Consider the following 71,879-nt stretch of genomic DNA (forward strand, 5'->3'; position numbering starts at 1 on the left):
CTAGATGTGTGGAGAGCACTTTGAACCCCCAAGTGCTTCACAGAAGTTTATAACGCCTGGGCGTGAAAATAAAAAAAACATTTTTTTCCGCAAAATTATATTTTTGCCCCCAGTTTTTTATTTTCCTAAGGGTAACAGGAGAAATTGGACCCCAAAAGTTGTTTTGTAATTTGTCCTGAGTAGGCTGATACCCTACATGTGGGGGTAAAACACTGTTTGGGCACATGGCAGAGCTTGGAAGGGAAGGAGCACCATTTGACTTTTTCAACGCAGAATTGGCTGGAATTGAGATCAGACGCCATGTTGCCTTTGGAGAGCACCTGATGTGCCCAAACAGTGGAAACCCCCAATTATAACTCCAACCCTAACCTCAACACACCCCTAACCCTAATCTGAGCCCTAGCCCTAACCCTAACCCTAACCCTAGCCCTAACCCTAGCCCTAACCCTAGCCCTAGCCCTAACCCTAGCCTTAACCCTAGCCCTAGCCCTAACCCTAGTCCTAACCCTAGCCCTAACCCTACCCTAACCCTAACCCTAGCGGGAAAATGGAAATAAATACATTTTCTTTTAGTTTTATTATTTTTCTCTAACTAAGGGGGTGATAACGGGGGGTTTGATTTACGATTTATGGCGGTTTTTATGTTTGGCGGCTGTCGCACGCTAAAAGACGCTTTTTATTGTAAAAATAGTTTTTGCATCACCACATATTGTGAGCTATAATTTTTCCGTCTTTTGACCCACTGAGTCATGTGAGGTCTTATTTTTTGCGGGACGAGTTGACGTTTTTATTGGTACCATTTTCGGGCACGTGACATTTTTTGATCGCTTTTTATTCCGATTTTTGGGATGCAGAATGAACAAAAACCAGCTTTTCATGAATTTCTTTTGGGGGGTGCGTTTACACCGTTCCGCGTGCGGTAAAATTGATAACGCGTTTTTATTCTTCGGGTCAGTACGGTTACAGCGATACCTCATTTAGGTCGTTTTTTTATGTTTTGTCGGTTTTTTGCAATGAAAACAATTTTATATAAAAAATAATTATTTTTGTATCGCTTTATTCTGCGAGCTATAACTTTTTTATTTTTTTGCGGATGATGCTGTATGGTGGCTCGTTTTTTGCGGGACAAGATGACGTTTTCAGCGGTACCATGGATATTTATATGCGTCTTTTTGATCGCGCGTTATTGCACTTTTTGTTCGGTGGTATGATAATAAATCATTATTTTTTGCTTCGTTTTTTATTTTTATTTTTTAAGGGGTTCGCTAAAGGGGTTAACTAATGGGCCAGTTTTATAGGGCAGGTCATTACGGACGCGGCGATACCAAATATGTGTACTTTTATTGTTTTGTTTTTTTTTTATTTTCAAAAAATGGATTTATTGGGGAATATTTTTTTTTTTTTAACTAATTTATTTAGCGATTTTTTTTAAATTATTTTTAACACTTTTTTTTTTTTTTTTTTTACTTTATTACCTTGTCCCAGGTGGGACATCACTGTCCTGTGACAGATCGCTGATCTGTCACATCACAGATCACTGTGACAGATCAGCGATCTGTCACAGGCACTGCTGCAGACTTCCTCATGCCTGCGCTTTGCAGGCATGAGGAAGCCAGCTTCCTCAGGCCCCCGAAGGCCCCCGTCGCCATCTTGGATTCGGGGGCCTGGAGGAAGGGAGTCCCCCGCAGCAGCGCTGCACATTGCGCTGCCGTGGGGGGCTCAGGGAAGCACGGAGGGAGCCCCCTCCCTGCCGATGCTTCCCTTTAACCCCCGGTACACCGCGATCGCGTTTGATCGCGGTGTGCAAGGGGTTAACGTGTCGGGGGCGGTCCGTGACCGCCCCTGACACATTGTGCCGGGTGTCAGCTATGATAATTAGCTGACACTCGGCCGCGATCAGCGGCGCTCACCACGTGGGCGCCGCTGATCGCGATGACGTAATATTCCGTCCATGGTAATTAGGTCCATGGTCACATGGACGGAATATTACGTCAATTGTAGGTAAGGGGTTAAAACAAATTCTCAAAATGCTGGCAGAGACTGATGGAAGAGACTGGGAGTGGTGCCTCCCTCATCTGCTATTTGCGTACAGAGAGGTACCCGAAGCATCTACAGGATTCTCCCCCTTTGAACTGGTTTATGGGAGGAGGGTCAGGGGGCAATTTGATTTAAGGACTTTTGGAAGGGCGATCCCAAAACTACGGGCATCCCGGTGGTCGAATATGTACTGCGGCTCAGAGAAAGAATGCAAAAACTGAGCAACCTGGCCCATGAGAACGTTACCCAGGCCCAAATCAACCAGGTCTGGTACGACCATAATGCGAGACTGAGGGCCTATGAGGAGGGGCAGAAAGTTTGGGTGTTGGTCCCTAGGTTACAGAATAAACTACAGGCCGCATGGGATGGACCAAACACTGTACACAAGCGGCTCAATGATGTTAATTATGTGGTGACCCTAGATGAGCATGCAAAGCGTCAGAAAGTATTCCATGTAAATATGTTGAAGGCTCATCATGACAGGGAGGCCTGTGTGTTACCTGTCTGTAGCCTGCCTGAAGAGGGGGAGACTGATCTGTGGCTAGACGTGGGGGCTGGGACTCAGTATATGGAGTCCCTGGAGTAAGCACAGTTTAACTATGAACTATCCCACAGTCAGAGGTCTGAGCTGATGGGGGTGCTCAGTAAGTTCACAGAAGTCTTCACAGGGAAGCCTGGGAGGACTCACTTAGGCTAGTTTCACACTTGCGCCTTTTTGCACAGCGTATCGAGCGCACATGAAACGCATGTCAAAAGCGCATGTAAACGCTTGTAAACGCTGCGCTTTTTGTAGCATTATTGCACGCATAACGACAGAAAATCGCAGCGTTTTTTGCGTTTGTAAGCGTTTTTCATGCGTTTGCATTTTTTATGAGCAATAAACCGGAGAAAAAATCCTTGAAAAATTATTGCAACACACTCCACCAATGGGACACCAGTGGGCGTGTCTTATGAAACTTCTTTATATAGCCCCTGTTTACAGCTGAACTCTTCACATTTGCTTGCATTTGACTTGAGAAACATGGATTTGCGCTGGAAGAGTTTTGACTTTGACTTGGATCTGGACATGAGGACGGCTCAGGCTTATGCAGTTGCTTGCCATGAACAGAGGGAGAGAGGCAGCGAAGACGGCAGCGGCGGCGTTTGTGGATACATCCCATTATTGAACTCCGGGAGAGCCGTGGAGCGTACCAGACCCTCTACAGTGAGCTCCAGGCAAACCCGGAGAAATTTACGGATTATACCCGGATGACCTAAGAAACCTTTAACTATTTGCTTGTTCAGGTAAAAGAAGTCATCCGGAGACAGGACACGCAGCTCCGGCGTGCGATTACTCCTGAGGAACGGCTCCTGGTCACATTAAGGTACGTAGTTTTGCTAAACCAATGCCTGCAGATTTTTCTTGGTTGTGACATGTACTCTTCCAAATCTGGCAGAATTACAGTTCTGCCATGTAGTTAACTAAAGGCTGCGGTAGATATATAATTGTTTTTTTTTAATTTAATGTGTGTAAAAAAATCCGTATACACAAATATTAATTTTTGTTGTTTTGTGTCACAGATTCCTGGCTACTGGAGAGACCCTCTCGTCACTGCACTTCCAGTACCGGATTGGAATCTCCACGTTGTCTGGAATTGTAGCGGACACCTGCCGGGCTTTGTGGAACGTTCTTTGTCCCGAATTCATATCCCTGCCCACCGCAGAAAAGTGGTTGGAAATTGCCGAAAGATTCTGGACTGTCTGCAATTTCCCTGTTTGGGAGCAGTGGATGGGAAACACATCCGGATTATCAAGCCCAAAAGAACAGGCTCTGAGTATTACAACTACAAAATGTACTTTTCTACTGTACTGATGGCCATTGCAGATGCAGACTGTATGTTTATTGCAGTGGACATTGGGGCATTTGGTCGTGGGAATGACTCCCAGGCTTTTAAGAACTCGGACATGGGCAGGATGTTGTATGGCAACAACTTCAATTTCCCCATGCCACGGCCTTTTCCCAACACCGAAGGTCCACCTCAGCCCTTTGTAATGGTTGGTGATGAAGCGTTCCAGATGTGCCAAAACCTCCTCAAACCCTACTCCAGCTGGGACTTGGACCCACAAAAGAATTTATAATTACAGGCTCGCCAGGAGAACAGTAGAGTGTGCCTTTGGTATACTTGTATCTAAATGGCGCATTCTTGGCACAGCTATTAATCTGAAACTGGAAACAGTGGATGAGGTGGTCAAGGCCTGTGTTGTTCTACATAATTTTGTAATTTCTCGAGAGCACCCGAACTTAGATCTTCATGATGTTGCTCCTAATCCATTGCCTGAATTTACACAGCAGCCTCTCTGGTCATACGTTGAAGTTGGCCAAATGAGAGACCAATTTGCGGCCTACTTCAACTCAGATGTAGGACGGGTGGAATGGCGAGAGCAAATGGTGTAAAAAAATTGTCTTGTTGGTATGTTAATAAAAAAACGTTTTTGATACATGTTGTTGGTATGTTAATAAAAAAAAATGTTTTGATATCTATCTGAACTGAGTGCATTCTCTGTTTTTACACTCCCAAAACCATTGGCAAGTATCCAGGTGTATCAGTGAATTTATGATGCTGTGTTTCGTGCATCATGAATTCACTAATACTCCTGAGTAGGTAACTATACATACACACACAAGTTGTATTACGTTTATAATCTCTACAGTGTGTGTTCAATTAACAGCGACGGTGGAGAAAATGCAACTGTGTCACATGGGGTGATTTTACAAAAATATAACACCACTATGGCTTTCATTTAGAAAGCACACTGGTAAAATACCCAGGCCTTGTGTCATGCTGAATACTTATCAAATGGGCATTACAATACAGATTAAACTGCAGCATCACTACACTCTTCTGCAAAATATATGGTGAGTTAAGCAACGCTGCAGGTTCTAACTCTATTCACCTGCCCAGGTGTCATAGTGATGCAAGGTCAGGGTATTTGTCAACTAGATAGAACATTTATTTTCACCATCATTAATCTGTTTCTTTAACCGCTTCCCGACTGCCCACAGTAGATAAACGTTGGCGCTTGCTGGGCTTTGTGCAGCGCCGACGTTTATCTACTGTCAGCGGTTTTGTGCCCCCCGGGACCCCCACATACCTTACAACGCGGGGATCCCGGTGCACAATGCATGCTGGGACCCCCGACGTCATCGAGACCTGATTGGTTCAGGTCCTGATGACGTCAGCGTCACAGCAGCCAATGGGAGCGATCGCTGGGAAAGCAGCTTGCTTCCCGGCGATCTCCCTCATTGTAACGCGGCTTCTCCCTCTGATCTCACTGACAGATGATCAGAGGTGAAGCAGCGTTACTGTGTGACTAGATCGCTGCCTGGCAAAGCTGATCGCTGCCTGGCACAGCTGTGCCAGGCAGCGATCTTGTCACACAGTAACGCTGCTTCTCCTCTGATCATCTGTCATTGTGAGATCAGAGGAGAAGTCACGTTACAGTGTGCCAGGCAGCGATCTTGTCACATAGTAACGCTGCTTCTCCTCTGATCATCTGTCAGTGTGAGATCAGAGGAGAAGTGGCGTTACTATGAGTCAGATCGCAGCGCAGCGATCTTGTCACAAAAATAAAAAAAGTAAAGAAAAAAAAAGAAAAAAGCAGGTACACAGGTTAGGGCTAGGGCAAGGGCTAGGGTTAGGGCTAGGGTTAGGGTTAGGGCTAGGGTTAGGGCTAGGGCTGGGATTAAGGTTATGGGTGTGTTGGTGTTAGGTTTGTGGTTAGGGTTATGGTTAGGGCTGAGATTAGGGTTAGGGGTGTGTTGGGGTTAGGGTTGGAATTAGAATTGGGGGTTTCCACTGTTTAGGTACATCAGGGGCTCTGTAAATGCAATATGACGCCCGCAGACCATTCCATCAAAGTCTGCATTTCAGAACGTCACTACTTCCCTTCCGAGCCCCACCGTGAGCCCAAACAGTAGTTTTCTCCCACATATGGGGTACCAGCGTACTCAGGACAAATTGGACAACAACTCTTAGGGTCCAGTTTCTCCTGTTACCCTTGTGGAAATAAAAATTGGGGGCTAAAAGATCATTTTTGTGGAAAAAAAATGATTTTTTTATTTTCACGCCTCTACATTATAAACTTTACTGAAACACTTGGGGGTTCAAAGTGCTCACCACACATCTAGATAAGTTCCTTGGGGGGTCTAGTTTCCAAAATGGGGTCACTTGTGGGGGGTTTCCACTGTTTAGGTACATCAGGGGGTCTGCAAACGCACATGACACCCGCAGACCATTCCATCAAAGTCTGCATTTCAGAACGTCACTACTTCCCTTCCGAGCCCCACCGTGTGCCCAAACAGTAGATTTCTTCCACATATTGGGTATCAGCATACTCAGGACAAATTGGACAACAACTTTTGGGGTCCAATTTCTCCTGTTACCCTTGTGAAAATAAAAATTGGGGGCTAAAAGGTCATTTTGTGGAAAAAAAAAATGATTTTTTATTTTCATGGCTCTACGTTATAAACTTCTGTGAAGCACTTGGGGGTTCAAAGTGTTCACAACACATCTAGATAAGTTCTTTAAGGGGTCTAGTTTCTAAAATGGGGTCACTTGTGGGAGGTTTCCACTGTTTAGGTACATCAGGGGCTCTCCAAATGCGACATGGCATCCGATCTCAATTCCTGCCAATTCTGCATTGAAAAAGTCAAACGGCGCTCCTTCCGTTCTGAGCTCTGCCGTGTGCTCAAACAGTGGTTTAGCCCCACATACGGGGTATCTGTGTATTCGGGAGAAATTGCACAAAAAATTTTGTGGTTCATTTTCTCTTTTTACACTTGTGAAAATAAAAAAAAATGGTTTTGAAGTAAAATGTTTGTGAAAAAAAGTTAAATGTTTATTTTTTCCTTCCATATTCCATTCATTCATGTGAAGCACCTGAAGGGTTAATAAACTTCTTGAATGTGGTTTTGAGTACATTGAGAGGTGCAGTTTTTAGAATGGTGTCACTTTTGGGTATTTTTTGTTATATTGACCCCCCCAAACTCACTTCAAATGTGAGGTGGTCCCTAAAAAAAATGGTGTTGCAAATTTTGTTGTAAAAATGAGAAATCGCTGGTCAACTTTTAACCCTTATAACTTCCTAAAAAAAAAAAAATTATGTTTCCAAAATTGTGCAGATGTAAAGTAGACATGTGGGAAATGTTATTTATTAACTATTTTGTGCGATATCACTCTCTGATTTAAGGGCATAAAAATTAAAAGTTTGAAAATTGCAAAATTTTCTAAATTTTCGCCAAATTTTGATTTTTTTAACAAATAAGCGCAGCTTATATCTAAAAATTTTTACCACCATCATGAAGTACAATATTTCATGAGAAAACAATGTCAGAATCAGTAGGATCCGTTGAAGCGTTCTAGAGTTATGACCTCATAAAGTGACACTGGTCAGAATTGAAAAAATTGGCCCGGTCACGAAGGCAAAAACAGGCTCGGGTGTGAAGGGGTTAACAAACACGTAATAGAGTATGTGGTAAATTACAAGGTATATCTATAGTTCCTTGCCTTTTCTCTAATATTTAAATGAGGACGGTACAAAAAAGGCAAGTTAACCTTAGATATGCCTTGCACTCAACACCATCCTCTATGCCAGGGTTTCCAAAATGTAGTCCTAAATGTCAACCAACACATCATGTTTAAAGGGGTTTTTTTTCCCCTCAAATGGAATTACTTTAAACATGATTTGTTTGTTGGCTTTGAAGACTGTAGTTGGGGAACCCTGCTCAAGTCAGTGTGTGCAATACACCAGATATCTCCATTACTGATGTTTCTTGTGTCAGTCTTGGAGATATGTGTTGTCAACGAAACCAATCTACATGACTTTTCTTTTCCACAGCAGTCTCTACATTCTTGTAATATTGCACAGACTGGATCCAGCAGGGTTCCACTACTCCAGTCCTCAAGGTCCACCACCAGATCATGTTGTCATGAAATCCATAGGTCTGTTGCTAACTGCTTCACAAGAGTCAAAAAAAAGAGGATTCAATACAACATGATCTGTTGGTGGCCCTTGAGGACTGTAGTTGTGGAACCCTGCTGGATCCAGTCTGTGCAATATTACAAGAATGTAGAGACTGCTGTGGAAAAGGCAAGTCATGTAGATTGGTTTCATTGACAACACATCTCCAAGACTGACACAAGAAACATGTCTCAGTAATGGAGATATCTGGTGGCAAAAACGCTAAGTGTACGGCGCAGTGTGTGTAGTCGGTGATTGACACAGTAACCAATCCAAATTTTTTGAAAGCACAATAGTACATTTATTTTTTAACAAAAAATAAAATAAAAAACATTTTTTTATTAGGAATGACGTTTGGGGGAAGATTGGGATACTTTCGGGTTGTGGAGAGACGAGGAACGACTGGAGGTAGAGGAAGGGGTTCTAGGAGAAGGGACGACGAAAGTACTTGGGGAAGGGAGCTCTGGAATGGACATGGAGGCAGGCTGAGACACATTAGGAGAGGGTGGATGGACGAATAAAGTTTTTTTTCCTTTTCTTTGCCGCTGGAGTATCCTGCCCGGACCGACGTGCACCCCTGTGACCGCCTTACATTGCTCGACCGCTTGGTGATGGTGGACTGTGGCGTTGCCCTGTAAAATAGCGAATGGGGATCACCCCTTTGCTGCTCTGTGGTGGCGGTGCTGCTAGAAGTGGCAGTGCTCCTAGAAGGGGACAAAGTTGGGTCGGTACTCAAAGAAGTTGTCGTGTCGGTGCTCCTAGAAGGAGGCTGCCTATCTGGGATCTCAGACGAAGTTCTTGTGGGACTCCGAGGAGAATTTGTGGTGGTGCTCTTAAGATGAGGAGTGCTGGCGGTGCTCCTTTGATGAGGAGTGCTGGCGGTGCTCCTTTGATGAGGAGTGCTGGCGGTGCTCCTTTGATGAGGAGTGCTGGCGTTGCTCCTTTGATGAGGAGTGCTGGCGGTGCTCCTTTGATGAGGAGTGCTGGCGGTGCTCCTTTGATGAGGAGTGCTGGCGGTGCTCGTTTCATGTTGACTGGTGATGTCGGTGGCCCAAGCAGGTTCTGTGGTGGTTTGGCTCCAAGCTGGTGGTGCTGTGGCAGTGGTGGTGCTCCATACAGGAGCAGCGCTGGCCATAGTGGTGGTGGCGGAGGAGTGTCCAGCAGCACTCAGACTTGGGGTGGTGTAGTGGTGTCCGGCTTCGCTGGGAATGCAGGTGGCCGTGCAGTGGTATGCAGCAAAAGTCGGTAGGGATGAGTAGCGAGTCAGCGGTGGAACTGTTGGAAATGACACCACTGACTGCTGAACATACCGATTCTCCTGCATAGCCTGCAAGTAAGCAGTGTTGCAGGCCTGTAACACACTCAGCTGTTGCTCAGGACTAAGGAGTTCCGCCATGCCCTGTTCAATGTTACTGAAAAAATGGTGCGCTGGTCTGTTGAGGTCGGCCTCCAGACGGTCAAGGTGCTGGTCAACAGAGTGGAAGCGGTGTTCCATGTGGTTAAAACCACGTTCCATCAAGGAAAAACCGCTTTCCATTCTGGCGGACAGCGCCTTGAGGCTGCCCTTAAAGGCCTCGCTCAAGAGCATGAACTCGGGGCCCTCTGCCGCTGGCGGGTAGTGCCCGCATAACCAGTGACAGACCTGGGACAGGGGAACACCTGATGGACCAGCTTCCTGGTCACCAGCTGTCTGTGTTGCTGACCTGCAAGATGCTTCCTGGCTGTCGGATGGCTGGGACGGGTCCGAGGTCGATCGATGAAGAACCGCTCCCGGGACAGGTTGCAGGGTGCTGCTCCAAGTGCTGTGGAAAGAAAGGGAAAACATTAGTATCATGCATTTACAAGAAGCATCACCTGTGGAATTGAAAAGCACATAGTAATAACAAACCAAAAAAAAACAAAAAAAAAAAAAAAAAACTTAAGCTCTGCTGGCAAGGACCGGTCTCAGGAAAGCAAGCTCTCGATAATAGCGGTACTTTCTTCTGCGGCTTGCCGCTGAACCACTCCAAACCTGTCCCTCAGCACGAACATCAGTGTTGAAGCGGTCCTTCATCGAGCGCCAACGTGTGTAGATTTTGTTCACTGTTGGGAAAAAAAAACATTAGACAATGCACTTAAGGCAACTTAATTATCAGCACACACACCTGATAGAACTTTGCAAACAGTCAATGCTGCAGCACATATTAATTATAGACACAATGCAGTCACTGTTGAACCTGAGGACACTGTTATGTTTCCTGCTAGAATATATGTAGCAGCCAAAACAACAGTATCATCCGGAGCAAGAGTGAAAACAGGATCAAGACAGCAGTTGAAAAAGCAATCACTGTTTTCCACAAGGCATTGTTGTCTTTAATGCAAGAATATATCTTGCAAAAAACACAACAGCACCATCAGGACCAGAAATCAATGCAGCTTAAAGACAGCAGTTGAATACAAAAATCAATCACTGTTTTCCACAAGGCATTGGTGTGTTTGATGCAAGAATATATCTTGCCACAAACACATCAGCACCATCTGGACCAAAAATCAATGCAGTATCACAGAGCATCTTTATACTTACTGAACGCCCTTTTTGAACTCGGAGAGGCGCTGTCCCAGCCATCCATCATCGCTGCGGCCACCTCATTCCAGAGCTGCCGGGTCACCACGGTGTCTTTGTACTGCTGGTCACGGGATACACTCCTCAACAAGGCGGATCCGGTGCTCGTTGTCTATGTACACTACTTTTTCGTCATCCCGTTGTGGAACCTAGAAAAAAAAATATTAGAATGTTTGGAATTTTGGAGAATTAAAAAGATACAAAAAGAAACAGAGAAGAAGAAAGATAAAAGATGAAAATAAAGACAGAAAAAAAAAAAAAGCTGGATTACTTACCGGTAATGCTTTTAATGAGTCCATGACAGCACCCACTTGGAGAGAGGGATCCGCCCATAGGAACAGGAAACCTACAGAGATAAAAGAGGGCGGTCCGCCTCTCCTCCTCAGTTGAATTTCAGAGGACCGCCAATTACTAGGCCATTATATTAATCAATATTTTAAATTTATCAATTTTACATCTAAGAAGGTGTATATACATTATGTTAACTTCTAGGGAGGGTAGTGAACGGGTGCTGTCGTGGACTCATTAAAAGAGCATTACCGGTAAGTAATCCGGCTTTTTACTCTTCGCCACGACAGCACCCACTTGGAGAGACTTTCAGAAACCTTTACCTGGGAGGGACCACCGTGCCGAGGACTGCTCTACCAAAGACTAGGTCAGATGAGCATGATAAATCAAGCCTATAGTGGTTATAAAAAGTAGAGGGCGTCGACCAAGTTGCGGCCTTACATATAGACTCGATTGCGACGTCTCCCCTCTGCGCCCACGAGGATGCCATAGCTCTGGCAGAATGTGCCGATACCCTCCGGAAGATCTTTATTTCTCGCGGAGTTTGCCAGACAGATCGCGTCCCTGATCCACAGAGACAGGTTACCCCTTGTGACTTCATATCCCTTCTTTGGCCCTGGAAAGAAATAAACAGAGCCCTACTCTTCCTCCAGCTGTTAGATTTCTCGATGTATTGTAACACTGCTCTTTTAATGTCTAGTGTATGGAATTTTTCTTCTTCTGGATTAGTATGGTTACTGTAAAATGAAGGGAGGTGGATCTCTTGCGACCTATAAAATTTCCCCGCTACTTTTGGCAGAAACGAGGTGTCTGGTTTCCTGGAATGTTTAACAGGAACGGAGGTTCTATTGAAAGTGCCTGTATGTCGTTGACCCTTCTGGCTGAAGTTAGTGCCACTAGCAGTACCATCTTAAGAGATAAGTGCTTAAGGGATATTGAGTCTAATGGATCAAAGGGGGAGCGTGTCAGGGCATCTAGTACCAGATTCAAGTCCCAGGGAGGCACTCTGGGTATGTGTACTGGTTCGCTCTGTTCACAGCCAGAGATGAGTCTGGCTATCCATCTATTGCCTGCCATGCTATAATTATAGAGGGCCCCTAGAGCAGACACTTGAACTTTTAGTGTTCACGGATAGCCCTAGATCTTTCCCCTTTTTGTAGAAATTCTAGAATGGGTGTTATCGGGATTTCTCTAGAGTCGGGAGCTGTGTGGAACTCTAGGAACTTCCTCCATACCCTGTTATAAATCTTTGTAGTAGCCAATTTTCGACTCTGTAGGAGGGTATTGACTAGCCCCCTGTGAACCTTCTTGCTCTCAACATCTCCCTTTCAAGTTTCAGCCGTCAAGCGGAGATTGTCCACTTGAGGATGGAAGAATGGCCCGAGAGAGGAGCTTGTGGGTTGAGGGAGCACCCAAGGGTTTGTCACTGACATTGCTTGTAGGCACGAAAACCCATGGCCTCCTGGGCCAAAATGGCGCTATTAAGATTATTCTCGCCTTTTCTGCCTTGATCTTCCTGATAACCTGCGGCAGTAGTATGATTGGGTGAAAAGCATATGCCAATCTGAACTGCCACGGGGCTTGTAGGGCATCCAGAATTTCCAGACAGTCTGCCACGTTCAGGGAGGCGAACCTTTGCCCCTGTTTTGTTTGGTGGCGAAGAGATCTATCTGGGAAAGACCCCACATTGACACGACGTGTTTGAATATTTGCTGGCTCAGGCACCATTCTCCTTGCCATAACGTGTGGCGACTTAGGAAGTCTGCTTCTGAATTGTCTCTTCCTCTTATGTGGAGAGCTGAGAGAGACAAAAATTGTTTTTCGGCTAAGAATAAAATTTTTCTTGCGGAAGACATTAAGCTGTTCGATCGAGTTCCGCCTTGCCTGTTCAGATATGCTACCACTGTGGTGTTGTCTGAAAGGATTCTCACGTGTTCTCCTTGTAGCTGTGGAAAGAAGTGATATAACGCATGACTAACCACATTCAGCTCTTTTAAGTTTGAGGAATCTTGTCTCTCGCTTATATCCCACTGGCCTTGGGAGAAGGTCCCCCAATATGAGCCCCCCATCCTGTAGGGCTGGCATCAGTAGTAACTATACTGGAAGGTGTTATCACCCATGACACTCCTCTCGAGAGATTATTGTCATCTAACCACCATACTAGGGAAGTTAGGACTGTTTGGGATAAGGTGATTTCCTTTGCCAAATTCCCTCGGACACAAGCCTCCTCTAGGAGAATCTGGTGTTGCAGTTCCCTGGTGTGGAACTGGGCCCACTGAGCCGCTGGGAAGCAGGAGGTAAGGGACCCCAAGAGGGACATTGCTTCCCTCAAGGACAGGCCTGGTTTGTCCATTGCTAATGTGATCTTTGTTTTCATCATTGCAATCTTTACCTGTGGTAGCAAGACATTTTTGTAACGCATGACCTCGGACCTGTGAGCGCGAGTGGTCTCCCTTTCGGGTCCCGGCCCAGGCTCAGGCTGCTTAGCGGCCGCCACCTGACGAATGCAATCACGCTCGGTCTAAAATGGCCGGTGGCCTAGTTGGAGACCTAGGAAGGACTGGACGGATTGTGGCTCGACTCTGGACTTCTTGAAGTTTATTATCCAACCTAGAGCCTGTAGGGATAAGATTGCGTCAGCAACTCGTCTATTACATTGTCGAGTTGAGTTCCCTATTATTAAGAAGTTGTCCAGATAGGGTATTATCAAGCTGTGTTTCTGGCGTAGGAAGTCCTTTACTTCCAGCATCACCTTTGTAAAGACCCGTGGTGCAATGGAAAGGCCAAATGGCATGGCTGTGAACTGGAGATGGTGTATGGTGCCATCGAGGGACACCGCCACTCTGAGGTATTTCTGATACCTGTAATGGATGGGAAGAGGATTATAAGCATCCTTTAGATCTAGGCCCGCCATCATACAATTGGGGAAGAGAAGTTTAATTATAGACCTAATATACTCCATCTTAAATCGTTGATTTTGGACAAATGTATTTAGCTTTTTCAGGTTGATGATTGTCCTGAAAGAGCCATCTGGCTTAGGTACCAGAAAAAGAGGGCAGTAAAATCCTCTCTCTTCCTGCCCTTTGGGCACATAGTCCAATACTTCTTTGTCCAACAAGCTTAGAATCTCAACTTCCAGGGCCTGCAGTTGGATTGGTGAGTTGAGAGATGCTATAATAACCGAGTTATGTGGGATATGATGGAACTCTATCTTTAGCCCATTTCTAACAATATCCAGGACCTAAGAACTGGCTGTGATTTTTCCCCATTCTCAGAGGAAAATTTTTTTGTCTTCCTCCTACTGGTGGGACTAGCCCTTTAGTTTCTGTCTCTACGGGAGGCTCTTGTCCTCCTTTATGGCCCAACGATTCTGGTTTTCCGTTGGCCTTCCTCTGCCAAATGGCCATCTCCTAAACGCCCTCATAAAAAATGGGAGGGGTTAGGGAAGACCTTTTTCCTCTCTTTCGCCTTGGTGAGGATCTGATCTAAGTTTTTCCCGAACAGAAACTCACCCTCACAAGGAATGGCACAGAGCTTTGCCTTGGATTGGGTATCGCCTCTCCGGCTTTTAAGCCATAGACTACATCTGGCGTTATTAAGTAAGCCTGCTGTCCTGGCTGCCAAACGTAACGAGTCAGCAGAAGCGTCCGCTATAAACGCAGCCGCGCCACGGATCATGGGAACAGCGGCTCGTAATCTGTTTCTGGAGGCCTTTTGGTCTATTTGCTGGTCTAGTTGATCAATCCAGATCAGCATAGAACGGGCCGTGCAAGTGCTGGCTATTGACGGCTTAAACGTGCCAGAAGCTGCCTCCCATGCCCTTTTCAGTGCGGCATCAGCCTTACGGTCGAGTGGATCTTTTAGCACGCCCTGATTGTTTTGAGGTAGAGGCGACAACAAGGTCCACTTTCGGGACCTTAGACCCCGTTACCAACTCCTTGTCACTGAAGGGGTACCTTCTCCTTGAAGCCGAGGGGAGGTAACCTCTCCTGGTCCTGTTTTTCCCATTCTTTCTTAACCAGGCTTTTATGACTGGTATAACAGGGAAGGCTCTCCTCTTCCTATTAGTTAGTCCTGCAAACATTGTTTGCAGCTCCCTTGTGTCTGTGCATCCCATGGTGTTTCTCACGGACCTAAGTTGTCCATGTTCTCTAAGGGGAAACACGAACACCCCTCCATACCTAAGGAGGATGATGATGTGAATGCGTTAGAGCTATCAGAGATCACAGCCTCGTCAAAGTCTGAGCTGGCCACAGTCAGTTTCTTAGTCTTAGTATGTGTAGGTGTACTACTAGACTGGGTTAAGACCCGTAACTTCTGTGGCTGACGCTGATGCCCGTTTCGCAGTCTCATTAATGCATTTTTTACATAGCCTCTTTTTTTTTCTGAGGGAGAGAGGAAGAGAGAGAGCTATTTATCAGCTTGATAGGCAGAGAGTCGTCCACTCACCCAGAGAAGCTGTAGGTACCGGATCAGGCTGAAATGGGGCCTTGTTGGCGTGGCTTCTGTCTGAGGAACCTCTGCCAGAGTGGTCCTTGGATGCCACCGTGTCACCTGCAAGACATGCTTGCCTGCTAAACCCTCTGCAGGTTTTTTTTTTTTGCTCCACCATTATTTTGCCGGTACTTCCCCCCCCCCCCCGGGAGCACCTCCTCGGGGTAGGCGCAGCTAATTTGCGCGTGCTCGGCCTGCTATACAGCTGCCGAGCCGCGCCGCTGAATATTGTCTTTTTTTTTCTCTTTTTCTTGCAGCTTCAGCGGGGAGGGGGCGGGAGCACTTCACATGCTTATGCGCGGTCTTGCGATGCTCCCGAGACCGCACGTGCACCTTGCCGCTGGGGATTCTTCGGTGACCCGGAAGTTCCCCCTTACCACTTCCGGTATCGGCACTGCATGTGCGTCCTCCCTCTGGGGACTGAAGCCACGGGAAAAGAGAGGCTGCATCTGTTTCCTCCAGTTCCGTGCTCCCACACGGACCGGGACAGCCATCTCCGGACCCCGGTGGCGTGTATATGCAGGAGAACCCCAGGTGGCCTCACCCAGACCCGTCGTTTCTGCCATCGCTGCTCCGGCTGTTCAGACGAGGAGGGAGCCGGATTACAGCACGCCCACGTCGCTGCTTCTGGACTGGAACCCCTGCCGTTCCCACAGAGACTGCACAGGCGGTTCCTTGGCCCAGGTATGTCTGTAGAGGAATCCTGCTGTTTCCCACCGGAACAGGAAACCAACTGAGAGGCGGACCGCCCTCTTTTATCTCTGTAGGTTTCCTGTTCCTATGGGCGGATCCCTCTCACCAAGTGGGTGCTGTCGTGGACTCATTAAAAGAGCATTACCGGTAAGTAATCCGGCTTTTTACTCTTCGCCACGACAGCACCCACTTGGAGACTTTCAGAGACCTTCACCTGGGAGGGACCACCGTGCCAAAGACCGCTCTACCAAAGGCTAGGTCAGATGAGCATGATAAAGCAAGCCTATAGTGGTTATAAAAGGTAGAGGGCGTTGACCAAGTTGCAGCCTTACATATAGACTTGATTGCGACGTTTCCCCTCTCTGCCCATGAGGAAGCCATAGCTCTGGCGGAAATGTGCCGATACCCTCCGGAGGATCTTCATTGCTCACGGAGTATGCCAGACCGATCGCGTCTCTGATCCACCGAGACAGGTTACCCCTTGTGACCTCATATCCTTTCTTTTGGCCCTGGAAGGAAATAGAGCCCTACTCTTCCTCCAGCTGCTAGACCTCTTGATGTATTGTAATACTGATCTTCTGAAGTCTAGTGTATGGAATTTTTCTTCCTCTGGAGTAGAAGGGTTGCTAAAAAAGAAGGAAGGTGGATCTCTTGCGACCTATGAAACTTCCCTGCTACTTTTGGTAGGTATGAGCAGGGCTGTGGAGTCGGTAAGCCAAACCTGTGACTCCGACTCCTCAATTTCCCTTACACCGACTCCAACTCCAACTCCGACTCCCACATATATTGCTTATATTTAAGTGAAAAATTTATTGTAGTACAATGTGAACATCAGACATTTAATCATTTCTATGATGCAATAATCAAGATAATTAGATAGAACATAATATCTGTTTATTGGAATACAACTTTAGAACACAAAAAACTAATAAATTGTAAATATGTAATACACTGTATAATATCGATTACATACATACTCTGAAGGCATCAAAGCAATGAATTAACACATGTGGAATTATATAATTAACAAAAAAGTGTGAAACAACTGAAAATATGTCTTATATTCTAGGTTCTTCAAAGTAGCCACCTTTTGCTTTGATTACTGCTTTGCACACTCTTGGCATTCTCTTGATGAGCTTCAAGAGGTAGTCACCGGAAATGGTCTTCCAACAGTCTTGAAGGAGTTCCCAGAGATGCTTAGCACTTGTTGGCCCTTTTGCCTTCACTCTGCAGTCCAGCTCACCCCAAACCATCTCGATTGGGTTCAGGTCTGGTGTCTGTGGAGGACAGGTCATCTGGCGTAGCACCCCATCACTCTCCTTCTTGGTCAAATAGCCCTTACACAGCCTGGAGGTGTGTTTGGGGGGTCACTGTCCTGTTGAAAAATAAATGATGGTCCAACTAAACGCAAACCGGATGGAATAGCATGCCGCTGCAAAATGCTGTGGTAGCCATGCTGGTTCAGTATGCCTTCAATTTTGAAAAAATCCCCAACAGTGTCACCAGCAAAGCACCCCCACACCATCACACCTCCTCCTCCATGCTTCACGGCGGGAACCAGGCATGTAGAGTCCACCTTTTCTGCGTCGCACAAAGACATGGTGGTTGGAACCAAAGATCTCAAATGTGGACTCATCAGACCAAAGCAGATTTCCACTGGTCTAATGTCCATTCCTTGTGTTCTTTAGCCCAAACAAGTCTCTTCTGCTTGTTGCCTGTCCTTAGCAGTGGTTTCCAGCAGCTATTTTACCATGAAGGCCTGCTGCACAAAGTCTCCTCTTAACAGTTGTTGTAGAGATGTCTGCTGCTAGAACTCTGTGGCATTGACCTGGTCTCTAATCTGAGCTGCTGTTAACCTGCGATTTCTGAGGCTGGTGACTCGGATGAACTTATCCTCCGCAGCAGAGGTGACTCTTGGTCTTCCTTTCCTGGGGCGGTCCTCATGTGAGCCAGTTTCCTTGTAGCACTTGATGTTTTTTGCCACTGCACTTGGGGACACTTTCAAAGTTTTCCCAATTTTTCGGACTGACTGACCTTCATTTCTTAAAGTAATGATGGCCATTCGTTTTTCTTTACTCAGCTGCTTTTTTCTTGCCATAATACAAATTCTAACAGTCTATTCAGTAGGACTATCACCTGTGTATCCACCAGACTTCTGCACAACACAACCGATGGTCCCAACCTCATTTATAAGGCAAGAAATCCCACTTATTAAACCTGACAGGGCACACCTGTGAAGTGAAAACCATTTCCGGTGACTACCTCTTGAAGCTCATCAAGAGAATGCCAAGAGCGTGCAAAGCAGAAATCAAAGCAAAAGGTGGCTACTTTGAAGAACCTAGAATATAAGACATACAGTATTTTCAGTTGTTTCACACTTTTTTGTTAATTATACAATTCCACATGTGACAATCCATAGCTTTGATGCCTTCAGAGTGAATCTACAATATTCATAGTCATGAAAATAAAGAAAACTCTTTGAGGTGTGTCCAAACTTTTGGTCTGTACTGTGTATATATATATATATATATATATATATATATACATACACACACACACACACACACTGACTTATCTCGGCTAAGATAAAGCCTAGATACTCAGGCTACATTCACATTATGGGCGTAGCCAGGATCAAACCGGGGGGGGGGGGGGGGGGGTGCAGAACCTCATACTGCTCTGCAAAATTTCATACTGCACACCTCAGCTGCTGCAGAGCCTCATACTACACACCCCTACACTTGAAAATAAAGCCTGCACCTTAAGATGTGGTGGTAAATGCAGTCTATTTATTCCAACTATCAATTGATGTTGATGTGTTACTGAAGAATGGCAATGCCTGTCCTGGGCGTCCTTTTGGGCAGCTATGAGGTGTACCTGACTGGTGCTAAAAAAAAGTGTTAATCTGTGTGCTATCCGGCTTTCATTCTTTTTGGTACAGATATGATATGGATAGACAGATATGGATAAATGGATATATAGAGCAGATTTCTAATCTGCTTTTGCTATTGAAAACATTATCTATGAGCTCAAAAACCTTTCAGGTGATGCGGTTTTTGAAAAAGCTGATCTGCTTTTGCAACTGAAAAACACTGTGTGAATGTAGCCTTAGATCAGGAATAGAACAGTCATTTATAGGACTTTTCATAACTTTCCCAAATTCCTATGAAAAAATATTCAGCACATTCTGCATTGAACTACTGTACCCAATTTATTATATATTTTAGGAGTCGGTCCATTTTATACCGACTCAGACTCCACAAAAATGAGCACCGACTCCAACTCCACAGCCCTGGGTATGAGGGGTCTGGTTTTAATATTAGCTGATCCTGGAATGTTAACAGGAAAGGGGGTTCTATTGAGAGTGCTTGTATGTCGCTAACTCTTCTGGCTGAAGTGCAACTAGTAGTACCGTCGAGAGATAGACTATCATTTAAGCACCTAACGGTTCAAAGGTGGAACGTGTTAGGGCCTCTAGTACCAAATTCAAATCCCAAGGAGGAACTCTGGGTATGTGTACCGGTTCGCTCCGCTCACAGGCCGAGATGAATCTGGCTATCCATCTATTGCCTGCCACGTTATAACTATAGAGGGCCCCTAGAGCAGACACCTGGACCTTTAGTGTGTTAACAGATAGTCCTAAATCTTTCCCTTTCTGTAGAAACTCTAGGATCGATGTTATTGGGATTTCTCTAGAGTCGGGACCTGTGTGAAACTCTAGGAACTTTCTCCATACCCTGGTGTAAATTTTTGTAGTAGCCAATTTTTGATTCTGCAGGAGAGTATTGACTAACCCTTCCATGAATCCTCTTGCTCTCAACATTTCCCTTTCAAGTTCCAAGCCGTCAAGTGGAGATTGTCCACTTGATGGAAGAATGGCCCCCGAGAGGAGCTTGGGGGTTGAAGGAAGCACCCAAGGGTCTGTCATTGACATTGCTTGCAGGCATGAAAACCATGGCCTCCTGGGCCAGAATGGCGCTATTAAGATTATTCGTGCCTTCTCAGCCCTGATCTTCCTGATGACCTCCGGTAGTAGTTTGATTGGGGGAAATGCATATGCTAGTTTGAACTGCCATGCGGCTTGGAGGGCATCCAGGATTTCCAGACGGTCTGTCACATTCAAAGAGGCAAACCTTTGCACCTGCCTCTTTTCCCTGGTGGCGAAGAGATTTATTTGGGGAAGACCCCATAGTGACACAATGCAGGTGAATATTTGCCGGCTCAGGCACCACTCTCCTTGCCGTAGTGTACGGCGGCTTAGAAAATCTGCTTCCAAATTGTCTCTTCTTCCTCTTATGTGGAGGGCCGAGAGACAAAAATTGTTTTTCGGCTAAGGACAAGATCTTTCTTGCGGAAGGCATTAAGGCGACTGATCGCGTCCCACCTTGCCTGTTCAGATATGCGACCACTGTGGTGTTGTCTGAAAGGATTCTCACGTTTTCTCCTTGTAACTGCGGAAGAAAATGATATAATGCATGACTAACCGCATTTAGCTCTTTTAAGTTTGAAGAATCCTGATACTCGCCTATATCCCACAGGCCCTGGGAGAAGGCACCTCCCATATGAGCCCCCCATCCTGTGGGGCTGGCGTCGGTAGCAATTATACAGGAAGGCGTTATCACCCATGGTACTCCTCCCGATAGATTATCATCCTCTAGCCACCACGCTAGGGAGGTTAGGACTGTCTGGGATAAAGTAATTTTCTTTGTCAAATTCCCTCGGTCATGGGTTTCCTCTAAGAATTTGATGTTGTAGCGCCCTCATGTGGAACTGGGCACACTGAACTGCCAGGATGCAGGAAGTAAGGACCCCAGGAGACACTGCATCTCTCAAGGACATGTACGGTCTGTCTATTGCTAACCCGACCTTCATTTTGATCGCTGCAATCTTTACCTGAGGCAGTAGGCATTTTTGGTTTAAGGAGTGTAGTTGGAGACCCAGGAAGGACTGGACGGATTGTGGCTCGATTCTGGACTTCTTGAAGTTTATTATCCAACGTAGAGCCTGTAGAAACAAGATTGCGTCAGCAACTCGTCCATTACATTGTCGAGTTACGTTCCCTATTATTAAAAAGTCATCCAGATAGGGTATTATCAGTGTGTCCTTCTGGCGTAAGAAGGCCATCACTTCCAGCATCACCTTTGTAAAGACTCGTGGTGCAACGGAAAGGCCGAATGGCATGGCTGTGAACTGGAGATGCTGTATGGTGCCATCAAGGGAGACCGCCACTCTGAGGTATTTCTGATATCTGTACTGGATGGGAAGATGATAATAAGCATCTTTCAGATCCAAGCCTGCCATCATACAATTGGGGAAGAGGAGCTTAATTGTAGATCTAATAGATTCCATTTTAAATTTATGATTATAAATGAATTTAGCTTCCTCAGGTAGATTATAGTCCTGAATGAGCCATCTGGTTAAGGCACCAGGAAAAGAGGGGAGTAAAATCCTCTGCCTTCCTGCCCTTTAGGCACATGCACCAATACTTTTTTGTCCAGCAGACTCAGAATCTCAGTTTCTAGGGCCCGATGTTGGATTGGCGAGCTAATAATGTTATGATCACTGAGTTACAGGGAACATGGTGGAACTCTATTTTTAACCCTTCTCTAACAATGCCCAGAACCCAAGGGCTGGCTGTAACCTTTTCCCATTCCTGAAGAAAAAAATTTAAGTCTTCCTCCTACTGGAGGGACTGGCTCCTTAGCTCCTGGTCCCTGTGGAAGGAGGATCCTCTAAACATGGCACCTTTGTCCTTTTCTTCCTTTCTGGCCCAGCGATTTTGATTTTCCGCTGGTCTTCCTCTGCCAAATGGTCGTCTCCTAAACGCCCTCCTATAAAATGGGAGGGGTTAGGGAACCCTTTTTTCTTTTGCCTTGGTAAAGATTTCATCTATGGTTTTTCCATGGCCAAGTGGGTCTTTTAGAACCCCTGCGTCCTCCACTGGTAAGACCGATTGTTTTGAGGTGAAGACAACCGCCGCATCCACTTTCGGAACTTTAGATCATGTTGACAACTCCTCGTCGCTGAAGGGGTACCTTCTTTTTGAGGTTGAGGGGAGATAACCTCTCTGGTCCTGCTTCTCCCATTCCTTAACCAGAGCTTTTATAGCTGGTATAACAGGAAAAGCTCTCCTCTTCCCATCTGTTAATCCTGCAAACAATTTCTTGTGTTGTTTGCAGCTCCCTTGTCTCTTGTGCACCCCATGGTGTTCCTCACGGATTTAACCAAGTTGTCCATGTTCTCTAAAGGGAAAGCATGAACGCCCCTCCATATCTGAGGAAGATGACGTGGATGCATTGGAACTATCAGAGACTATTGCTTCGTCCTCAGAATCTAAGCTAACCGCAGTTGGTTTGTTAGTCTTAGTACTTGTGGGTATGCTGCTAGGCTGGGTTTGGGCCTGTAATTCTTCCCTTATTATGGCCCTTAAGTCTGTGGCTGATGTTAATGCCTGTTTTGCTGTTTCATTAATGCATTTTTTGCATAGCCTTTTTGTGTAAGTCCAGTAGGGGACATATACAAAGGGCACATTCTCTATTTTTTGATTTATCCTTTTTCTTAGCCTGAGGTGGAGACATAGCAAAGGAGAGAGGGAGAAAGAAAGGTATTTATCAGCTTGATAGGCAGAGAGTCGTCCACTCATCCAGAGAAGCTGTAGGTACCGGATCAGGAGGCCTGTTGGCGTGGCTTCTGTGGCTCCTATCCAAGGAACTCTCAGTGCGAGTGATCCTTGGCTGCCGCTGTATCACCTGCCTGGGGATGCGTGCCTTGTCCTGGGGAAGACATGCTTGCACGCAATAACCATATCCCCGAGGTCTTTTGTAAGCCCCTTCATTATGCCAGTACCTCCCCCTCCAGGTGCGCTCGCTTGTCTTAGGTGCAGCTAATTAGTATGCGTCCGGCCTGGAATACAGCCGCCGACCCGCTGTGTAAGTTATAGTGTTTTTTTGCTTTAGGAGGGGGCGGGCAGCGCCCCTGCATGCCCACGCGTGCGCCCTGTGCTGAGGAACCTCCAGTAACCCAGGAGTTCCTCCTTACCCTTTCCTGTCTGCGCTGCATGTGCATCCCCTCCTGGATGCTGAAGCCTTTAGGAACACCGGAGGCTACCACCATCTCCCCCGGTTCCACGCTCCCACATGGACCGGGATGGTTCTTTCCCAAATCCCAGTGGCCTGTAGCTCTGCAGGGGAACCCTGGTCGGCCTCACCCAGACGCGGCGTTTCTGCCCACGCTGCTGCGGCATCAGTTGAGGAGGGAGCCGGATCACAGCACTCCCCCGTCGCTGCTTCCGGACCGGAACCCCTGCCGTTCCCACAGACACTGCACAGGCGGTTCCTTGGCCCAGGTATGAGTTGTAGGAGAATCCTGCGGTTTCCCATAGGAACAGGAAACCAAATGAGAGGCGGACCACCCTCTTCTATCTCTGTAGGTTTCCTGTTCCTATGGGCGGATCCCTCTCTCCAAGTGGGTGCTGTCGTGGCAAAGAGTAAAATATTTAATTACACTCAATTAAACACATCTTGCATGCTTTTAGGATTCATTTATATCCTTTATTTTTATTGTGGATCTCACTGCTTTGGCTAGCTTGTATGTATACTAGTAGGAAAACATGACCGATCTTTGTAATCATGGTAAGACGAGGTAGACATTTGAGTAAGAACTCCTTAAGAGAAGAGTCATACGGCTGTATAATGCAAACGAGGAGGGCAACAAGATACTTAAGACTTGTCTGCTCTACCGACCAAGACCGCTGCATAGAAATACATGCTATCACAATTGGGTTGAGAGAGCCAGCAGCAAGTCAGAGTTGTGATTGTTCTCTAAGCTATACAGCAGTGTGAACAAACTTCCATTGGACTGTGGAGGTACTCCATTTCTCAAAATATTTGGCTACTTCCCCAACAGAAGTATTAACTACATACAGTGTAACCATTGTATCTCAGAGGCATGACATCTTTGTTGATTGTGGTTCAATTTTCAGGTGAGGGCCATGGTGTACTGATTGAACAGCACTCAGGGACACAGGCTTGAGAGGCAAGCTAAAAACTCCCAGTGCACCATGAAACCAGCCAGGACATGCTGGGAGCTGTGGGACAGCCAGAAGTCAATAGGATAGCAAAAACAGATACCACTAGTAACTTGAGACTAATTTAATGTTTTTGTTTTTATTTTAATTATGTGTCGGCTCACACCAGATAACATCTGAATGAAACGAGACATACCAAAAACCCTCCTTGGAAACATCCCACAGTCTTAAAATAAAATCTTCACTTATAAAACAGGAACCAAAATAAGAAAATAAAATGGAAAAAAAAAAAATGCAACATGAAGTTGAAAACACTAACTCATTAAAATACATAAAGCTTGTTAAGTCACTTCACAGAATTGGGGCTAGGGGGCTGTTTAGAGGGGAAGAGTCTATCTGTACTGGTAATTCATGCTGTGATCCGCACCCCTGCCATAGCCGCTGGTGCCTCCTTGGGGTTGCTGCTGGTAGGAGCCAGGAGCACTGTAGTTCTGTCCAGGACCTTGATTGTAACTGGTCTGTGTGTATCCTAAAAAGAAACAGTTATGGTTTATATACAGTCCTCTTTCCCCTTGCTATTAATTCACTGGCCCCTTTTTCACATTTACATCAGTGAAATAAAAAGATCAAGAATACATACCTTGGTATGAGGCATTATTGGCACCACCACCATAGCTGGCTCCTGTGTTGTAGCCACCAGTACTCTGAGGTGTGTAGGAACTGCCACCTCTTCCCCCACTGCCATCTCCACCAGAATACCCTTGAGGAAAAGATGTAACCATCAATGTGACAAGTAATGTTACAAAAGGTTGCACAGCCTAGGAGGACTCCATGTACTTTGGTGACCAAGTGCAGGAGAAATAAGGAACCTGCTTTACATACCTGAGGCCGATCCACCACTATAAGAGTTTGAGTAACCAGAATAAGAGCTGCCGCCACCTCCTTGGGATGCTTGGTTGTAACCTTTTTGCTTGGGTGGCGTTCCATAGCCTCCATACTGGCCCTGGTTGTAGCCCTGCTGAGACTGCGTCTGGTGTGACTGATAGCCCTGGTTATACGACTGCTTGGGCTGCTGTGGTGGTTGACTCTGCTGCGGTGGTGGATGCTGCTGCTGTTGGGGTGGCTGATGCTGCTGTTGCTGCTGGGCTGGAGGTTTCTTGGGCACAAAGGGTTTGGCGGGAGCAGGTGCAGAGTAACTCTCTCCTTGGTAATAGGAGCTGTAGCCACCAGAGCCAGCACCACCACTGGCATTACTAGACCCACTTCCATTGCTGTAGAACTGGCCTGCAGAGGAAAAAAAAAAAAAAAGTCATTAAATGCTTCAGAGTTAAAATGCCTGACTGCACAACACAATATCCTCTATCCTCCACACAAGCGTGCATAGTAAAGAAAAAATATATACTTACAAAACAGTGCCTAAACTTTAATAGGCACCGATCCAGCCAAAAGGTGGCACCTCCAAATTGCTGCAGGTACTAGAATCAGAAGCTAGATCTCAGGGGCAGGATGACCAGAGGCAAAACCTGCCTTGTACAGATGGCCTTCCCTGGAGTTACATGACCCAGGAATAACTGCATTTCAATCAGTGGGGCCATTGGCCATGCACCCTGTCCATCTTTGGGATATGTTAAAGGTGCACACTAAGCTAATGTGTTACAGCAAACTAACCTAGTAATACAAAGCAAACGCTTACCACTTGAGTTCTTCCCAGCTAAATACAATAGGAGCTTAAGAGGGGGTTCTCAGGTTCTTAAATTGCCAACTTAGTTTTTTTAGTTAGGCAGCAGTGAAAATAAACGACTTGTTTATATTCTACCTTTGCCATTCTGCTTTTGGCACAAGTTCATCAAGATGGGCGATTTTCTCAGATGTTGATGGACCATCATGGAGTCAGATGCTCCCAATTCTTGAAGAATCAGGAGCATTGGATGAGTGGTGTGCATCACACCAGAAATCTTCCTCTTGTCAATGATTGGAGTAAGATTTCTGTAGTAGAGAATGGAACATCTAGACATGCCCCTCTCGCTCCCCAGCTCAGGCCATTTTGGCAAAAACTGGAGTGACATCAAGTGGCAATCTGTGCAAGAGCTGCATTAAAATTGTGATTCTGGTGAAACTGCTTGATGAATAAGCCTTTGTCTTACAGTGCAGAACTAGTTTCAATGGAGACCAGCCTCTACACTCAGCCAGAGTGCTACTTGCAGCATGTTCCTTCCAGGAAAGATTAAGGGTATGTGCACATATTGCAGATTCTGCTGTGGATCCGCAGCGGATTTGGCCCTGCGGATCTGCAGCAGTTTCTGCTGCATTGTACAGTACCATTTAAGTCTATGAAATTTGAAAACGCAGTGCACACGTTGCGGATTTTTCCGCGGTTTTAAATCTGCAGCACGTCACTTCGTGTGGATTCTGCAGCAGTTTGGCACCTGCTCAATGACATGTGTCAAACTGCAGTATAATCCACACTAAATCTGCAGATAAACCGCAGGTCATTTGACCTGCGGATTTACACAAATCTGCGCGGAAAAATCAGCAGCAGAATCCGTAACGTGTGCACACACCCTAACACTCAACACCTTAGTCAACTACAGCATCAGTTGGCAGAGCTATCTGATCACCTCTCTCCCATATCAGACCACAGCTTCTAGGTCTAATGACTGCTCTGTCAGAGCATGGGGATGACAAGGCATTTGAACAAACACTGCTCAGTGTACACTGATATCACTATGGCTACACAAGCCACTGATTGCAGTGTTATAGCAGAGCTTGTGCCGAATAAAACTTCTGCTAAGGTTGTGTGCCCACGTTGCGTTTTTTTTTTTTTTTTTTTTTTTTTTTTTTTTAAGCGTTTCCGCAGCGCTTGTGCCTGCTCAGATGCTGCAGAAACGCTTAAAAGATGCTTCAAATTAATTTGCATGTGTTTTTGGCTTTTTGTGCCAATGCATGCGTTTTTAACCGCTCAGGAATCGCTTAGCGGCTAAAAACGCAGCATGCTCATTTTCTGCATTGCTGAGCGTTTAGCCTTCCCCAATGTTCCCAGAAAACGCGCAGCTTTTTTGCAAAACCGCGCAGAAAAAAGACACGAGTTTTCTGGGAAGGGGATCAGTTTCCTGAGCGTTTAAAAACGCTAGCGTGGGCACATAGCCTAATACTATATAGTTTCACTATTCATCGTATCGGTTATTCAAGGAGCAATGCCCACCCGGCAGGAAACAAAGGAAATGGTACTGTTCTTACCTACTCAAGAGAACTGAACCTGCAGACAGACTTACTTTTAAAAAGGGGTATTTGTATGTATTTAAGAGTATGAGCAGAGACCACAAATTCAGGGATGTGTCACTTACTGGCCCATGTTTACCCATTAAAATACACATCAGTGTTTTATCGACAAGACTTGATGCCATGTGCCTCCAGGTCCAGCAGTGTCCAGATTGGCAGCTGTATACATTATATGACAGCTGCTAATCAGTGACGTGGACAGGGTTATACACAGCTCAAAAAAAAAAAAAAAAAAAAAAAAAAAAAAAAAAAAACACATGCATCAACTGTTGAACCCAGTGACATTGCTGAAATGAAGGCCTTTTAGCCCTACATCATGCTGCAGGCAGATCAGGTAACCATTTGAAGCCTGCCCCACGCAGGCAGATCAGGTAACCATTTGAAGCCTGCCCCACATCCGGCAGGCAATGGCTGAATTACAGCCAGGACCTGCTACTAGAAATGGAGCAGAGCTTGTGATTGACAGCATCATTTAACAGATTGCAATCTGACAGCAGCATTTTTAACTCACACTCTTACGCCCATCGTTGAGCCCTTGACGCAATTGTGGCCCACCAACAGTTTGTGATGACAGCCAGGGTGAGCAAATTACTCATTACTGAGTAACTTTGAACCCTGGCCACAGGCAGTGTTTCAAAAGGAGACTTTGATTTCTGCTATATGCAGCTATTGATCAAGCATGGTTGTATATAGAACAAGTGTTCAGATCGCCTCTTCAAGCCTTATAAGGGGCTAAAAATCAGCTTAATACCTTATGACTGGAGCTTTAGGTTTTTAACTTTATTTTTCCATCAATCTGGCCATGTGAGGGCTCATCTTTTGCAGGACGAGTTGTACTTTTGAACAATACCATTGGTTTTACCATGTCTTGTAACAGAAATCAAGAAAAAAAAATTCTAAGTGCGGTGGAAATTGCTGTTTTTGTTTGGCTTTTTTACTATGTTAGCTAAATGCTAAAACTGACCTGCCATTATGATTCTCCAGGTCATAACAAGTTCATGACACCAAAAGTATCTAGTATTTTTTTTTTTATTAACGTGGTGAAAAAAATGCCTAAGTCTGCAAAAAAGTTGCACCATTTTCCATGGCTCGTAGCGCCTCCATTTTCCATGGTCTCTGGACAGATGAGGGCTTATTTTTTGCGTGCCAAGCGGACATTTTTAATGATACCATTTTGGTGCAGTTACGATCTTTTGATCGCCCGTTATTGCATTTTATTGTAATGTCAGGGTGACCAAAAAACGTAATTCTGGCGTTTTGATTTCTCTCGCTACGCCGTTTAGCAATCAGGTTAATCCTTTTTTAATCGATATATCGCTGCATTCAAAATCACCAGATCTCAGTTAGGTTTGTTTTTTTATTGTTTGATTTTGAATGGGGCAAAAGGGGTGATTGGAAATGTTTTATTTTTCATATATTTTTTTTTTTTTTAAATTTTACTTTTGGGATGCTACAGTCTCCATGGGAGGCTAGAAGCTGCCACAACTCGAACGCCTCTGCTACATAGAGGCGATGCTCAGATCGCCTCTATGTAGCATATTTACTGCATTGCTATGAGCTCCGACCACAGGGTGGCGCTCATAGCAATCCGGCATCAACAACCACAGGTGGCGCTCATAGCAATCAGGCATCAACAACCATAGGTATCAAGGAGACCTGGTTGTCATGCCGACAAACAGATGACCCCTAATCACGTAACGGGGGTCACCGGTGACTGCATTTCTGGCAACATGGCCAGGAGCGCTTGTTAAATGCTGCTGTCAGAGTTTGACAGTGGCATTTGACTAGTTAATAGCCTCAGGCAGATTGCAATTCCGCCTGCGGCTATTGCGGGCACTTGTCAGCTGTTCAAAACAGCTGACATGTCCCAGCTTTGAGGTGGGCTCACTTTTGGAGCCCACATCAAAGCAGGGATACTGCCATTGGATGTACTATTCCGTCCAATGGCAGTAAGGGGTAAAAAAAAAAAAAACCTGGCGTCACTACGTTTGGACTCTTCTAATCTATCAAAATATAGAACCAATTAAACTGGTAAATTCCATAAATATTCCAGAAAGCCAAGATTGCTTGTTTCACAATTTCACAGCACTTGGGAGTTTTTCCCCTTTAAGTACACCATGTGGTAAAATGATTGGTGTCATTCAAAAGGACAGTTTGTCCCACAAAACACAAGCTCTTATGTCTGGTGTAGCTCAAAAAAAAAAAAAAAGTTATGGCTCTGGGAAGAAGAGGAAAAAATGGAAACTGGGCTCCCTGGTTAAAGGGGTTAAGAGCACTCCTAAAGTTGACAGCTAGGTCTAGCAGCACTGGTGAGCTACTAGTCCAAACTGTCCTCTCCCAAGCTACCAGCAGAGGAGGCTTTGCAGCTGAAGAGTAGGGGAAATGGGAGTCTGACCTGATCTCACCAGCTACAGATCAGAGCTTGTAAGCACAGAGCTCCAGGTAGGAAACCAGACACTGCAGATAGCTACACAGTCTTAACTAGGGCCAGGCTGTACAGGACAGTGAACCTCTTCCCCTGACATACCATTACACATGTCAAGTCCCATCTAAAAAGTGATGGGTTTGTTCCTATACCATGCTGTTCTCAGGTGAGGTAGCAAAAACCTGGGGACAAATTGCCTTTAAAACTAACAGCATTTAATGCCTTCAGTCCAGAAGGGAGATTTAGCGCTCATAACGCACAGTACTTTTGGTTCACATAACTGTTCAAGGATCTCTGGGAAAAAGTCACGTGTGAACAATCCTCTAATACTTAGACTTTTATAGCTTACATCAAGCACAACTCTTAACCAACTGAAAACAGGGCTATGTTTCAATTTCTCACACCCCAATTCCTACCCTTCACTTTTTGATCTCTGCAACTTCTGTGATGTATAAAGTGGCACATAGGCAAATTACAAGCACTTTCCAGATCCATCATGGCAGTCCATGTGGAGGACAGCACTGAAGTGGCAGACAAGTTTGTAATGGCATTCATGAATTCTGTATCATCCCAACACCCCCTGCCACAAGATGTGTGCATCTAATCCGTGTTTTTCCCCCTTGTACTGTATGGCGACAGTCCCAAAGCAAAATCTCTGGTAATACAACAAGTTGTGTGCATCACTAATAACTTTACAAGCTATATGTCTCCAGAGCAAACAAAAATACAATTTTCATAATCTGCTATGGAAATGCTATACCATTAAATTGGTACCACTCAAATTGGAGATGAAAAATTTGAGAACTCATATCCTTAAAGTTGGAACAAAACACCTTGTAATAGTGGATTTTTTTTATTAATGCCTCTACGTTGGAGATATAAGTAATCAAATTTGGCATCAACAGCGTTAAAACCCACTTGGATGTGATATTTTCTGGGGGTATGTGCTTTTGGCTTCTTTAGGATAATGACCAATCATAAGCAACACAACTGTGGAAGGGCCTGTGAAGTCACAGTCATCTCTGGGCTGTGTAACATATCTGATTTACATTCTGTGTGCCAGGACCTGTTAATTCCTGTCATGTGACCTTGGTGATATCACAGGTCCTTCTGCACTTCTATGTTGATGCCAGCTTATGGTTGGTCAGTGTTGAAGGGAGACAGAAGTACACACCCCCAGTTAAACACCCAACACCAACTTAGACCTTATATTCTATTAACTCTGCAATGGGAAAATATAAAATTTTTCAGAACTAGTTTTGATAGCACAGATCCTGCTCCAGGACACAGTGAAGACATTCCTTAAGGCAGCACACCAAGTACAATCAAGGAATCTCTGCAGCCAAAGCTAAGGATAGGACTCTGTCCCTGAAGAACATACAATAACCATTCATGCTAGACCGGAAGTAGTGCCCTTTAGGCCGGTTTCACAGTTGCGTTACAGGCCGCAGCGCCGGCCTGCGCACGGCCGCAGCTAAGCCCCGCCCCCGGTGGTAGCTCCACCTCCGGGCGCATGACGCTGCATGCGTCCCCCATCTTTATCACTGAGGACGCAGGCCGTGCACAGTATGCGTTTGGCGGCGCCTAAGTCCTTTTGACGGTGCGCCGAGCGCAACCAAATTGCAACAGGTTGCGTTTGGCGCACTGTCAAAAGGACGCAGGCGCCGCCATACGCATACTGCGCACGGCCTGCGTCCTCAGTGATAAAGATGGGGGACGCATGCATCATGCGCCCGGAGGCGGAGCTACCGCCAGAGGTGCGGCAGGGGGTGGGGCTTAGCAGCGGCCGTGCGCAGGCCGGCGCTGCGGCCTGTAACGCAAGTGTGAAACCGGCCTTAGCTTGATATTAGCAGACCAAGCAGAAGAAGAGTAGCATATGCAAGCACTTTGTGTTCTGCTATTACAGGCAAGGTTATATAGTTAACACCAGTGTTAACCTTCGTTTGGAGGAAAGACAATTTCTGCACCAGCATAGAAGAGGGTTCTTCACAGTAAGAGCAGTGAGGCTCTGGAATTCTCTTCCTGAGGAAGTGGTGATGGCCAACTCACTGAATGACTTTAAGGAATGGATGCTTTTCTTGTAACAGTATAGAAGGTTACGAACAACATTATAGGTAGATGGTTGACCCAGCTTAGGGGAAGGAATTTTTTTCCCTATGGAGAAAATTGGCTTCTACTCTGTGGGTTTTTTGCCTTCCCCAGGATCAATGCATAACGGTTGCACTAAAAATAGGCTGAACTAGATGGACATAAGGTCTTCCTTCAGCCTTCAAAACTATGCTACTATGTTACCATTCCTTAAGCTTCTGGAGACCAAGCTAGTGGCCTACACTCCAAATCTATGATCCCCAAACCCTGCATCATCAAAAGCTTATTCTATCAATTAACAAAAATAACTAAGCTATGGCACACTGGAAAGGTACTTACCTAATTGGAGTCATTCGGAAATATTCTTGGGACTTAATATGTTTTGCACATTACAAGTTTTTCTTCCCAGCACATTTATCTCCTTGTACTAGGGCTGGGCCATTTACTGTCGATTGTAAATTTTTCTTTTGAGGGGCTGTTAAATCTGCACATGTACTTTAAGGAAGGAGTCACACTAGCACATGGCATCAGATGCAATATGCTATTGACCCTCAGCTCCTGCTGAGAGTCCCATAGCACAGAGGACTGGAGAACAGCTGCGGAGGAAGCAGAGAAAGTAATTTCTCCATTTCCTCGCTGCCGGCATCTGTGCATATCACATTGCACTCAGATGAAATCAGAGTGGGGTGCGAGTGAGCAGAGATTCAGCATGACAAAACAGATGTGAGCTGACCCATAGCCCAACACTGGGCAGAGAGCTATGCGATATTTTCTTGAATAGCACTCAGCAGTAGTGTGACTCCAGCCTAAGCTGTACATTCTCTTACTGGCAATTTTTCTGCATTTTTTTCTGAAACATGGTGTTTGTTACTTTTTTGCTGATATATGTGGTACAAAGAGAATTTAGTGTCTGGCTTTCATTTTTTAAAATTAATGACCCTTTTGTGATTTATATGAAAAAAGCCCCCCTCCCCCTTAAATTTATACAGCAAGTTTGACAGGGGTGGAGCTAGTAAGTCATTTGACAGTAACCATTTTACGAATCAATATTTAAAGCACAGCTTTCCCCTGTAACTGTTACATTGGCCCCAGTTACAGCAGAAATGCAGTGGAATCTTGCTGTGTGACACTGGCTTTCAACTCTCCCACAGCTGCTCTACTATGCAGGGACATGTTAGAACATTACTGATTAGTATGTGGAAGGATGTATATCTTTCCTGGATTAGTATGTGGTGATATATCAGCTATGAGAAGCTCAAAAAGGGGAGAAGTTATGAGTGTTCCTGAATAATCTCACTGATTCTCAGAGGTCAGATACTGTCTAATTTGTGCAGCTCTCCTCAGACTGACTAGCACTGCTGCCCATACATTAGTTGTGTATGATGAAAGCTGCACTAACATAGGTGGCTGATCTATACCCCAGAATACTCAGTGACCTCATATGTCTAACAGGAAAGTTTACCTTATCTGAGCTCCTCAGTTGATATGACCTGACCATGAAAGTTTAATATGAAGGGAAAGTCAATGTCAAAAATAGATTATGGGGTGACAAGTAAAGTCAGTTAAGTGTTAGTACTAAATGAAAAAAACAAACCTATTACTTTATATTAAATACAAATGTAATTCTAGTATTTACTCTATTGGGGAAACCTGTTTTTTTCTACCAGGACTGATCATTCTCAAAATGCTTAATTCATGGGTGAAATTTGAATTTCTAAGGGGGGGGGGGGGGGGGAATTGAGATAAGGGATGACAGTTGCTGCAGATAAAATTCTTCCAAGAAGGGGGGAGAAAAAAAAAAAAAAAAGCTGTCTAGCTCCTCCCTCCTCTACATAAGATTCTATGTAGAGGGGAGAAAGGAATAGGGAGGAGGAGCTACATGCAGAGCTCTCCTCCCCTCCACATAGAATCTTATCAGCATCTGCCATCTGTTATGCAAAAAAAAAAAATCTGTCTTCATTAACTAGATTTTACCTGTGAATTGAGAATAAATGATTAGTCCTGGAAGGAAAGGTAAAGTTGATTTTTCACTTCTATAGATTAGGCACCAATTCAATCAGCTGTTAAGTATTATGTTGGACAAACTCAACCTTACAAATAACTTCCCAGGACCACTTCAGGGTGGTGCATGCGGAGATTTGATAAAGCACAGAAACAGAACGCGGAGCACTCACCTGGTCCTTAGTGATGCATTTATTTAATCCACAGTTAGGATATCATAAGGAAGTGCTGTGTGCAGGGGAGCCAGCAGGTGAGAGTGACAGACTACAGCAGTTTCATGCTGATCATGCGCTTCGACAGATCCACTAGAGGCGTAGAAACACATGATCAGTGCAAAACAGCCAGCCCATCAGGCTCTCTCCTGCAACCTGCACTTCATTATGTTAGCCAACTGTGGATTAAAGAAACACATCACTAAGCACCAGGTGAGTTTGAGTGCTCCACTTCTGTGTTATAAAAGTTTATTTTTACTTGTACTATTGGCTTCTAGAATAGGAAAATAAAAACTGCTGCCCTCAGCTGTTTCCTACTGGACAGCTGGCAGTGGGTGGGGGACACATCCCATCAGGCGATGACTGCATCAGTGGTCGCCAGTTTCTCATTCTGTATGATATTGAAATCTTGTTTTGGATGTAGGGAGAAAGCAGCAGCTGTATGACACCTGCCTGCCACACATTGATGCCAGCAGTCTGGTAGCAGGACACAGCCTGTATCCTCTTAAAGGGTTTCCCCCCCCAATAAAGCATCACAGGTTAGTGTCAATTAACCTCACATCACTTCATCTTAATGACATGGCAATTTCCACAATAGTTTATACAAGATTTATTAAAATAATATGAACACGCAAAATAAAAACCGCAAGTTTCTGACAATAAAAACTAAGTAAAAATCATATTTGCACTGGGGCAGGGGATGGGAGGGAGGGGTGGGGGGGATCTTCATTAATTATGTGGGGGTCAACATCCGATCATGAAGGTACAGAGAATTGACAGGCCAAGTGACACTTCAACCGCCGACTTGAACAAAGCAAGTTCCACTTGTGAATAAAGTTCGAGAAAAGAAAAAAAAAAAAAAAAGAAAAAAAAAAAAGGCTCAAAACGCACAATTTTAGGAAGTCGCAGGTTACGGTCTTTGAGCTTGAAGTCAACAGTCCCCAAATTTCATGTGAAAAAAAAAAAAAAAAAAGCCACAGCAGAGCTTTTCATCTCGGAGCTCAAGACGGTCGGGAATAATGAGCTGGGTTGTGGGTTTTTTGAGAGGGTGGGTGCAATACGCTATAGATGGTCTAAGCTGATGCAAAATCATGATAACCGTAGCAGTCTGTGAAAAAGTCACCTACAAAAAGGGGGAGACAGCAGAGAGAAATAAAATTAGAATCCTCTGTAGATCGGCCATAGTGCCAGATAATTTATGTTTTTATTTCTTTTAGATTTCTCTGCTCCTGTCTCCCCCCACCACAAGAGAAGAAAAAAAATCTTATGTGGGGGGGCTCCTCCAGGTGGTGACAAGGGGATGGAGGAAAGCGCTTTGTCTTTCTATATTTGGGAGTGAGAGCAGAGATTTCTCTCACCATTAAACCAAAGCAGAGAAATGTAAAAAAAGGAAAATGTGGTTTGACAGAATTAACGCACATTATTACTGAATACACCCCATGCATGCACACCGAAGAAGCAGTTGTGATTAGGGCTGCAGCAGTGTGAATATGATGCAGACCAGTTGTACCAGCAGCAATCACTGGTTACAGGTGGAAAAGTCAAGCTAAACATTAGGACTGCTTCAGAGATGTGAAGGCAGAGGGCAGACTGAAAGCCAACCAACACATAAGCTGCTCCTTATATGATTTCTGTAGCATTTGTAAGACATGGATATGGTGACAGAAGTTTCATATGTCACAGTATGGAGGTTGCGTTTGCACAGTGAAGCCATGTTGCGCACTACAGAGGACAACGAGAACGCCAAATGCAAACAGAGCAACCACATAATGACGACATATCAGAAGGTTCTGCCAAAAAAATATATGTCAAACCGTTCACAGTAAAAGCAGCTTATTTTAGCCAGTTTTACACTTTACATAAAGGGCAGAGTTTTAGTACAGCCAAATATGCAAAGGGAAAACAGGAGGTTAATATTGTAGCCATAAAACATCTGGTTGTAATAAAGTGCAGTAACGCGTCTAGTGTAAGGACAAAACAGGCTCTAAATGCCATGACAGAAGTGGCCTTTCCAGAAGGATTCCGGTCCTCTCTAATTGAAGGAATACAGTGAGGGGAAAAAAAAAAAAAAAAAATTTTATTACAAAAGATATCCTCTGGGAGTGAAGTGGAGACACAGCTACTTTCCACCAAGTTCACGAGTCGTATAGTAGGTGTAAGACAAGCCATGAAAGCTTTCCCAATAAGAGAAGACCAATAGGGAGGGATGTGAAACCACACCATACTATTGTTGACATGAAGCAGGTGACCGGTGTCCAGTACTCATCGTGGCATATAGGGGCAATGAAAGTCACAAGTATGTAAACATTTTGCCAGTTTGGCATTCACAAGATACTTACTGTATCCGGCTGTTGCAGAAGTCTGATAGTTGTAGTTTCCTCCGTAGCTACCATAACCACCTGAAAAGAAACAAGATTTTACAATAAGCTGTTGTCACCCACAGAGACATCTAACTATAAGGTTATCTGAAAGTAGCCTCTTCAATTACCAGAATTCATGTAGCCATGATTGCCTCCAAAGCCACGTCCCCTTCCTCTGCCACGATTCATCCCTCTGCCTCGTCCTCGCATGCCCTGAGGTGGGGGCACTTCACTGTACATCATGCCAAAGCCCTGGTTAAGGAGGTAGGCAAAAAAGTTCAGTGAAGAGAAATATCAAGATACACCATTTACAGAGATTAAATTAATCCTGTGCATCTTACCTTCCCTCCTCTGGGGCCTCCCCTGGGCATCATTGGGGGCCTCTTCTTCTTGGGAGCTTCGGCATATGTATTGTAGTCCGGGAATAGTTTGTCTAGAGCGGCCAAGGCAGCGTAGGCTTTGGCCACCTTCTTGTTGGAGCCGGAGCCTTGGAATTTCACATTATCTACTTCCACCTTTAGAAATAGATAAAATGGATTAAAAAAAAGCCACCAACTTTAATAAGCCTTGTACAGACAGACTCCATGGTGAGCCAAGTTTATATACAGTCACAAATGGGGCACACTGCTATGGTCTGTTAAAGATATGCAAGTTTTTTTTATATCTTCAAACAAGCAGCCATATATGTATGACATGTAAATAGATGGTGCAACTATTAATTATGTCAGCATTTATTTATTTTTATTTTTTTTTTTAAATAAAATCACAAGTGTAAACTTTACCTCCATGACAAATCGTTTGTCGTGGCTACCTCCAGTCTCAGATATAAGCTCGTACTTTAGGCCACGTCTCTTTTCATTAAGCTCCATGACTGGATTCTTTCCATGCTTTGTGAGTATAGGTCCTTGTTGTTTTGCACTCTAAAAAGGCATCAAATACAAATTTAGCATCCAAACTAGCAGCAATGCCTCAAGTAAACAAGTCTTACAGGCAAGACCCCCCCCTACCTCGTTTTGGTCTGTAGGGGAAGCACCATCCCCCTGAGCAGAGTCATTCTGAGCCTGAGTCTGGACCACCGGTTTCTGCTCTGTCTCCTCAGACCCTTCATCTTTTTCTTCAATCCCTGTAGGAAGTCCCATGTCTTGCAAAACCTAAAACAAAATCCGTTACTCAGGATCATTTACACCACCCACTCAAATAGAAAGACAGCCCTGAAGCCCCCCACACATACCTTCACGGCTACATGAAGCTTTGCAGTCTTCTTAGATGGCCCTGAGGCCTCGAAGTTCTTGTCATCCACTTCCACAGACATTGTGAAGACAGGAGCATGGACAGGGCCGGTTTGGGAGATCAGTTTATACTGTAGGCCTGGCTTCAGCTGGTTCAGCCTCATCAGGGCATTCATAACTTGTGGTGGCTCGTTCTTTTCATCTGTACAGAAGGACATGTTTACCTCAGCTTCACTGCAGTGCCCACATCCCAGCATTGCTCACAACTTCTGAGACCACCATATCTATCTGCTCTAATCATGAAACAGCCTAATCCTCAAAAAGTTCCGTAAATGGATCAGACATCTCCCCCCCCAAACTCCTACAAATTACACTGGAAAAAAACAAATTCATTAGCCTATAATAAAAAGGAAGGCCAATTGATTTAAGGCACATCCTTGTCTTAAATGCTGCTGTATAACTAGGAAACAAGATCACCTGTGATTAGTGGGTGCATCTCAGAGGTTGGACACAGGTTTAATATAAAAATTAAGATACTGTAGAAGTTCTAAGCTTCGTGACAGTAATTTGGGGGAGAATGCATGTACATACTAATAAAAAAGTCTGCCAAAAATAAAAGTTACACTGTAAATATGCCAAGAAAAGCTAGAGAGCTTCCTAGATCTTAATACCAAGTTTCCTGCTGGAGCTAGTGAGGTGTGGAGTTGAGATCTCCTGACCCGAGAGGTACAGATTACATAGCACCTTGCCTAACACCCCTCAAATACCTTTCTTCAGAATCTTCTTTTTCTTCTTACTTGGCGATTTGTCCTCTCCATCCTCCTCAATGGGTCGTTTTAGGGCTGGTATAACGTAAGTGGTGCTGGGAGGAATCTGGACTGTAACGCAAAGGTTGAAACAAAGTCAATAAAAGCAGATGGCAGAGACTACTGAAAAGCAATGAAATGATCGGCGTCATCTGCGGTTCACGCCATGGCCAAGTGGTATGGGACAAACTGCAAGCAAGTCCAGGCTATGGATACTAGTTACATACCTGTGTAGTCAATGACAGGCTCTGGTTTTAACTTTTTAGGAACCTTTGAGGGGAGAGAGTCCATCCCCAGAACTTTGTGCAATTGGCCAAATGCTGAGAGCCTGAGCGCATGCTGTAGTGGAAAAGGAAAACAGATACAAGTGTTAGAAACAAACCACAAAACCCTCATCTCCACTACTGAAGTCAAGCACCGATGCCCCAAAAAGAAAGCAGCCCCCATACCTGTGCACTATGGGTTATGTCCTCTCGCTGTTGTCTTTCTAGGTGTCCAAGAGCATCTGTAGATTCTTTTTCACAGGGGTCATGTAATCCAGGACCATCTGCAGACACAGGGCCATTAATGCCATTTAGTCGACATCACTTATATATGGAAAAAAAATTAAATACACCAACCTGGCATCAATATTCCAGAGCTAAGGCATTCAAGGACTCTCCTGAAGGCTTCACCCGCACCCATTGGCCGGTTGGCTGTTCCAATAGCTTTTTCACAAAGCAACTCAAGAGGCTAAAAAGAAATGTAAATAAAAGTCAGATTACATAAAACCTCAATTCATCAAAATCAGTGAAAAAAGGTTATATGCAGACATCACAAAAGCCAAGGACATCTTGTTTCCAGCGCTCTGTGCTTTGGTCCATGTCCCTTGATTCTGACATGACCAGATCACACTGAGGTCCAAGTCTAACAATGGAAACCTTTGCAGTCTTGTTGTTTTCACGCCTTATAGTTTACATTGTAAGAGTAATTTTTGGTTCACACAAACTCCAGTGTGATTGTGCAATTTGGAAAAAAAAACCACATGACCAAGAAGGGACCGGAGCTGGAAGCTGAAGACCACAGCTCGGTCACTAAAGCCCCTGTCACACATAGCGATCTCATTAGAGAGATCGCTGCTGAGTCACAAGTTTTGTGACGCAACAGCGATCTCACCAGCAAGATCGCTGTGTGAGACACTGAGCAGCGACAAGCCCCCCTACCAGTATCGATGATCGTCCTGGAATAGCCAGGACATTTTTTTTTTTTTTTTATCGCTGGTCTCCCGCTGGCCAGCACATATCACTGCGTGTGACAGGCAGGAGACCAGCGATCAGCACGCTTGTAACTAAGGTAAATGCAGAGTTTCTAAGCACCGGGTGTGCTTAGAAACCCTCTGTGTACCTTAGTTACCAGCACACTGATGCAGGGAGCTGGTAACCAAGGTACACATCGGGTTTCTAAGTGTTGCACGCCCCTTAGAAACCCGATGTGTACCTTAGTTACCAGCTCCCTGCATCAGCTCGCTGGTAACAGAGGTACACAGCGATGCCACGCTCAGCGTCGCTGGTGCAGATGCCTGTTTGACAGCTCACCAGCGATCTTGACACGTTGACAACTCACCAGCGATCCCGACGTGTGACAGGGCCCTTAGTGTACCTATATAGGTTTTAGCCAAATATTTTAAGGGAAGGCTAGGTTTTATAGGAGGATCTATAATACTTTGGCAGAAAAAGCAGCTCTGGGGTTTTTCAGTCTTGTGCTATGTTGCCCCATTGCAAAGATGTGCGGAAGAAATTACCCCAGAAGATTGGCATCTCAGAAATCATATTTATCAAACAGCCGGGGTAAAAAGAGGAAGGAGAAAAAAGGCACAATAGCATTTTTTTTTTAAATGAGAAAAGGGGATTATAACTTTACATATTTTAAGAAAATTCACTGTACTTGTTAGTCCCCTTAGGGAACTAGAACCTGTGATTGACAGCTTGTGCTATATACAGCAGTAGCACAGTACTGCTGTATATAGTAAAAATCAGTCTCCTTTGAAGCCAGTTACAAGAGAGCTCCACAATGACAATCATAGAGGTCTTCAACAGAACCCCACCTGTTCTATAGAAACCTATATGTGGCCTACAATCAAGCCTATGGGCACAGACTGCTATTCCCCCAGGTTAATTGCAAGCGGCACTCCCAAGCCCCCTGAAATTGTTGAGGCAGGCCCTGGCTGTAAACACACAGCCATCACCTACTGGATATATGAGGCATCACCTTGTGAGACCGCTACATACATCCACTACTGTCTGGCCCCGCACATATATAGTTAAAAATCGGATACATACCCATCCTCTTAAAGGTTCCCAGGTTGGTACACGAGTGCACAAGTCTCTCAGCACACGGATAACAACAACGCAGGATTTAAGCCCATTTGCCCTAGCCTGGGACAAGGAAGATGCCAGTTAGTATTCAAAGTTACACCAGTACAAGCCAGAAAAAAAAATAAAATAAAAATATATTAAAAGACATAGTGCTACTTTGTCAAGGGTAAATGTAAGCTATGTTTAAAAGGATAAGCCTTATGTATGTTACATTAACAATTACAGTGTAGCTATGGCAAGATTACTCTTAGAACAAAGCAGCAACTAATATCTAAGCATTATGTATCCTTGTGAAAGTGTAATAGTGGTCACTGCGCTCCTGGATGGCTGTCCTGTGAGGTGACAGGAGCCATTTTAGCACAGATACTGCTCTGGTGTTTACTTATATTATAGTCTAAAAAAAACATGTGAGCTGCTTTACGTAAAGTTAAAATAAAAAATAGTATACAAAAAAAAAAAAAAGGCAAGTTACTACTTTTAAGACAGAAATAATAAAATGCAAACCTGGAACCACTTGGCGTGTCGGAGTGACGCCAATGCAGCAAGGCATTTCTGCCTGTCCAGAACGTCCGGAGGATCGCTGATTGATAGCGTTTCTATTCATGGATAAGAAGACAAGGCACGGTTTGACCAAGGGGTTGTCTGTCAGGTGGACAGGGGATGAGGCAGCTTCCAGAGGGCAGTGGGGCTTCTCTGTACTACTGCTGACATAATACCCTAACGACCTGCACTAACAGAAGAGGAGTTCGGGCATCCCTCGTCTCCTGCTTTCCAACTAACTAGTAATAACATGCCTAATGCAATAAAGCAGCAGTCTGCATATGATTGCAGCAAAAGCTAAAAACACAACTGAAAATCACAGAGGATCATTAGAATGTCAAATCTGAGTTTTTCACGTGACACAATTGCAGTTTACTTTGGTGCCAAAAAGGTGCAACAATGTCAGAATGCTGCTTTAAAGCAACGAGAGGGATAGATCAAGAAAAAAAAAAAAGGAGAGAATAAAGAAAGCAAGAATTCGGCTGCTGACTGCAGGAACTAAACTAAACCTTCTACCCAGCTCGACTGCCCTGGCCACAGCCCATGACAGAGAGAGTCCTGTTGGTCAAAGGTCCAGCGTCCCTAAAAATCGACAAACTAGAAGTCTTGATACGTGATCAAATGTCAGAACCACATAGCAATATATAAGAACAACATGTCATAAGCCGTCTGTGCTGCAGCAAGACCATGTAACACCAAGGTTTAGATAAGGTTAGCCCATTTTCTGGAAATGTCTTCATATATGACCCATAATTATTTTATTTATTAAGCTTTACCCAAAAACTCAAATACCTGCTGGATTTAAACACGCAAAGTAGTCTCTCCAGATGAAGAGACTCCTTTGGGTATTCCTGCTGCAACACACACAGCCCGTATATAAAAGAAAACATGCAATAACTAGAAATACAGCCTCAACTATAACTGGATACAGCATCAGCCAGGCCTACAGATGATAAATTAAGGCAGGCCCTGTCACCACTGTATGCAACAGACTGTAATATCCACAGAGGGCACCACTAAGTTACAACACACTTGACAGAAAGGCCCAGAAGAGGAAGGGGGGGGTATTACAGTATAGATGCTGATCAGATAATGCCATTATAAAATTAAATCAAATGCAATCAAAACAGATTATGTGGAAGGGTACAACACATTACATGTTTCTGGAGAGGTAGGAGGATGGACATGACAGGAAAGGAAGGATGTGGGGTTTGGAGGGGGGGGGGGGGATTAAGTGTTGGGTTCCAGCCATTTCTCTGCCATTCGTACCTCCTGCGCTCATCTTCTCCACCTCCTCACGGACCAGAGTGGATGTCAGGCGGATGTTCAGAGTCAGCTGCGGCTCCTTGGTATTCTTAATGACAATAGTGGCCTCTCTGATGTTTGGCAGAACGTCATATTTCTCCTCGGAAACAGTCTATAAATGAACAAAATCACAGGTCAGCCCCCTTGTCTGCGGCAAAGATGAAGGACATACGTTACCAAGGAAACAATAGACTTACAGCGAACTGCACAACAAGGTTGTCTGAGACTTTCTTCAGGAGAGAGATGGTGGGTTTGTCCTTGCATAGAAGAACCAGTTCCAGATCGAGGTCCCCCTTCAAGAGTAGGCCTTTGGCAACAAGTCCTACCCTCATCACACCACGAAGAGTCCTTGTGGAGTTCTCAGCAGCTTTAGATTCATTGCTGGAGGGGCAATAAGTTTAAATATCAAATATATATAGCAACAATTGATCCTGCTTCTGTCAAGATACAGTGGGAGAGGATATTCACCCTTCCTTGCCCTCTTCTGTAGGTTCCTCAGCAGGGACAGGTTCTGGCTGAACACATTCGCCAGTGTTCACCTTTTCTTGTTGGTCGATCCAGTCTGACACGGCCTTTAGTGCCCTCTCTGTGTGAGAAACCATGTTCTGGACCGCCTCCAGTTCCTCTTGGGTTGGATACACCACAGAGTGTTTGGCCATGACATGGCGGTCATCATTCATAAAGATGCGCATGGGACGCTGGAAGTGTGAAGGTGAGACATTAGGAGCACATCCTGGGTGTTCCAGATCCTCATGACAAGTCACTGCCATGTACGACCACTTACCATTGTGGCAGCCTTGGTAGATTGGAAAGATGAGTCAACAGGATCCTTTACAAGGAGATTCACAGATCTGAAATGATCAAATAAGAGCTCTAAATAGGAGCAGGGAAAGATATACTTACACTTCCACAGGCATGGTCTTGGCTGCCCAGTGAGGTATGCACTACAAGTCACCACCACACAGGGTGCCATGGTCTCATGCCCAATGTCAGACAATAGAGAGGGACTGGATAGTTTCAATTCATGTGGGAAAATAACCTGGTTAAATTATTGGGAACGAACCTGCATACAAGTCAGCACATAATAAGATTGGTCATTGACTTGAAATGCAGCTTTCAGAAGGGGTCAGTGACAGCAGAAGCCCTGTGCCTCACAACTGGTGGGCATCCTAGCAATACACCACTGGCACAGTGTGCCCAAGAGGCGGTCTTTGCTCTGAAAAATGTCACCATGTGGTAATCCATTGGTGTGAATGTACACGCTTCACTGAACTACACAGTGTAAAGCTGCTGTGACCTCCAGAGCTCTGTGCGTGCCAGTGAAAATACCCTGCTAGAATATAAGGTGATTACCAGAATCAAACTCCTTTATCTGTAGGATAATATTGAAGGTGAAGAAATTAATCACTAACTGGGGAGCCAAACCAGACAAGCTGCCAGAAACAAGCAAAGCCCCGGGGCCAGGCTGATGTGAGGGATCTCCGAGCCCTGTGCTCATGCAGGATAACCAGTCTCAGTACTGCAGCACACTGCAGGGGAGAGCTACCAGGTCAGGGCATTGTCAAGGTCTGTTTACCCGCACTAATCTCAAAAGAACAAAGGCTGTGACATTCAGATGATCATCAAGTAGAAGGAAAAAACCTGCAGGGACTTAAGGCAAGATGGGACACTTCATATCTGCATCACAATATCCCCATTCCCCCCACCACTAAACATGTATGCACAGCTGAATGGTCTATACACAGAGTAAAGCTGCTGCTGGACAAAGAGCGACTACCCATCTCACAAACAAATCGGGCAAGACATAATCCAGTACACCCAACCCCTAGTCCCAACAATGATGGGTCACATCTCTTCTATAGGGCTGCCCGACGACAGGATCAATAGAGAATCAGAGTACAATGGACCCTAAAAACAAAAGAGTAAGATGGAGGACGAGGGAATTTGTAAAAATTCACATTTGGAAAAAAAAAAAAGTATAATTATAAAAAGACATGTACGCCCGCTCACTTTCACTGACGATAGTCCCAATAGACACCAAGTTAGGAGGCTTGTGACTACACCAGCCAGTGCACCTGACTCCAGAGCAGAGATTAAAGGGGTTGACCGCTACTAAGCCACCCCATTCTTGGTCTGAGGGTGTGTGCACACGCTGCGGATTCTGCTGCGGTTCCGCAGCGGATTTGGCAGATGCGGATCCGCAACAGTTTTGCTGCGGTGTACAGTACCATAATATCCTATGGATATTAAAAACCGCAGTGCAGACTGGGCGGATTTTTCCACACAGTTTCTAAACCGCAGAAAGAAATGACATGTCAATTCTTTCTGCGGATTCCATCTCCTCCATTGTGGAGATGAAAAACCACAGGGCAAAACCGCAGGTAAAACTGCAGGTCTTTTGACCTGCGGATTTTACAAAATCCGAGCGACCAAATCCACACCCCAATCCAATGTTTGGCCCCCAAAAAATAAAGTTCTAGCAGTGTGTGTACTCGTGGCCTCTTATGCGGTATAACACATGGTGTCCGACAACCAATCAGTGCTGGCATAAATGCCCCAGCCTTCGTACAAATTGAACATGAAGAGGAAGCGAGAGCTACAGGCCGGACTTAGGGCCCCGTCACACATAGCGACTCAACAGCGATCCCGACAACGATATGAACTTGTCAGGATCGCTGGTGTGTCGCTACATGATCGCTGGTGAGATGTCAAACAGGCAGCTTCACCAGCGATCAGAGCACGCTTCGCTGTGTACCTTAGATACCAGCGCACTGGTGCAAGGAGCTGGTAACCAAGGTAAATAGTGGGTTTCTAAGAGCTGTGTACCACCAGTGCAGACCCTGCTGGAATGGCAACAGCGTGTGAGGGGAGTATAAGCTTTTATTTCATCAGGGTCAAACATTTAGATCCAAGAAGGGTTTCCTAGTAGTGGACAACCCTTTTAAAAAAGGTGTGAAAATGAAAAGACAATTTACATTCAAGTGAGCCCCAACAGCTACAAATGCCCAAGGACTGACAACATGAGCCACCTCTTCCTGCCTGGTCCAGCCCTATCTCCATGGACAATTGGCTTTTTGTCGAGGGAGCCAACCTAAGGCCTCTTTCACACTTCCGTTTTTGACAATCAGTCAAGATCCGCCAATTTTGAAAAAAAACGGATCCGCCATTTTTCTTTGCGGATCCGTTTTTTTCCCCATTGACTTTCATTATTGGCGGATCCTGACTGATTGGCGTCCGTTGCATCAGTTTCCAAATATTCTCTCTCTCTCTCTCCGAAAACGGATCCTGTGCCATCCGTTCACATCAGTTGAGAATGGATCCGCTTGTCCGCCTTTTTGGTGGATTATAACTGATGCAAAAAACTGAAGTGTGAAAGAGGCCTAAGGCTGAGTTCACACGTGGCTTTTTTTGCGTTTCCGCAGCGGTTTTAACTGCACGATTTTGCCGCGAAACACAAGCATCCCATGCATTCCTATGGGATTCCACAATGCTGTGCTAATGCTGCGGTTTTTACCGCAGCGTAATCGCTTTGTGGTAAAAAACGCAGCATGCTCATTAATTTAGCGGAACTGCGGTGATTCCGCACCCATAGGAAATGCATTGTTCTGCTTACTTTCCACATGTGGCTGTGCACACCATGCGAAAAGCAGAACAATTGCGGATGGTAAACACGGTCCGGAGGAGAGGAGACTGTCCTCCGGGCTCTGGGTACCATATCCCTGTAAAAAAATAAATTTAAAATAAAAAATATTGTTATTCTCACATTCCGACGTCCCGCGCAGTCTTCCCGCCTCTCTCCACGCTCCCAGTACTCCTTTGCGAAAATGCCCGCGATGACATCTGTACTCACGGGATCGCGAAGTCTCGCGGTCATCGCGAATTACTGCGGTGTCACGATCCCGCGAAAACATACGTCATCGCGGGCATTTTCGCAAAGGATTACTGGTAACGGGAGCGTGGAGAGAGGCAGGACGTCGGAAGGTAAGAACAACAATTTTTTTTTTTTTACATTTTATCTTTTACTACTGATGCTGCATAGGCGGCCTCAGTAGTAAAAAGTTGGTCACACTTGTCAAGCACTAAAGGCCCCGTCACACTAAGCGACTTACCAGTGATCCCGACACCGATATCAAGGTGTCAGGATCGCTAGTAAGTCACTATGTGATCGCTGGTGAGCTGTCACACAGACAGCTTCACCAGAGATGAGCACAGCGATGCCGAGCGCCCGCCATCGCTGTAAAAAATAGAATCAAAATAAAAAATATAGTTATTCTCACCTTCCGACATCCCGTCCAGCCATCCTGCCTCTCTCCACGCTCCGGTCCCAGTGATCCTTTGCACGAATGACCGCGAGATGTCACGGTCTCGAGGGATAACAAAGTCTCACGGTCATTCGTGCAAAGGATCACTGGGACCGGAGCGTGGAGAGAGGCAGGATGGCTGAACGGGACATCGGAAGGTAAGAATAACTATTTTTTTTATTATTTTTTACACCTGATCGCTGGTCTCCAGCAGCGATGTGTGCTGGCCAGCGGGAGACCAGCGACCAAAGAAATGTCCAGAGGTTTCTTCCAGCGATCAGCGATACCGGCTGGGGGGCCGCTCGCTGATCGCTGTCACACACAGCGATCTCGCTGGTGAGATCGCGGTTACGTCACAAAAGTTGTGACTCAGCAGCGATCTCGCTACCGAGATCGCTTAGTGAGACGGGGCCTTAAGTTTGACGAGTGTGACCAACCTGTCAATCAGTTCTCCAAGCGATGCTACAGATCGCTTGGAAAACGCTAGCATTTTGCAAGCTAACTACGCTTGCAAAATGCTAGTTTTTCCGCGGGAAAATCAGAGGAACTTAAAAGGTGATTTTCCCGCAGAATGGAATTCCGGAACTCTCGCGGTAATTTCCGCGAGAGTTCCGCTACGTGTCAACCCAGCCTAAATGCAAGTGTTTGGAGCGATAGTTCTCACCCTTTAGTTGTTGAGGGGGCAGTTTTCATACAAGCCGGTCAACTTACTATAAGCATGGAAACGTTATGACTCACAGGAACTGCACGTGTTACAAGTGACTTGCTGTAGAGTAAGCCCCAGGCATTACATAGCGATCAGACGCTTAGGGGCGGATTCACTTGTCAGGAAGCTGCTGCTGGTGGCCCAACATGTGCCTTCCCATCCACAATTGGGCACCCACCACAAAGCTTTTTTACCCAGCAACAGCATCTTTATTTGGTGCCCATTACTCCAGATCAGGACTGATGTACACATTGGGTGAATAGGTCCCTTAAAGATTCCCAGCATCATCCAGTCACCTCAGCATTGGGCTCCTGCGCAGTTCTCTTGCCTTGAGGAAAGTACTGCAGTGCGCATGTGCCGAAAAAGGTCAGAGTCCCGATGCACTGCAGTACTTTACTCTGCCCTTGTCAGGGCAGAGACATACACCTGCACAGGAGCACAATATCAGGGAGACTGTGGTCTGTGTGGGTGACGTATGTAGAGACGAGTTCCCACAAAGCAAGGAAGACAGCATCGCAAGAAGAGAGGAGCCAGACCAAGAAACACACTTCAGACTGAACCAGGGGCAGAAAAAAAAAACAAAAAAAAACACCCACATACACTGGATTGGTGTGCTTAAAAAAGCCAGTCCACTACTTTTCATTGACGAATAGCGAATCAGAGTCTGATGTTTTTGGGTCCAACACCCCCCGCCGATCAGCTGCCATCGGTGTCGTCGCCCAGAATTTGTCGATAGTGGAGCTGCTCCATCTTCTGATCGTGGCCACAGCAGGGTACGACATCCACCTCATTGATTTGAATAAGAGGTGGATGTGTAGTAATTAGCCTGCTGCAGCCACTATCGGAAGACAGAGCATATCCGCAACTGAGAATTCCAGTCTGCAACACCGACAACAGCTGATCGGTGGGGTGACAGGTCCTAAGCGGTCAGACATTGGTGACCCATCCATCAAATAAAGGGAATCTGTCACCCCATTTTAGCTCTATAAGCTGCAGCCACCGCCATCAGGGGCTTATATCTACAGCATTCTGTAATCCTGTAGTTCACCTATAGAATTAACCCCTCAAGGTGTATATGCTTGCCCGACTATGAGGGCGATAAGGGTCAAACAGCAGAGGATTGGGGTGATAAGTGATGTTAGGATGCTGTTACCTTTCCCCTGGCGGATGGGGATGCGGTTCGATAGTCTGCAGGTTGGAAACTCTGGATCCTCGGATAAACTCAGACGCCACAACCAAGTAGGATTTTATTGTGACGCCCACGGAGGAGCCGCACGGAGCGCCCGTCACTGGCCAGGACAGCGCTCCGGTCTACTTACCAGCCAGTGGCCACTAGCTACCGCCATCAACCTTGAAGATAACCACAGACGATCCAGCATTTCCAACCTGCAGACCGGTAAACCGCATCCCCCTCCACCAGGGGAAAGGCAGCACTGTACTAACATCACTTACACCCCCCCCCCCAATCCTCTGCTGTTTATGTGAGGGTGATAAAGGTCTTAGTCTGGCGCCACCTACTGCCTATTGTGTTAATTTAAGCACCCCTAAGGTTGTGGCCACAAGCAGGGATCATAACTGTAGTGGCAGATGGGAAAAAAATATATAATGCGTGCGTGTCCCTTTAAGAGCTCGCACAATAGCGCCGCACGTGTTAACAGGAAGCTGCCGAGACAAAGCCCCTGCCAGACCGGGCCGGAAACCCCGCGTCACTCCCATCTCTCCCCCCGCAGCCATTGTAGAGAAAATAACGGGTTAAAAAGGTGGTTAAATGTGCTAGAGTACGGAGATAAATCCGTGATTAACCCGGCACCGGAGATAACAATGCCGGCGGAACAAGACAAAATGGCGCCGGACCCCTCACAAGAGAAAATGGCGGCAGCCATTCTATAAAGCAATTTTTTATTTTCGTTTTTAAAGACCCTCTGACTACACTCGCTGATCCCTCGTCTAGAATAAGCCAATATTTACCTCAGAAATTCGTGAATTACCGTCAGAAAACACCGGAAACCGGCTCAGACTTACCCGGCGATGTGAGGCCTGACTGCGCAGCTAAACGGTCGGTGGAAGGAGGAGGAGCTGAAGCGTGATTGGCTAATCCCCCTCACGTGACACCAGCGACTGGCGCGAAAGAATGGAAGCGCCCGGCAATGTGGGATAGAAGGAAAGCGGCAGCCTGCGAGCGCCTATATAGTAGCGGTTTAGGCCACCGCCCCCCTTAACGATGACGTAGTTACTATCTATTGGTGGGTAAGAAATCACAAACGAGGCGTGCAACGCATGGAGGATGCTGATTGGAGGAGAGGATGAGTGACGCTGCTGCCAAGATGGCGGCGAGTGATCACGATGTGCGGCGAAGAGAACAATGAAGGTTCCCATAGAGAATCGTTGATCTCAGTTATCAGTGGGGAAGAGCTGTGTCGTGGGGGATAGTTGTGAGAAATCAGAAAACGCAAAATAAAGTGTTGCGCCCCAAAATGGCTTTCGTTTGGGTGCTATGGATTTGTCTGATTGTAGCACTACAAGTCCCAGCATATTCTATTTTAATTATTACTAAGAAAAACACTAAGGTCTCCACCTGAGCACAAGCTCGAGATTTGTCACCCACAACTTACAACCTTGGCTGCTAAGCGCCAGCGGTGACCCCCTCTACGTTCCGTTTTGTGCCTCGCCTTCCATGACCAGATCCTTTTTCCTTCCTCGTATACGACGAGTTGTAGCTTGGCACGACACCATTCATTTCACAATATCATGTACAGGAAAACGGCAAAAGGAAAAGTAAGTGCGGGGAAATGGTGAAAAACGGGGAATTCCGCCATATTTTTTATTAATTTGAATAGGGGGTCGATGTGCAGTTCCCCGCTGCGGCCATTATACAGCTGAGCACATCCCGGCACTGCCAGCACCGGCAGCATGGGATAGGCAAGCATGCCAGGAGTTGCACCCATGCCCATCTAACATTGATGACCTATCCTAAATAGAGGCCATCATTATAAAAGAAATGGACACCCCCTTTAAGAGCTTGGAAATAGGTCTTCCTTCTGACACTCACTGACCGCGCGTAACAGCATTGCAGGGTGCCAATGGCACAAGGCCTAGCGAAGAAAGAATATGGCTTCACTATGAATTGTGAATCAGGGCCTTGGAAAGAAGAGCTGACAATCTCTCCCTCCTATTTGATCAATGGCGCCTCGCTGAGCAGAGGGTCTGTGATGCAGCCCAATCATTTGATGTGGTCACTATGAATATGAAACAACAGGCTGGTAACACTTTTCTGACCATTTGTAGTTTTCAAAGCAACGGTATGGCCAATGTCTGACAGTTTGCGGGACCACGCTACCAGATATGAATATTGGGGTTTTAGTGAGAGGTGTAGGTACTATAGATATGGGAGACATATATTCAGCATCGTGGCAAAGAGCATTCACTTGTATTCCTGTGCCGACTGCACATTAGCCCAGAATTAATATCGGCCAGGTGGATAAAGATGTATATGTCATGTCTTAAATCTATAGAAAACTAAAATCATGATAGTCTATTTGGTGTTAGTATCTCCCACCGTCCATGATTAAGACCTTGTAGGTTGAAGCATGTAGGATTTTTCTTGCACTGGGATTGCCCATATCGGCATATCTGAGCTTTTTAATATGATGATCAAATAAATGTCAAGTTTTAAGAATCATATTTCCTGTGGTCGCTGGAGACAACTTTTCTTGTACATTGGATTTCCATACCGCCGGGACCAGGACGGCTCCATGCGCCGATGACCAGCCAAGGAACCTGGACATAACCGGGTGAGCTGAACTTTTTCATTTTTATAGTATCTCCCACCTGGGACCTCCAGGGGGCAGATATCCTTAACACCAGGGATCTCATAATTTTTGGTATCTGAGACCGCATCTTATTTACCAGCCCACTTCTGAGTTCCCCAGCGGAGGTAGGTGGAAGTGTCTGGTACCTGGTTCTGACCTACAATCTATTTTTATTGCTGAGAGATACAATGTTCTGTAAGGACTGCACCATTTTCTATACACAGTGCTCCCCTTCACAAGATCTGCACCATTCTTATGACATCAGGTTTAGTACCTTTCTTTTGTTAATTCCTTATACCGTATTTTTTGGACTATAAGACGCACTGGACCATAGAACGCACCCCAAATTTTCAGAAGAAAAATAGGGAAAAAAATTAATGCGTCAAATGAGGGTCCGTCTTACAGTCCGAATTATTCAGCTTACCTGGGGAGTAGGGTGTGATATGGAACGCTGATGGAGTGGGGTCACAGGAGGTGGTCTGGCTCATCCCTGGCTGGTGCAGCAGGTTCGGTGATGTGGGGGCTCTGCCATTTTGTGAAAGCCCCCACACATCCATCCTAGGCTGATGGGCGGCGATTTGGCAGATGATCGGTGGTGTGGGGGCTCTGCCGGCATTGGTGGATATCCGGGAGCCCCCGCACATCCATCCCAGGTTGGTGCGGCACTTTTGCAGGTGATCGGCGGTGCTGTCACGGGGGCTTAGTTCAACTAAGGCTGAAATACCCGGGGCCCCTGTGGTGTCCCTTTACTAGGGGAAACCCTGTCTGACCCTCAACCCAGGGTTTTTGCTGAAGGTGCAAATGCCTGAGCCTCCGACCTTTCCTTATCTCCTGCTCAGCCCTGCACTTAACCCTCCACCCTCCACCCAGTGAGAAGTCACCACCAAAGCTCCCACACAAATAATGACAGACAGGGAGAACTTAAACTGCACTGCGCCGCACACACACAGGAATAAACAGTAATGTGAACAGGGCACAACTAAACACAAATATGGGAAGGAGAAAGGATAACGACGGATCATACGACACCAGATATGAATCTCTCTCTCTTGAACACCTCCACTCCAGACCGGAACCACTTGGTATGAAACACAAGCTATAATCGGCGACGCCCATAGGCCAGCATGACTATTTAAAGACCGTGGGCGTGACTAACCATCCAACCTGGTCTCCAGCAGGATTAACCCCCGAGAGCCTGAAGATCAGGCCGGCGCCACTGAGGCTATAGTGGCTGGAGGTGGAACTACCTCTGCCTGCCGGATGCTGTGGTGTGAACAGCGTCCGACATGACAGTACCCCGTCTTCTACGAGGGACCCCAGGGCCCTCAAGACTCATAGGACCCGGCTTGTCCGGATGACGACGGTGAAAAGAACTGACCAGCCGATCCGCATGTATGTCTGAGGCTGGAACCCAAGACCTCTCCTCTGGACCATACCCCCGCCAGTGCACCAAATACTGAAGAGTACGGCGTACTACTCGAGAGTCTACTACCTTGGCGACCTCGAACTCTAACTCGCCATCCACCATGACTGGAGGTGGCATCGGCGTTGTGTCCACAGAGCCTACCACCTTTTTCAATAAAGCCCTGTGAAACACGTTGTGTATCTTGTACACCGCGGGAAGTTCCAACCGATAAGCTACTGGGTTAATGATGGCAGAAATCCTAAAAGGCCCAATAAACCTTGGACCCAGTTTTAAAGAAGGGATTTTGAGTTTTATGTTCTTCGTAGCTAACCACACCCATTCACCCACACACAGGTCCGGACCTGGCACGCGTCTACTGTCAGCCACCCGTTTGTACCTGGCACTCATGCTCAACAAACGCTGTTTCACCCGCCTCCAGACTGATGACAATTGGGCTCCTAGCTGATCCTCCTCCGGGACACCCCCGGAGTCACCCTGACGTAAGGTACAAAACTGAGGATGTTGACCGTACACACAAAAGAATGGAGACTCTCCTGATGACTCTTGGCGGTGATTATTTAATGCGAATTCGGCCAGAGGAAGGAAAGTAGACCACTCCTCCTGGTTGTCGGACACAAAGCATCGTAAATACTGTTCTAGATTTTGGTTCATGCGCTCAGTTTGTCCATTAGACTGTGGATGAAACGCCGATGAATGTGACAACTTGATCCCCAACCTTGAGCAAAAAGCTTTCCAAAACCTCGCCACAAATTGCGTACCCCTATCAGATACTATGTCAGACGGTACTCCGTGGAGTCTGACCACCTCCTTCACAAATACCTGAGCCAACATCTTAGCATTGGGCAAAGAGGACAACGCCACAAAATGCGCCATCTTTGAAAAACGGTCAACCACCACCAGGATGACCGTGTTCCCTGCCGAGGCTGGCAAGTCAGTGATAAAATCCATGGAGATTTCTGTCCATGGCCTATTGGGTACCCCCAGAGGCTGTAGCGTGCCAGCAGGACGGGTTCGGGGTGACTTAGCCCTAGCGCACGTGATGCAAGCTGCCACGTACGAGACCACGTCCTGCCGGATTTTGGGCCACCAGAAACGACGCGATACCAGCTCTAAGGTGCCCTTCACCCCTGGGTGACCAGCCAGTACCGAATCGTGGTGTTCCTTCAACACCTTAGGCCGAAGATGCAGGGGTACAAATGATTTGTTGGCGGGAAGTCCTGGTGGTACCTCCTCTTGGGCCTCGGCAATCTCCGCCTCTACCTCAGTCGTGAGAGCCGAGACCACTACCCCTTTCTGGAGGATGGGTACCGGCTCTTCCCGAGGTTCTCCCCCCGGAAAACACCTAGACAAAGCATCCGCCTTGGTGTTTTTAGCCCCGGGACGGTACGTCACAAGAAAATTGAAACGAGTAAAAAACAATGCCCAGCGAGCCTGCCTAGGAGACAGACGCTTGGCCGACTCCAGGTAGAGCAGATTCTTATGGTCGGTGATAACTGTGACCTGGTGAGCCGCCCCCTCCAAGAAGTGTCGCCATTCCTCAAAAGCCAGTTTGATGGCCAACAACTCCCTGTTGCCGATATCATAATTCCGTTCGGCCGGCGACAACTTCTTGGAGAAGTAGGCGCATGGATGCATCTCGCTCAAGGACGAGCCTTGAGACAGTACTGCCCCCACTCCCACCTCCGACGCATCAACCTCTACCACAAAAGGTTTAGACACGTCTGGTTGCACCAGAATGGGGGCTGAAGCAAAACTATTCTTCAGACGCTCAAATGCACGTATAGCCACCTCAGGCCAGTTCGCCAGATCGGCACCCTTTTTTGTCATGTCCGTGAGCGGTTTGGCGACAGTCGAAAAGTGTTTTATAAATTTCCTATAATAATTCGCAAACCCAAGGAACCGCTGGAGTGCTTTCAGACTCTCCGGCCTCTCCCATTGCAACACCGCTTGCACCTTAGCGGTGTCCATTTTAAAACCAGCTGCGGACACAATATATCCCAAAAAGGGCAACTCCTGGACAAAAAATAAACATTTTTCCAGCTTAGCATAGAGCTGGTTCTCCCGGAGCAACTGTAACACCTGCCTAACATGCTGCAAATGAGTGTCCCGATCGCTAGAATAAATGAGGATATCATCCAGGTATACAATCACAAATCTCCCCAGGACATGAGCAAAGACATCATTAATAAAATGTTGGAAAACAGCAGGCGCGGTGGTCAACCCAAACGGCATAACCAGACTCTCAAAATGACCCTCAGGAGTGTTAAACGCCGTCTTCCACTCATCCCCCTGATGGACCCTTATGAGGTTATACGCCCCCCTGAGGTCCAGCTTGGAAAACCATTTTGCCCCCCCTACCTGGTTGAACAAATCCGGGATCAACGGCATTGGGTAGGGATCACGGATAGTAATCTGGTTTAACTCTCGGAAATCCAGACACGGGCGTAACCCCCCATCTTTCTTCTTAATGAAGAAAAACCCCGCGGCTACAGGCGAGGACGAAGGCCGGATGTGACCTTTGCTCAGACTCTCCGCGATGTAGTCTTTCAGAGCTTGTCTCTCAGGACCAGAAATATTAAACATCCTGGCCTTAGGTAATTTGGCCCCGGGTTTTAACCTAATAGCACAGTCATAGGCTCGATGTGGAGGCAGTTCTGAGCAACCCTTCTCAGAGAAAACATCCGCGAAATCCTGCAAAGCCTCCGGCAGGCTGGGCGTCACGGCGGACACACATGTGGCCAAGCAATTGTCTTGGCAGAAACCACTCCATTGTACTATGTCCTGAGTTTTCCAATCAATTACCGGGTTGTGCCTGGACAGCCATGGAAAACCCAGGACCATTTGAGCTGGGAGATTACGGAGGACCCTACATGTAACCGACTCAGAATGTAGGACCCCAATGTGGAGTTTCACCTCTGCCACAAACTCAGTAATCTCCCCTTGAGGGAGGGGAACAGCATTAATGGTCACCACCTGTATGGGGTGAGGAAGTTTTTCAATCTTAAACCCGGCGGTGTGTGCAAACTCCTCATCTATGAGATTGGTGGCGGAACCGCTATCCACAAACACTGATATAGGTAGCTCTCTGCCGGCGACAATAACCTTGGCAGGGAGCATACATTGAGATACCATCATGGAGGATATGCATACGCTCAGTTGGGTCTCCTCCATACCCTCTGAGCTTAACAGTTTTCCGCCGGTGTGACCCTCTTAGGTAGTACCGGGCAAACGTTAACATAATGACCTCCTTTACCACAGTAGAAACATGCTCCGGACTTCCGGACTCCCGGAGCGCGAGGCTGAACCTGTGCCACGCCAGCAATCTGCATAGGTTCAGGGGACTCATCTACTTCAACCACACCTGCACCTCTGTTTTCCCCCAGAGGTAGCGTCTCCTGTGCCCCCTGACGAAAACGGCGATCAATACGTATCACCAAACTCATGGCAGACTCCAATGATGCCGGAGTCTCATACATCAGGAGGGCTTGTTTCACCCTCCCTGATACCCCATGAATAAACTGACTCCGCAGTGCTGGGTCATTCCACTGTGTGTCTACAGCCCAGCGGCGAAATTCCGAACAATAGTCTTCTGCCAAGCGCTCCCCCTGGTGGAGGGCGCGGATTTTAGATTCCGCTAGAGCCAGTCGGTCAGGGTCATCGTAAATGAGCCCGAGGGCAGAAAAAACATTATCGACCGAATGAAATGTAGCAGAGTCAGGTGGTAAGGAAAATGCCCATGCTTGGGGGTCACCACTCAGTAATGACAACACCAGCCCTACTCGCTGGGCCTCATTACCTGAGGATATTGGCCGCATGCGGAAGTATAATTTGCAGGCCTCCCGAAATACGACAAATTTGCTGCGATCGCCTGAAAATCGTTCTGGCAGCGGAAACTTCGGCTCTGCACCGATACCTGCAGATGCCGTTTGCACCTTTGCTACTACCAGGCCCTGCTGCTGAACTGCCCCATTCAACTCGGAGACCTGTATGGACAGCGCCGCCAACTGGCGGGTTATGGAATCTAATGGATCCATGGACTCCTGAAAAAATGTGGGCCGATTATAATGTCACGGGGGCTTAGTTCAACTAAGGCTGAAATACCCGGGGCCCCTGTGGTGTCCCTTTACTAGGGGAAACCCTGTCTGACCCTCAACCCAGGGTTTTTGCTGAAGGTGCAAATGCCTGAGCCTCCGACCTTTCCTTATCTCCTGCTCAGCCCTGCACTTAACCCTCCACCCTCCACCCAGTGAGAAGTCACCACCAAAGCTCCCACACAAATAATGACAGACAGGGAGAACTTAAACTGCACTGCGCCGCACACACACAGGAATAAACAGTAATGTGAACAGGGCACAACTAAACACAAATATGGGAAGGAGAAAGGATAACGACGGATCATACGACACCAGATATGAATCTCTCTCTCTTGAACACCTCCACTCCAGACCGGAACCACTTGGTATGAAACACAAGCTATAATCGGCGACGCCCATAGGCCAGCATGACTATTTAAAGACCGTGGGCGTGACTAACCATCCAACCTGGTCTCCAGCAGGATTAACCCCCGAGAGCCTGAAGATCAGGCCGGCGCCACTGAGGCTATAGTGGCTGGAGGTGGAACTACCTCTGCCTGCCGGATGCTGTGGTGTGAACAGCGTCCGACATGACAGGTGCAGGGGCTCCGCCGGCATTTTGGGAAAGGAGCCCCAGCACTTCCAATGTTGTAATGCTGATTTGAAAATGGCCGCGCATAGTGAGATCTCGGGAGACAAGATGTCGTCCCGGGAGACGAGATCTCGTCTCCTGAGATCTCACTCTGCGCATGCGCCGCCTCCGGCGGCCATTTTCCTGAAGCTCAATTTAGCATTATATTGTGGCCATTTTCCTGAAGCTCAATTGTAATGCTGAATTGAGCTTCAGGAAAATGGCCACGGGAGGCGGCGCAAGCGCAGAGTGAGATCTCAGGAGACGAGATCTCGTCTCCCGAGATCTCACTATGCGCGGCCATTTTCAAATCAGCATTACAACTATGGAAGTGCGGGGGCTCCTTTCACAAAATGCCGGGGGAGCCCCTGCACTGCCGATCACCTGCAAAAGTGCCGCACCAGCCTGGGATGGATGTGCGGGGGCTCCGGGATTTCCACCAATGCGGGCGGAGTCCCCGCACCACCGATCATCTGCCAAATCGCCGCCCATCAGCCTCGGATGGTGTCTCCTGGTCAGGATCAAACACACAACCCATGTGATCAGACCTCAGTCACATTATATATCCATTATATATCCCAAACCACCCCCATATGTGCGCAGTGTATGTGTGGCTATCCGATCCCGCCCAGGTCTCTGACTAGCCCTATAAGCCGCCCTTATAGATAAACAACTTGTGGACTACAAGTCCCAGCATAACAACGCTATTTTGGCTTATAGCGCAGAGAACCTCTGCGACACATACTGGACATTTACAACCATACCGGTCATTGTTTCACCATCAAGGAAATGCCCACATGCATATTCTGAGTCGCATATGCCGCGTCCCCTAGCTTTAACAGAGGTTACTGCACCACAAAATATATATACAGTATATAGTGGTGTAGTGACCACTGTGTCCGCTAGGGGGCGCTGTGTGAGTATCCCAGGACGGACGGATAGCCATGTCCAGAGTGGTAATAGGAGCAGGGTCCTAAATGACTGTTTTGTATCCCAAGGTGGGTGGCCTTGGGATGAAGGCTTGATTATGTGCTGAACAGCAGAGCTGATCTTTTGTTCCAATGTGTTAGGGAGAAGCCTTCAGGTGATTGGTGAGAGGGGTGGGATCAATCACCTACAAACCCACCTAGGGGCGGGTGTCTAGAACGCCCATAGTAAAGTATGTGTATGAATGGTTGAAGGACCTGTGATGAGGTCATAGCCATGTGATCCGGTGGGCGTGGCTACAGACCATATAAGGTGGCCAGGGTAGGTCACATGAGTGAATGCTTGGACCTGGTTGGTCCGTATGGAAGGTCTCGTCTGGCTGACAGGAAGATGGGGACGCTGTGCATCATGGCTGCATGTGTCTGAGAGTTCCCAGGAGAAGGAATGAACGTCAGGACTGAGAAGCAGCTATGAGGTAACCCGGACAAGGGAAATAACTGTGAGGCTAGAGAGCCGGTGTACCAGATATAGCAAAGCCTGTGTGACCACAGGATTAACAGAGCGGAGCTCTGGCATGGACGTTATGCTGTTGTAATATGAACTTTCTGTTGCTATTGATGGTTTATGCTGCATAATAAACTGAATGGACTGAGTTATGTTGAGAAAATATATATATATATATATATATATATATATACATACACTAGCTGAAGAGCCCGGCGTTGCCTGGGTATAGTAACCAACTGTGGTTAGTTATGACAAATTATAATGATTATACTGCACATAAAAACCGTGCATCTAATCGTATACTGTGTGATACTGTCTGCTGAGCGGTGTATCTAATCCTATCCTGTGTGATACTGTCTGCTGAGCAGTGTATCTAATACTATTCTGTGTGATACTGTGTGCTGAGCTGTGTATCTAATCCTCTCTGTGATACTGTGTGCTGAGCCGTGTATCTAATCCTATCCTGTGTGATACTGACTGCTGAGCCGTGTATCTAATCCTATTCTGTGTGATACTGTGTGCTAAGCCATGTATCTAATACTATTGTGTGATACTGACTGCTGAGCCATGTATCTAATCCTATCCTGTGTGATACTGACTGCTGAGCTGTGTATCTAATCCTATTCTGTGTGCTGAGCTGCGTATCTAATCCTCTCCTGTGGGATACTGTGTGCTGAGCCGTGTATCTAACCCTATCCTGTGTGATACTGACTGCTGAGCTGTGTATCTAATCCTATCCTGTGTGATACTGGGCTCCCCCTGCAGTCTGTGTCAGAGGGTGGTCTGTGTTGGCACGGTAATAAATTGTGCTATTTCCAGCTTTACAGAATTACGATAACACCATAGAAATGATAAGAATAATAGGCCTCAGTTACCACAACTGTCTACAAAGAAAACTGTTGCTGATAGCAGCCAATCACAGCTCAGCGTTCATCTTTTAAACAGCTGTGGGACAGGGTGGCGAGTTTTGAGTGGCGACTTTTGTGTTTGGACTTTTATGTGGCGAGGTTGGTGTATGTGTGGTAAAATGTGTGCTGAGGGTGGTCTATGTGGTGAAGCACGTGGTAGTGTGTGGCGCATTTTGTGCGTGTGTTCATATCCCCGTGTGTGGTGAGTATCCCATGTCAGGGCCCCACCTCAGCAACTGTACGGTATATTCTCTTTGGCGCCATCGCTCTCATTCTTTCAGTCCCCCTTGTTCACATCTGGCAGCTGTCAACTTGCCTCCAACACTTTTCCTTTCACTTTTTCCCCATTATGTAGATAGGGGCAAAATTGTTTGGTGAATTGGAACGCGCGGGGTTAAAATTTCACCTCACAACATAGCTCATGACGCTCTCGGGGTCCAGACATGTGACTGTGCAAAATTTTGTGGCTGTAGCTACGACGGTGCGGATGCCAATACATACACTTTTTCCCCATTATGTAGATAGGGGCAAAATTGTTTGGTGAATTGGAACACGCGGGGTTTTTTGCCTCACAACATAGCCTATGACGCTCTCGGGGTCCAGACGTGTGACTCTTCCAAATTTTGTGGCTGTAGCTGCAACGGTGCAGATGCCAATCCGGGACATGCATACATACATACACACACTGTTAGGACGGCGGAACGCACCAAATATAAAATAACAGGAGGTGCGTTCGCCGCCCGGAGTCCACCGTGCGGTAGGTGACAAGACCGCTGCTGAACAATGGCAGATGCACCTAATAAATGAGGTACTGCGCTCGGGTTAACGTCACCCGAACGCTAAGGACGGCTCTGTTCTGGCACAGAGTTGCAAGAGGCAATGCGATGCCGAGACGCGGCTCTGTTAATGTCACAGAGGCCTGCGTGTGGCGTCGCCAGCGACCAAGAGTAGCTGCGGTTAGTGCAGCGCAGTGGCAGGTAAAGCCGCAGACGTCGGCGCTGAGACACAGGCGCCGATGGACACTAGTGTAGGCGAAGATCACGTGGCGTGTAACTTGCCACAAGCTGAGACTGACCATCCAACTCTCTGTCACCATTCGTAATATCCGAGGGAAGGGGTTTCATAATGCTTCAGTCACCATACACACACAGCATAATATGCTACACTAGCGCATCGACGAGCCGCCATGCGGGCTTTTTTTATAGCGATGCGCTTCCGGGACCTTCCATTAGCTTGGGAAGGACCAATCAGATCCGATGTAGGACCTGAGCATGTGACCCCTGCTCTCCAGTGAGGTCAAGTTGCGAGCATGCCCAGTGGCACGGCATGAGGACTTAGCCTCAGGAGCAGTTCCCTGCAGAGCAGGTTGCGCTGCTATTGCACCAGAGGTGGCAGCAACATCCAGGCTGTCAGAGCGAGTCTGAGCAGCAAGCCTGGCTCGCCGTGTTTGCTGAGCAACACCCGGAGCGGTCGAGGAAGAATAGGAGACCGCAGGATGTCTCGCTCTGGACTCCTGCTGTGCAGTGCCAGGAATCCAACGCCTAACATTACCCCCCCCCTAGGGTCCCCTCCCCTCTGAGCCTCACTGCGCTCCAAAGCCGCGACCAGGAGCGGTGCATGAATATTCTCCACCGGCTCCCAGGTCCGAGCCTTGGGACCATGACCCTTCCAGTCCACCAAATAGAATTTTTTGCCACGAACAAACCTGCCCCCCACGATGGCGTTAACCTCATACTCGTCAGACGATAAGTCTGATGACCCGGTGGATGGCTCAGAAAACCGGACCATGTGAACTGGTTTGAGGAGGGACACATGAAACACGTCCGCTATGGCCAAATGTGGAGGAAGAGCCAGGCGGTAGACCACTGAGCTAAGTCGCTCGAGGACCTTGAACGGTCCAATGTATCGTGGTGCGAACTTGGGAGACTCGACCCGCAATTTAATGTTCCGGGTGGAGCGCCACACCATGTCGCCAGGGGAGAAGTGTCAGAGACACCACACTGCACTTGCTCATAGAGCCAGTGCGCGTGTCCTGAGTACAGAAGCTGTGCTAAAAGATACCTGTAGAGACGGGCAGCAGAGGTGACCATGCGTGCTTCAGGCTAATAGTGTCAGGGTCCAGTCAGCGCTGGAAAGTAAAGAGGCACAGGACCTGCGGACACTGAAAATGAATAATCTGCACGGGACCTATGGTCATGTGACTGCAAGGGGGCGGGGCTTAGCGTCCTGTATTCAGATAGGACAGGACACCATACAAACAACCCAGAGTCAGGCAAAACAGAGGTCACAGCAGTACGGGCAAACGAGGTACAGGAGGGACAAACAGACGGGTAGTCAGACAGAGCCAAAGGTCATACACAAGAGGGCAACGTGGTACCAAGGGGACAAGCAGAGAGAAGTCGGGTCAGAAGCAGAGAGTCATACATGAGAGGTAGCGCAGTACAAGAGGGTCAGGCAGAACTCGTAACAGGGACAGAACCAGATCACTACCGAACAAGCAAGCAAGATATCAGGCACAAGGCACACGTACACAAGGTCACTTAACTCAGCCGAGGGCAGGAGTATAACTGACACCGGACCCAGGTCCAGTGAGCACTAAATAGCCTCCTGCTGCCAGAGAGAGGCAGCACAATTAACCCATAGTCTAACCAGGACGGGTCAAAGCGAAATCCCGTCCTGGATCATGACAGTACCCTCCTCTCAATAGGGGGCCACCGGACCCCCAGGTCTCTCAGGGTACTTGGCGTGAAAGGCTCGGATCAACCGATCCGCATGAACTGATCGAGCAGGAACCCACGAGCGTTCCTCAGGACCGTAGCCCTTCCAATATATCAGATACTGAAGGGCGCGACGGACCAACCTGGAGTCGACAATTCGTTCCACCTCGTACTCAGCCTGCCCATCTACCAGAACCGGTGTCGGGGAAGATGATGATCCCTCCCCACTGGACCTCACAGGTTTCAAAAGGGCCTTATGGAAAACATTAGGGATCCTTAGAGATGGCGGAAGACTCAACCGAAAAGCCACCGGGTTAACTGCTTCGGTAATTACATAGGGACCTATAAACTTGGGTCCAAGCTTCGCAGAGGGGACCTTGAGCCTTATATTTTTGGTGGATAACCATACCTTATCTCCGACCTGAAACACTGGACCCATGGATCGTTTTTTGTCCGCAAAAAATTTAAATTTGTCCTGGGCCTTCGTAATGTTATTCTGGACCTCCCGCCATACCTCCCCCAACCGCTGGATCGTCTCGTCCGCCCCAGGACACCCAGAATTCAAGCGGGAAAATTCTCCAAAATGAGGATGAAACCCATAATTGCAAAAAAAAGGAGAAGTACCCGTAGACTGGTTAGTGCGGTTGTTAAATGCAAACTCAGCCAATGGTAACACAGAACACCAATCATCCTGTCGGGCTGAGGTCAAACAACGCAGAATTTGCTCCAGAGACTGATTGGTCCGCTCAGTCTGCCCATTAGTCTCTGGATGGTAGGCGGATGAAAAGGACAGACCAATACCCAACCTCCTACAAAAAGCTCTCCAAAATCTGTGTCATGATCACGTGTGTCAGGACGCAGATGATGTCGCAAGGCGAACCCATAACACACGTGACCCTGGATACACCGCCTCCAGTGGGGCGAATTTAAATAATAAAGCATGCAGGTGGATACGCCGCCTCCACCTGGCGGATGTAGGTATTACACGCCATGCGTACATATATCTGGAAACACCGCCTCCAGTAAGGCGCATTTAAATAATAAGGGGGGAACCTGGGTAACTTTAACAATGGTGGGCCCTGCGATAGGGAATGGGGAAATGGAGACCTCCTGCACTCCCCTGAGCCAGTGTCCCTACACTCCTTACATTCCCTAAACAGGCTCCGCACCTGTCGCCACACGCGTACCTTAACACCCTTGCTCGCCCTGAGCCTAAACCCTCACTAGGGAATAGGTCGGTGCGGAGACTAATCCCACCACTGCACTAATAACACACATGAGGGAAGAGACAATACAGGGGGAACACCACTTAGCTTTGCTCTGCTGCGTGCGCTCCCAGCAACAGAGCCCACCACCTGCGTGCATCTTCCCCTCCACCTGGATCCATCACCATAACTGGATCCGTCACCATCGTGCAGCCTGGGAGCAGAGTCCATCACCACTTGCAGCAGTCCAGTACACAGAGTCCCAAGATGAGTCCAGCCTCTGCCAAGAATCCAAGCATGCTCGAGTCCAGTTCTCAGCAACCAAGTCGAACATGCTGAGTGCAACTCTCTTCCTAGTCGCCACTCCTCTAAGCCATGCCCGCACTTCCCGCCGACACCATAAACTGCGACTCCACCAGGCCATGCCAGTCCTTCCTGCAGACACCATTAGCTGGCACTCGTTCTCTCTGGCTGACTGCGCAGGACTCCTATCCAGCTCCATCCTTCCACCAGGCTCTCCAACAACTAAGCAAGAAATATCACCAGCAGTGAGTGAACACCCTGAGACCCATTTATAGAGTCACACCTGCACCATAATTAAGTGCAACCTAACCTAACGTGCAATACCACAACCACCACCGGGGACAGTCAAAACACCTTTGAACTTAACCAAAGTAAAAAAAGTTCACTTTGTGCTTTTAATACCGCCAGATCCAACACTGGACCAGGACAATCTGGACACAAATTGCACTCCCCTATCAGACACCACATTCAGGGGTACCCCATGCAACCGCACCACATGCTCCACAAACAATCTGGACAATGTTTCCGCATTAGGTAGAGCTGCCAAAGGTACAAAATGTGCCTGCTTACTAAACCTGTCCACTATGACCCAGACCACGGTATTACCCTTGGAAGGGGGAAGGTTGGTGATGAAATCCATGGACAGATGAGTCCATGGTCTCTCAGGAATTGGCAGTGGTACCAATTCCCCGGCCGGCCGGTTATGGGGAGTTTTCGCACAGGCACAAACCTCACACGCAGACACATACTCCCCAACATCAGAGGCTAAAGAAGACCACCAGAATATTCTAGCAATGGCCTTCCGGGTCGCTGAGATCCCTGGATGTCCACCCAGAACTGAGTCATGGAACTCCTGGAGGACCTTGAGACGAAACTGAGCTGGCACAAAAAGTTTATCCACCGGCTTAGCTGGAGGTGCAAGAGCCTGGGCTTCTCGAATCTCCTGTTCCAACACATTAGAAACCTCTGCCACCACCACCCCAGGCTGAAGAATGGAGGATGGAGGTTCCGGGGGGGACACCGGATCAAGACTGCGTGACAACGCATCCGCTCTGATATTCTTGGACCCTGGTCGAAAAGTGATCGAGAAGTTGAATCGGGAAAAAAAAGTGACCATCTAGCCTGTCTGGGAGTCAACCTTTTAGCTGACTCAATGTAAGCTAGGTTTTTGTGGTCCGTGATTACCGTTATAGGATGAACAGCCCCCTCCAAAAAATGCCTCCATTCTGCAAAAGCCAATTTTACGGCCAGAAGTTCCCGATTCCCCACATCATAGTTTCTCTCCGCAGGGGAGAACTTCTTTAAGAAAAAGGCGCAAGGTCTTAAATTGGTCAAAGTGGCGGGTCCCTGGGACAATACCGCCCCCACCCCCACCTCTGAGGCGTCTACCTCAACAATAAATGGTTCAGAGGGGTCCGGTTGGATAAGAACCGGGGCCGACATGAAACATTTTTTCAAAAACTGAAATGCCGCTACCGCTGCGGTTGACAAATTCTTGATATCGGCCCCCTTTTGAGTCATGTCTGTGAGGGGTTTAACCACCTGTGAGAACCCCCTTATAAATTTCCGATAATAATTAGCGAACCCTAGGAAACGTTGCAGACCCTTCAAATCACACGGTTGAACCCACTCGAGAATGGCCTGCACCTTATTAGGATCCATGCGATACCCTTCAGCAGACACGATGAACCCCAGAAAGGACAGTTCCTGAACAAAAAATAAACATTTTTCAAGTTTAGCAAACAGGCAGTTCTCCCTGAGCCTTTGGAGAACTGCCCGAACATGACCAATGTGAGTCTGTTTATCAGGCGAGTAGATTAAAATGTCATCCAAATACACCACCATAAAACGTCCAATCAAATCGGAGAACACATGATTTATGAAATTTTGGAAGACCGCTGGAGCGTTGGTCAGGCCGAAGGGCATGACCAAATTTTCAAACAACCCTTCAGTAGTGAGAAAAGCGGTCTTCCATTCATCTCCGTCCCGGACTCGGATAAGGTTATACGCTCCCCGTAGATCTAATTTCGAAAACCACTTAGCTCCGGACAACTGATTGTATAAATCAGGAATAAGTGGAAGGGGATAAGTATTCCTCACAGTTATTTTATTTAACTCACGAAAATCGAGGCATGGGCGCAAACCACCGTCTTTTTTTTTTTTTACAAAAAAGAACCCTGCCGCCACAGGAGAAACAGAAGGACGAATATGTCCCTTACGGAGGCTCTCAGAAATATGTTCCTTCATCGCAGCCCGTTCCGGACCCGAGAGGTTATACAGGCGGGCTTTGGGCAATTTAGCACCTGGAACCAGGTCAATGGCACAATCAAATGGGCGGTGTGGTGGTAAAACCTCAGCCTCTTTTTCGGAGAAAACGTCAGTATAATCTATCAGGCACTCCGGAATGCCTTCTAGACCCACGGACGACACAGACACAGAAATAAGACATTTCTCAGAGCAATAGGGACCCCATTTAACAATATCCCGAGATTCCCAATTAATCACAGGATTATGCAGCTGTAACCAGGGGAACCCCAACACCAGTCCCGCAGGCAGGTTGTTCATTACAAAACATGAAATACGTTCCTGGTGTAAGGAACTCACTTTAAGGAGAAACTCTTCAGTACAAAACACAATGTCATTCTTAACCAGTGGTGTTTTGTCAATAGCAACAAGGTGAATCGGAGTCTCCAACCTAACTGTCCCTAACTTACACCTGGCCACCAAGTCAGAGTCAATAAAGTTCAATGATGAACCGCAATCCACGAAGGCAGAAGTGGATGTGGAGACACCCCCACAACAAAGTTCCACTTGAAATGACATTTTAGAAAATGCAGAAAAGGGTACCTGAGAGCCTGGGTGACCTCCACGATAATCACCCGGGCTCAGTCGCTTGCTGGTTAGTGGCCGGGAGGGGCAATCCTTTTTCCAATGTCCAGACTCGCCACTGTGAACACAGCATTTTCTCACGTGCCGTTATCTCCTTTCTTCCTCCTTAAGGTTGATGGTTCCCATCTCCGTGATTTTCAATGAAGAACTGGCTCCCCTTCCTTGGGAGAATAACGGTGTCTTAATTTGCATCACTCCCCTCGCCCGTAACCTGCGATCCATTCGGACGGCCTGTGTCATAGCTTCCTCCAGGGCATCAGGTGGGGGGTGGAGAGCCAAGGCGTCTTTCAGATGCTCAGACAAGCCTCTACGGAACAACCTCCGGAGAGCGGCGTCGTTCCAGCAGACCTCAGCAGCCCAGCGTCTGAACTCTGAGCAAAACCACTCGGCTGAGTGTTTCCCCTGGCAAACATTCATCAGCCTGTCCTCAGCCATACGCACCCGATCAGGCTCATCATAAATATGCCCCAGGGCCTCAAAAAATGCATCCACAGTCATACGCTCAGGGGCCGTGGTAGGAAGGGAGAAGGCCCAAGCTTGGGGGGCTCCCCTTAACAGAGACATAATGACCCCCACTCTCTGACTTTCATCCCCAGAAGAGTGTGGTCTTAAGGAAAAAAAAAGCTTACAGCCCTCCTTGAAAACTCTGAAGTCATTTTTATCTCCAGAAAAGGTATCTGGTAACTTCACTGGAGACTCAGGGGAAATTAATGTAACATCCCGAGCCCCCAATGAAAGAACCCCCTGCACAGTGTCGGCAATTAGCTGCTGAGACTGAGCCAGGACTCTTTGTTCTCCAAAGAGTTTCTGAGACATCTGCGTCAGATGCTTAACCTGCTCAGAAAGAGTGCGCACAGGATCCATCACACACACAGGTGAATGGGAGCAGAGAAAAAAAAATGGTATGGGTCAGTTATAAAGTCAGAGACACCGCACTGCACTTGCTCATAGAGCCAGTGCGTGTGTCCTGAGTACAGAAGCAGTGCAAAAAGATGCCTGTAGAGACGGGCAGCAGAGGTGACCATGCGTGCTTCAGGCTAATAGTGTCAGGGTCCAGTCAGCCGCTGGAAAGCAAAGAGGCATAGGACCTGCGGACACTGAAAATGAATAATCTGCACGGGACCTATGGTCATGTGACTGCAAGGGGGCGGGGCTTAGCGTCCTGTATTCAGATAGGACAGGACACCATACCACAACTCAGAGTCAGGCAAAACAGAGGTCACAGCAGTACGGGCAAACGAGGTACAGGAGGGACAAACAGACGGGTAGTCAGACAGAGCCAAAAGTCATACACAAGAGGGCGATGTGGTACCAAGGGGACAAGCAGAATGTCATACACGAGAGGTAGCGCAGTACAAGAGGGTCAGGCAGAACTCGTAACAGGGACAGAACCGAATCAAAACCGAACAAGCAAGCAAGATATCAGGCACAAGGCACACATACGCACAAGGTCACTTAACTCAGCCGAGGGCAGGAGTATAACTGACACCGGACCCAGGTCCAGTGAGCACTAAATAGCCTCCTGCTGCCAGAGAGAGGCAGCACAATTAACCCATAGTCTAACCAGGACGGGTCAAAGCGAAATCCCGTCCTGGATCATGACAAGAAGCTTGGCGCGGGTCGCCGGTGCATGTCGGCGGACGCCCTCATCCTTTCTTTAGATGCCCGGATAGCATCCTGAGTGCGATCCCAAATGTCCCGGGCCTCCACTGCCCAGTCTGCCACCCTGGAGTCAGTGGAGGACACCGGCATTGGGACAGGGACGCGTGGGTGTTGACCATAATTTAGGAGAAAGGGCGTCTGACCAGTGGAGTCGGCCACCGCATTGTTTAGGGCAAATTCAGCCCAAAGCAGCAAGGATGCCCAGTCATCCTGCCTGGCAGAGACAAAATGTCATAGATAGGTGACCAATGTCTGATTGGCCCTTTCGACCAAGCCATTCGTCTCGGGATGGTAGGCGGAGGACAGATTTAGCTCGATGCTGAGTAAGCTGCAGAGCTCCCTCCAAAAACGAGAAGTAAACTGGGGACCTCGGTCACTTACGATTTTGTCCGGCATACCATGTAAACGGAATACATGCTTAATGAACAGGACGGCCAGACCTCGGGCGGAAGGTAGGCGTGCGAGTGGCACCAGATGTACCATTTTGGAAAAATGGTCGGTAACCACCCAGATGACCGTACTGCCACTGGACTTGGGCAGGCCAACTATAAAGTCCATGCCCACCATTTCCCATGGTCTATCCGCTACTGGCAGGGGAAACAAGAGCCCCGCCGGCCTCTGTCTAGAGGGCCTGTTCCGGGCACACGAGACGCATGCTTTTACGTATGCCTTGACGTCTCGAGCCATATGTGGCCACCAGTATGACCTTGCCAGGAGCTCGGTGGTCCGTTTATTACCAAAATGGCCACCTAGCCTGGAGGCATGTGCCCAGGCAAGAACCTCCGGCCGTAGCCGAGGGGGCACCAAGGTCTTGCCTGGCGGTACCGACTCGAGAGCGATAGGAGCCACGGTCGTAAAACTCTCCGGAGGGAGAATTAACCGGGGCTCAGCTTCTCCTTCCGCTGAGACCACCGAGCGCGAGAGGGCATCTGCTCGGATGTTCTTCTCCCCGGAGAGGTAGTGCAGAGTGAAGCGGAAGCGAGAGAAGAAGAGCGACCACCTGGCCTGACGGGAATTCAGGCGTTGGGCCGTCTGAAGATAGACCAGGTTTTTGTGGTCCGTGAACACCTGAAAGGGGAACCGGGCTCCCTCCAGGAGATGTCTCCACTCGGAGAAAGCCAATTTCATGGCCAGCAGCTCCCTGTCGCCGATGGAGTAATTTTTCTCCGCCGGTCAAAAGGTCTTAGAATAGAAGAAGCAGGGATGCTTCCGACCTTGAGCATCCTTTTGGTAAAGGACTGCTCCTGCACCGACGGAAGAAGCGTCTACCTCAAGGATAAACGGCTTATCCACATCGGGACGGTGTAAAATGGGAGCGCCTGCAAAGTGCGACTTTATGGAGGAAAAAGCCTTAGCAACCTGTTCGGTCCACGCCTTAGGATTAGCTCCTTTTTTTGTGAGAGCAACCAAAGGAGCTACCAGAGTGGAGAATTGGGGTATAAACTGACGGTAATTAACGAACCCTAAAAAGCGCTGCACCGCTTTAAGAGAATGGCGTTCCTGCCAGTCCATAACCGCTTGCAGTTTGGCCGGATCCATAGCCAACCCCTGGGCCGAGATGACGTAGCCCAGAAATGGCAAGGACTCCTGCTCAAACTGGCACTTCTCCAGCTTGGCGATCAAGGAATTCGCCCGCAGGCGGTCGAATACCCTGCAGACATCTTTCCGGTGGGTGGGCAAATCTGGTGAAAAGATGAGGATGTCGTCCAGATAGACCACCACCGAGGTAGAAAGCATGTCACGGAAGACGTCGTTGACGAAGTCCTGGAAGACAGCGGGCGCATTACAAAGGCCGAAGGGCATGACCAGATATTCATAATGGCCATCCCGAGTATTAAAAGCTGTCTTCCATTCGTCTCCCTCGCGAATACGGATCAGGTTGTATGCCCCTCGTAGGTCTAGCTTTGTGAATAACCGTGCCCCACGCAACCTGTCGAACAACTCGGAGATCAACAGGAGAGGGTACTTATTCTTTACTGTGATGGCATTGAGACCCCGGTAGTCGATACAGGGGCGTAACTCTCCGCTCTTCTTCTGAACGAAGAAGAAGCCTGCCCCAGCCGGTGACACCGACTTCCTGATAAAGCCCCGCGCCAGGTTCTCCCGGATATATTGGGACATTGCCTCTGTCTCCGGAAGAGACAAAGGGTAGACACATCCTCGAGGAGGTTCTATGCCCGGCAGGAGGTCAATCGGGCAATCATAGGGACGGTGAGGCGGGAGTGTCTCCGCAGACTTCTTAGAGAAGACGTCCGCATACTGATGGTAACGTTCAGGAAGCGTGGAGAGATCTGCAGGCAGCTCTGTAGAGGCTACCTGAAGACTGTCCCTTAGACACCTACCCTCGCAGTCCTTGCTCCAGCCCAGTATTCTCCCCGACGCCCAATCAATGTGAGGGGAGTGACAACGAAGCCAGGGAACCCCGAGAAGTACCTGATCGATGCCTTGAGGCATAATAAGCAAGGACAGGGTCTCCCGATGTGAGGGGGACATGGCGAGATCGAGTAGGACCGTCTGATGGGTCACTTGAGACGGCAATGGTGCCCCATTCACCACCCTGATGGTCAGAGGTTGTGGGAGTAATACCAGGGGAATAGAGTGACTCTGGGCGAAACTCAAGGACATAAAGTTCCCTTCGGCCACGGAGTCCAGAGTAACTTCTGCCTCCCAGGTAGAGGAACCATTATCCAGAGTACCCCGGAATACCGGCTTAGGCGAAAAGGACTCCATCTGGGACTGGCCACCACCTACAACCATGGAACGGGGTCGTCCCTTTGCCCGCTGAGGACATGTGCCAGCCGAGTGGCCAAAGTTTCGGCAGTGATAACAGCGCACAGAGCCCCGCACCTGACGTGGCTTAGTACCGGTGCGAGATACCTCCATGGGCTCGATGGAGGGAGGCTCCTGAGCGGAATGGCTCAGCGGTTCGGTAAAGGTGGGGGCCAGGTTAATCTTACGTCTGGATTGAGTCCTCACCAGCCCGCGCTCCGTGAACCGGAGATCAATACGGGTGGAGACGGAGATCAATTCCTCGAGTTGTGGGAATATCTCGGGTGGCTAGAGCATCCTTGACGTG

General features: G+C 47.2%; 2 protein-coding genes across 3 annotated transcripts; both read right to left on the minus strand.

Annotated features, from left to right (window-relative positions):
* Window positions 1-8,314: 8,314 nt before the first annotated feature.
* LOC141099314 (uncharacterized) lies at window positions 8,315-13,964 on the minus strand. Its single transcript, XM_073587551.1, has 2 exons — window positions 10,601-13,964; window positions 8,315-10,119 (listed from the first exon to the last, which is right to left on the minus strand). The coding sequence occupies exon 2, from the start codon at window positions 9,869-9,871 to the stop codon at window positions 8,339-8,341; it is 1,533 nt and encodes a 510-aa protein (XP_073443652.1). The 5' UTR covers window positions 9,872-10,119; window positions 10,601-13,964; the 3' UTR covers window positions 8,315-8,338.
* Window positions 13,965-24,253: 10,289 nt separating this feature from the next.
* ILF3 (interleukin enhancer binding factor 3) lies at window positions 24,254-49,920 on the minus strand. Of its 2 annotated transcripts, XM_073587552.1 has the most exons (20): window positions 49,769-49,920; window positions 43,524-43,590; window positions 43,208-43,437; window positions 42,937-43,120; window positions 42,704-42,851; window positions 41,399-41,490; window positions 40,859-40,954; window positions 39,161-39,272; window positions 38,990-39,087; window positions 38,768-38,879; window positions 38,502-38,612; window positions 37,737-37,936; window positions 37,513-37,656; window positions 37,288-37,425; window positions 36,847-37,020; window positions 36,634-36,757; window positions 36,485-36,544; window positions 25,023-25,424; window positions 24,781-24,900; window positions 24,254-24,669 (listed from the first exon to the last, which is right to left on the minus strand). In XM_073587552.1, the coding sequence occupies exons 2-20, from the start codon at window positions 43,524-43,526 to the stop codon at window positions 24,533-24,535; spliced, it is 2,685 nt and encodes an 894-aa protein (XP_073443653.1). In that variant the 5' UTR covers window positions 43,527-43,590; window positions 49,769-49,920; the 3' UTR covers window positions 24,254-24,532. The 2 variants fall into 2 exon arrangements, with proteins under 2 accessions (XP_073443653.1, XP_073443655.1); XM_073587554.1 differs by lacking the exons at window positions 24,254-24,669; window positions 24,781-24,900; window positions 25,023-25,424 and adding an exon at window positions 34,741-35,268.
* Window positions 49,921-71,879: the final 21,959 nt, after the last annotated feature.

The sequence above is a fragment of the Dendrobates tinctorius genome, unplaced genomic scaffold (genome assembly GCF_039654945.1).
Source record: "Dendrobates tinctorius isolate UK_male_01 unplaced genomic scaffold, ASM3965494v1 ptg000099l, whole genome shotgun sequence".
NCBI lineage: Eukaryota > Metazoa > Chordata > Amphibia > Anura > Dendrobatidae > Dendrobates > Dendrobates tinctorius.

Bases quoted from the DNA above. Each gene is read 5' to 3' on its own strand.
- LOC141099314 (XM_073587551.1), bottom strand. From the start codon at position 9,871: ATGATACTAATGTTTTCCCTTTCTTTCCACAGCACTTGGAGCAGCACC.
- ILF3 (XM_073587552.1), bottom strand. The intron at 37,426-37,512 runs GTAGGGGGGGGT...ATGCCTTTTTAG, and splicing joins CCCCTACAGACCAAAACGAG to AGTGCAAAACAACAAGGACC. The intron at 24,670-24,780 runs GTATGTATTCTT...GTTTCTTTTTAG, and splicing joins CAATAATGCCTCATACCAAG to GATACACACAGACCAGTTAC.